We start from the raw sequence: 72,089 nt of genomic DNA, 5'->3' as shown, positions 1-72,089 counted from the left end.
AGAACACACAGATGCCAGAAAACAGCAGCAACATCCTAGAAAAAAGAACTTCAAAGACATTGCCACTGCCTCCGCGCTTTCACTCGCAAAGTGTTGAAGTGAAAAATATGTGGAAATTTAATTTTCCTAAGTGATTTTTCATGTAATTCGGCACCTGCTATTATTTCTTTTCAATTTTTTCCCCTCTGATGCTGCTGCTTCTGCTGTCTTTTCTCTCATACTTGGATAACACTTTTCCCTACTTTCCTTTTTTTTTTCTTTTGGGTTGGCTGTTCTTCTGGCATCATCTTCTTGATCAATTGTTAATGCCATGTGGATGTATCTTTACCGTTCTGCCTTCCCATCCCCAGTCCCATACCCATCCCCTTGCTATTTCAGTAGACATTTCAGCGCCTTCTGAACTTGGGGTAAGAGAGGCCAGGGCCAGCCATGCATCACATGGAGGAAACTTTCTTTTCTTTCTTCTTACTGTCGTTGGCTCTTGCCAGAAGAACTTTTTGGTAAGAAATATGAAAATTACATTTTCTATATGCTACGAAGAGAACAGAGACACACAGAGATAGACATAGAGAGAGAGAGAGCAGTGGAGAAAGGAGAGAGTGCTTAGAGGTCAGGGCGCTTTGGAGCTTGCGGTTTCTGTTGCTGTACCCATAGACCAAATGAGCCCTACAAATGTTGGAATGTTGCATGCAAAGCGCGTGTGCGCTGAATGTGTACAATGATTGCGCCAACTGGGCAAGCATGACGGAGCGTTTTGTCCATGACATTTCTACTGGGAATCGGGTTAGCAGTAAGTAACTGCAGTAACCCATACCCGCCACCTCCTCAGCAGTCGGGGGTGCAGCAGCAGAAGGTGTAGAAGCTGTGGCAGAAGAGGAACAGCAGAAGCAGCTGCATCAGGCGACACATTTAGCATGCCAACGCCCCCCTAGTGCCACACACTCGTTTATCGCGCTCACATACCCATACCCACATGCTCTCACTCACTCAGTCACACAGACTTTTCCACTATGATAACACACCCCCCCCACGTAAAGCGTATAACCGCCGGATAGTATGCCACAGAAAGTTTAAGGCAGTACCGCGAGGCTCATAAAAATCTACGGCACTATACCATGAGAGAGTTTCCAGAATGAAGGACATATATTTTGTTCATTCAATAATCATTTCTTCAATTCAAAAATATTATAGATGGGAGGATTTCTTTCCATTAAAAGCTTCTAAGAATAGTGTAAATAGAGTATGACCTAGTCCCTGTCATCTGGTATGACTTTTCACCCCTCGTCGACGGGCTGCAGAGGGTTACCAAAGATAGAGAGAGGGAGAGGGATGAAGTTCAGAGACCCCATAAATTTGCGGCGCTAATGCCCATAATGCCGTTTTATGAAGATGAAAGTCGTGCGTTTATTTTATTAAACAAATAATAACAGCCAAAAATAAACCGCAACCCCAAACCGCACTGGGTCTTTAACCTCCCTCTCTCTCTCTCTCTGTCTCTCTCGCTGTCTCGCGCTCTCCTTGTGAAACTCCCAACCAAACAGTTGTTTGTTGGTGTGGCACATGCCTCATTGAAGGTCGAAAGGCTTACACTCCCAGATTCTTCCCGCAATTGAATTTATGCGAGACACATGGCCAAACCGAGGGGCGAAACTGTGTAAATAATTCTCATAGCATTAACGCAAATTTGTTAACAAATTTGTTTGTGCCTACAAATGAATTATCCCCCGGGTGAGGGGCCTCCGCCTTCGCGCCCACCTTCCCTTCTTAGATCCTGGGCCTTGTTTATTATGAGTCGCTGTTTCAGTCTCAATCTTTCACTCTTTCCTCCATATTTTTAAGCCACTGTATCTCCTCTATCTCTGTTGTCTCTGTGCAAATAAATCTGCCTGAGATAAAATGTGCAAAAATTTAAGTTCTAGTTTTTGGCAGAGCTTTTTTCTGGCACTGAATCTGTCATATTTCAAGCAGCCTTTTTTAAGTGCATGTTTTATGATTATTATCTCAATAAAAATGCTACCCATGCTACAGCAGGCAGGCTCTGCCTTTGCCTTTGCCACAAACATGAAAATGATACGCCTAAAGGCAGGCACTGTATCCAAAAAAAAGAAGAAAACCTAGAGAACCTTGTGGCATTCCAAAGTCCTCCCCAGGGGCGTTACAGGGCGGACAGGTGGGCCCCAGGGCCCTCTGTGGCAGTGGGGCATTATAAAGGCAATAAGATTTTCAAAATACGACAATTTATGCAATAAACTTTGAAATTTATGCCACAGACGCAGCAGCAGCAATAGCACTAGCAGACATTTCTCCTTCTGGCATTTCCTGTGACTCTTTTTTACTTTTTTTTTGGACGCGTCACGGAGAGTACCTTCTAGAGAGTATATCTACTGCCTGACGTCTTAAAGTCAATCCTTGCGCTAATCCCTAGCAAGTGCGTTCTTGACTTTTGGTCCTTCTTGCCTTCCTGTCGGAGTTCATGTGGCAGTCAGCAGCCGATTGTCGCTAATGTAAATTTATTTACTTTTGTAAGTTCTGGTTCGCCTCGTTTTTCCTTCGCTTTGGGGATTTGCATGAAATGTAAGGATAAGCAAGTCGTTTTCTTCGGCTGGAACCGGGCTCTCAGACTTGTGGCTTTTTGGTGGCTCAAGCAATTAAAGTTTGCCCCTAAACTATGAAACAAGAAAAGGCGGAAAATATAGTTGAAAAAAACAACCAAAAATAAAAAAAATATAAAAATATTTTAACATTCCTTTGTTAAAATCCATCAAAGTGAACTCGCAGAAACGACCATCATTTTATTTTGGACTTTTGGTAATTACAATTTTTGTTGCCTGCTTTTATGCGGCGCTCTTCCACCCACATTCGCTTCGTTTTCTTCCGCCCATTCTTCAGACCACTCCTCATTCTCTCTTTTCCTCTCTCTTTATTTACTTTGCCGTAGGTGTTTATTTAGCTATAGAGCGAGCCATAAACATTCAACCGGTTTTACAAAAATATAAAAAATATATTGCCTACTTTTATGCTGCATCTTTTAAACATCAAATGCGCTGCCCCCGGGCCAGCCAGCAATGGGAACTCGGGTTCTGGCTATGCCATTCATCAGTTTCGAGTGTGTTTTTCCTTCGTGGTGCTGTTGTTGTTGCTGTTGGGGATTAGGAAAGACATAGAATCGGTAGCCCCTAATCTTTGGCAAATCAACACCCGGTCGGCGGGGCTGTCCGGAGCATAAAATAATTCGTTGGGAAAAAAACTCTCTGTTTTTGGCACCTTTCGCTTAGGCAATTCCGACTAAGCATTTCATAGCTTTCAATGGGTCCTTTCTTTCCCTTTCCTTCTCTGCCCTGCTCTGCTTTCCTTTCTTTCTTTTTTAGGCCTCCAGACGCACCTTTTGCTGATTTTTATTTCGATTTTATTTAGGGCATTGGGCATTTTATTGACGAACCTTTCTGCCACACCCTTTTCCCCCCGTGCTAATGCCATGGCGCAAGGCTAAGGCAACCTTTTCCCTGTGATTATTACTATGACTTTGACGCCGACAACCCCCCAGGACATTGCCCTTCATCTCTATCTCTCTGTCCAGTGCCTCATAAACGGCCAAGCAGCTATGTTTCTTCTAGTGAGCCACACCCACAGTTACATAACCGTATTCGCATGTGTGTGGGTGTATGCGCGGGCGGCTGCGTAATTTCCAAGCATGACCATAAAATATGCCAATACAAATTGTATGCCCATCGAAAGAATCTCAATTATTTGGCCATCAATACTATAAAGGAGAGGCCATCATAGAGAGGCTCTAGGATTCCAGTCTCAGCCTAAGCTTCAGTCTCAGCAAACGACAGCAGGCGCCCGATAAATAGGCCATAAATTATACAATAAATTTCTCCCATTTCCCATGTCCTTGAAACGCGTGGATTATTCAACATAATTTAAATTTATGTTTGGCGGTAGTCTACGCCCAAGAATTCCGCCCCGCAGAGGAAGGGGCTTGACCGGCAGCTCCTCAGTCTTTAGTTTTCGCTTTCGAGGTTTGAAGTCTGAAGTGTGGAGTTGTCTCCAGGGACTCGTTAATCAGCATTTTTTACGCTTTTTGCCCTGGCGCTAATGATCTCTTGTTTGTCTGTCTGTCGGTTGGGCTGTCTGTGGGGGAGTATTTGTGTGTGAGTTAGTGTTGTGTTCTGAGTGTCCGTCTGCGTCTGTAAGCCAGGTGTTATTAGCGATTTTTAGCGGTCTGTGGCCTGTGCCTCTTGCCCAAATGAAGTTAAATTCTCATTTGGGGTTATGCCAATTGATTTTCTCTAAACTAAGATACTTTTTATTTTGAAAAAGGAAGAATAAAAGTTGATAAAAAGAAACGTAGAGAACTAAAAGAAACTACAGGACTTTGTTCTTTATGGAAGAATTACATCTGGAATTTAGGCAGTAAGCCAATTTAAATGCTATTGAAAATTTATCCTTAAAGTATGCACTGCAAAAGCACTTCTCATAGCTTCAAATACGTGACTGACTGTTGCAGATTTCGACATGACCCGTGTACTCTTCGAGTACAGGAAGTGAAAGAGGGAGTAAAATCTATGAATTGATATTTTCTATGATCCCAAAATTCGTTGAAAACGCAAGAATAGTTTCATGGAAAGGCAAAAAATTACCGAGCTTTAAGTAGGCAGATCTCTTGTATTCCCTCTCGTACACCCTCTCTGACTGCTCCCCCGACAAACGTCTCCAAGCATACATACAGTCCCCAGGTTTTAACAATCTCCAGTCTGTCTGTCATTTTGACACACTTTCAGCAATTACAACAATGTTTGTTTGCACACTCTTGTGGTTATGGCCACTGCCGTGTATGCCGTCTCCTCTCCTTCCCTCCTCCACTCCTGATTCCTGCCTTTACTGATTCCTCCCTCTCCTGCTGCCACTCCTATGCTCATAGCAGTCGAGTCTCTCTGTGATGGCGGTGACATACTTGCAAACACCTACATAACACGCCAAAGCAACATTTATAGCAGCCCCCCCCCCATCCATCCCTTCCCCATCTCCAATGATGGTGTGAGCGATGTATCCAGATGCGGATGGGTATACTGGAATATAGGAAGTAGAGATAGGGTAGAAGAGGAGACGGCATAGAGGGGGATATATATGTAGGGGGGTGGCACCCATCTCGTTCGTGTAACTCGATTTCTGTTGCATATTTGATTTCAATTGAATTGCCGTTGAGTGCTGCGCATACACACACATACACACACCCATCTATGCGGCATGTGTGTGGTTGGACAGGCGGCAATGCAACGCTTATTTGACAGTTGATTTGACTACATTTTCAAAGTGATTGACATTTGGCACATACTATAGGCCTGGCCCAGGCCCAGGCCCAGGCTAGTGAGAATGGATATGGAAATAGAAAATGGGCAGGGGCAGTGGCAGTGGCAATGTCCATGAGGTCGAGGCGGTTCCTAAGGGGCGGAGGAAGGGGGGTGTGGGGTTCATGGGCCCATCGATAGCCCCAGAATTTGGTCACAGCTTTTGGCTGGCTGTGTGCCTGGCTGTCTGCCTCTGCTGTTGCTAAAACGCTCTTTAAGGCCCAAAGTTTATGGTAAAAATCATTTGGAAATTGTTCGTTTGAAATTGTTTTTGCGTGCTGTTGCATACTTTTAAGCGCATTATCAGAACGAAAAACCTCTTAAAGGACACACAGACATCGAGCAAAGGCAACAAAATTAGTTGCTCCTTCCTCATATTCATGTGGCATGTGGTAAGTGGCAATTGCCAAGAACTAGAGAAGAGGTTAAACCATCATCATGCCACAAGGCAGTTAAGGATTCAACCCAGACTGGGATGGGCGGGTGTACGTCCATAAAGTCATTTGGTTATCAAGGGGAGAAAGCGCGTCAAAAGCCTCGAAAACTTGTTTTTGAAATAGCAACAGAAAAGTTCCTAGCCCTCAGGAACCGGAAGCGGCAGTAGCAGCAGAAGCAGGACCACTCTCGATCCTTTTTGCCAGTTACCAGAGAGAACAAATGATGCAATAGAATTTTATGAGCCACACTAAATGTGGCTAATAGATTCTCAACAACGTGGCAATAGAAAAGATACTACAGCCATAACGTCTAAGCCGAGCATTCTCCGCATCTCTGCAGCTACCACACACACACACACACACACAGATACTGGTTCTGGTACCCCTTGCGTATACGTATACGCTTTATTACAACAATTTATTTTTATATTTGTTTGGCAAGTTGCGTAGAAATGGGCCAAAATGTGAGCTGAAAATCGCTCAAAAAGCAACCAAAGGGCGGACCATACGTGTGTATGTGTGAGTGTGTGTGTGTGTGTGTGTGTGAGAGAGATAGAAAGGACTTACACAAATGTTTCATACGTCCGGGTTTTAGTTGTTTTTCTCTGAAAATGTATTTAACCATTCTGAAAGTTTTTGTGTAATTTGAATTTATATGCGTTTCTTCAATCAAATTGTTGGCATCTTCAGATGAGCAAGAGACGACCCATACCGCCTCTCGTCCACAATTCAATCCCATAAATGCGACACTCATTTTTCTCTGGTTTTGATGCCACCTTGGGGCCTGATTAGGAATCGTGAGCAGAGATTTGGATGCCTTTTTTCTCACGATGCAAATGCTCAACAAAACCCATAACAAATTCACACACAAAATAAAGGCACGGATGAAAAGAAATGAAGCCATTACAAAGTTTTCCAAAGAAATTTAATAAGCTTCCCCGCAGACAAAAAAAAAACAACAACAAAAAAACAACCTTCCAATAAAGTGGTAGGCAGCTGTACAAACAGCTCTACCCGATGTCCGACTCTGATTTTAGACTCCAGGACGGACACAACCCCAAACGCTGAGTAGCCTGAGAAGTTAACCTTTTCGCGTGGACCGGAAGTCGCGGCAGTGGCGAAGCGCGTCCAATTTGCTTCACCAGAAACCATTTCTTCTCTGAGAGTCCCAAAAAGGAGACCGACAGCCCAAAAATCAATTTGCTGGTTAGGGAAACGTCGCGGGGCCAAACAGCGAAAATTGAGAGAACCCATGTCAATTACGAGCTGAAAGCAAATATATTACAATATCATAAAAATGAAAACTCAAACAAGCCAAAAGTCGACGACGACGAAAGAAGTCTCCGTTTCCTTTGGTGGTGCGATTCGATTCTGGAGGATCCCGAAATGCCGACCAAAAGCGCAGCACAAACAGAAATAAAGAGGAAGTTCAGAGAGAGACAGAGAGAGAGAGAGAGACAGAGGGGAGAATACTTTGTAGTCAAGTCTCAAATTACCCCTCAATGGTCCTTCATTGTACTTTTGAAATGGTAGAGCATGTTGGCTAATCGAAAAGGTTTATACAAGAATAACTAATCGCCTTTTTTGTTGTTGTTGTTAATGTAGATATCCGCAGAGATCGCACCCGGTTTTTGGTGTTTCGGAGTGGTTCAAAACTGACTAAAGGCTGAAGGGTTCGTAAGGATCGAAAGCATTAAAGCTGTGGATTCATTCATGCAGATGTAGATGATGTAGATACTGTGTACAATTCATGTATTTACCGTGTGCAATTCTTGTAGATTATTTGTAAAAGTCATGTAAATACGTTTCGTTATATTTTCTGAATTATGGGAAATTTCTTATACTCGTATATCCATGCGGCAACGAAAAGTGAGCTGCAGTGTTGCTCGATTTAGTGTTTAAAAATCGAAAATAAGTGGAAGCTATTGAAAACTAAATATGATAAGATTTGCGTTATATTCTGCCTAGAAAGCCCTCGGAAGAGCATACAGTGCTCGAATCATATTGAAACTTTTTCCACTCTTTGTTTATTTTTTGTAAATTACGCGGCATTGACTAACTTTCGTTGAACACGGAATCGAAAGGAAACGAAGGGCGACGCCAGGACAGGACAGGGGTCGAGCAGCAGCAATCAAATGTTGCCTCCGATTTTTACTTTGTGTTGAGTGCAACTTAAATAAATGATCGGAAAAGCGGAAGCAGCAGCAGCACCATTAAAGAGTGAACAAAATGAACCGCTTTCCCTTCAAGAGCTTTAAATTTTCAACCAATTTCCTGGGACAGGGGTCCTCTTGAGAGGAAGGGAGGATGGAGCAAATGCGGCCAACTGGCTCTTAGCCATATAATGAGCAAAATCGCAGGGAAAATAGCCATTGCCATAGCTAGAGTTCAAAACGATAAGCAGTCTAGGACCTGGAACGCATTTCTCTTTGTGTCCACAATGTTGGGAGCCTGCCCTTGCCACCTGGCACCTGCCACTGCTGTTTGAGGTTCTGCAATCTGAGGTTTTGGCCTCATGTGCTACGATTCACGATGGCTGGGGACATGGGCGATAATTGAAACTATCATTAAGCACAAGCCCTAAGTCCTTTGCCAAATAAGTTGCCTCTCCATCCTTTGCATTCTCCTTCATTCCCAGCAGAGCTGCTGAAGTTCTAAGGAGCTTTTGTTTGATGTTTTGGTAAGCCCTTGCAAAAGCTGCCCCATCAATGGCCTGCAGAAAGAACTTAAAACCTTTAAAATCTGCAAACGCCCTGACTCCTCCTCGACTTTCTTACCCCCCATTTCCAATTGAGTGTATGTGTGTATGAGGGCCCTGTTATCCTGTTAACTTTTAGCCATTGGAACCCCCAGGTGGAGCCTCTGCTTGATGTCTTGTCCCATGAAATATGCAAAAGGCACACTCATTGGCAGCACATTTATGCGATTAGAGATGCAACAGGATGTGGCAAGAGCCCAGCAGTCGGAACTCAGAGAGAAGCCCCAAAGAAACTGCTGCGTTGACAGTACGCATAAAGGGGCTCACCCTCTTCAGGAGCTGAAAGAAGGAGCAGAACGGAAAAAAGGAAATCTGAGAAAAGAAAAGCAAAGCAAGGAAAATAATAAAAAGGCAACAAGCCACTGCTGACAGTTGTTTTTCTGTGCCACACAACGACAAGAAATAAAAAAAGGTGACAATGGGACGCAGAGAAACGGAGAAAAAAGAATCAGAAAAAGGGAGCCAGAAAATGGACATTTCCTGGGTGTCCAGATGGAATTTGGAGGATTTGTGGCATATGCGACAGATGCTCACGTCGGCTCACCCAATCGATGGGAAACCCATTAGAAAATATTAATACTAGACCAAATAATCCTACTAGAATTGTTTCCTGCAAACACTCATTCCTTATTACAGATGTACATATGTATACATTTAACAAACGGAGAAAAAAATTGTGACATACAAAAATTTTTTAGATAAATATTATTTTATTACTTACATCTTGACATATGTAATTGTACAAATATTTACAAATTAAATTTAAACAAAATTTAAAACAAAAGATAAATAATAAGCGAATAAATGTATTTCATTTCAGTTAAATCTATTTAAATACAAGCCATAATCAAAATAATTAAATATTAATCTATTACATATTTACATATGTTAAATAATTAGCAAATGTACTATTTTTCATGAAATTAATTAATTTAATTTTGTAATTTAAAATTTTTTGTTGTTGTTTCATTTAAAATTTGAATGTTTCTTTGTACTAAGAGACTGATTCACCGAGTGTTTAAGCCCCTTCTTTCCGGCCACTCGTTCAGCATGTTGCAAGCGCTTAATGATTGCTAATTCGACCGAAGCAGATTGGCAACATTCGTTCGTTGTGGCGGCAGGTAAGTGGCATTCAGAATTCGAATTCGCAATTGTTCAGATAATGCTCTCCTCTCCGGGCATTTTGGTTTGAAATTTATCCCGCGCAATAAAACATTTATATAGGCAGGCAGGCAGGCAAGCAGGAAGGCAGATAAACCAAAATCCGTGCATAGTCATTAACTTTCCAGCGTTTATCTATGGCGCACACAGACACACTTGCTGCACGTGCATCTGCAAGTGTAACTGCTGCATCTGTATTGTGTTGTGGCAATGGAAACTCATTTCAAAAGATGATGGGCCTAGCCTGGCTTGGCCATTGCGGTATGTTTGTTTCGCTTTTTGGTTTTCAGTTACAGGATCCACTTCCATCTGACGCTCGTTTCGATGGCAGTAAGCCCCACTTTTACTCGTACTGTGTGTGCTGCATTGTGCAAATTACAGTTGATTGAGTTTAAGCTGCAAATGCACTCGTCCTGAAGGAGGAGCAGGAACAGCAACAGCACTACCAGGAGAGGCAGGAACGGCAGGAGCAGCAGCAAGCCTCCGAGGGGTTTGTTTGCAAATGGGGGGAAGGGGACTTCAACTAGCATAATTTTCCATTCCGCAGCTCCCCTTATTTCGGGGGTTTTTCTGTTGCTGCTGTTGCTCTCGTCGTCTGCCTGTCACTGACAGCAACAATAAAACTTGAAAAATGTTGCCTCGCTCCACAAATGAAATGGGCAGCCGAAACGAGTCAATCGATCAATCGAAGAAAAGAAAGGAAAGGTTCTGGGCTGGCTCTCTCTCTTACTTGATTTCGACATATTTTCGTCACAGTTTTCCCTCCTTTTTTGCTGTCTTGCTTTGGCTGGTTTTTTGTTGCTTTATCTTCGCTTTGGTTCAGAGAAGTGTCCTTTCAGAAGTGCCTGGCACTTGGCGAAAAGTTTAATTAAATTTAAGCACGAAAATTGTGGAAACAAAAGTAACAAAAGTTATCTAACAAAAACTACTACTGGAAGTTCTCTTAAGGCAGCTTTTGCTAATTTATTTGACAAACAGAGCGGTTACCGGCTACCCCCTTTGACTCTCTTTTTCTCTCTCCTTCTCTTTGTAGAGTGGGCGGATAGAGTGGACATGGACTTGACTTGGGATTGTGCTTGGGCCAACCGCATTACCACAATTAAAATTAGAAAAAGCAGTGCCTGCCTGCCATGCCACATAAGCCGCTCTCACACAGAGACAACTTTTGACTCTCATCCTCCAGAGGAGAGGGAAGGGAAGCCTGACATCTGCTTGGGGGTCCTACTGCATCTGCTGCAGCTTCTACGTTCTCTCTGATTTGCCATTGATTTCCCATGGAATTTTAATTAAAATATGTTAACTGCAGTGTAATTACATTTCAACAGTCAACGGACTGTCCGTCAGTCCACTCAAGTGATGTGCGCCTATGAAATAAAAAACTGATGCCCAGCGGAACAACACAAAAAATTGCCCTTTCTTTTTCCCGTTTTTCACATTTCCCATCGAAAAAGACTGACTGCAGTTTTTCTGCTTACCAGCAAACCTTTTTTTGTTTCTTTTCTCTTTTATTTTTGTTGTTTTACGATTTTATTTATTAATGCCCGCTGATTGCCATTTGTGCCCCACAGCCAGACAGAGTTTTGGGTACAATCGGGGAAGCCAAAAGGTGCCGCTGTGGTACACTACAAAAACTGAGGCATGCGTACGCGACAAACAAATTGTTAAAATGGTAAACGGAAGTTTATTACATATATATTTATTCATATCAATGGTACACGTGCCTCAACGCAAAGATACCTAATAAATCTGGTACTCTCAGGTTCTCTAAAAATACGCCACCGGAAAGCTCTTGGCTCAAGAACTAAATATATTTGAACTGTCAAGTGTTCAAACAGCCAAACGGCACTTATTTTATTCATTCTGGCTATAATAATGATCAGTTAGTAGATATGATCTTTATTTATGATTTATGCATTTAGATGCATTTGCAAAAGGCCCATCGAATGAGGTACCATAGCCTGTAAATTGCAAAACATTTAGACTGGCCGCTGTTGAAATATCCAGCCCTCAAATAAGAATTTCCTGCTTAATTGCTCTCACTTTTTCTAAAGTCTAGTCTGCCAGGCCTTTTGTTGATACACAGCTGGAAAAACCACTCGAAATTGGCTGCTGAAAAAAGCGATAGAGTTGCCAGAAAAAAAGAGAAAGGAGAATGGTAGTGGGAAAAACTCTCTTCCATCGGCTTGATTATGCTGCTTAACGGCGCGTTCTGACTGACGTATCATCCAGCAGAGAGAAAAAGAAAGAGAGAGAGACGGGTGCTGTTTGTTTGCCCTGTACCCAGAAATATTGATTTTAAACATGGCACCAAATACGAGTAGTATTCCTCCCAATATTTGCATTGATTTATCCAGAAAAAGTCTTGTGCTAAAAACTGAAGAGGTTTTTCCGCCAAAACTTTCCATTTATCATGAATAATATATTAATTTGAAAGTTGCCACAGTTGCAGCAGCAGCAACAACAATTGCAACAAGTGCCTGTGGGCTGTGCTTGCTTTTTGTTTAAATTTTCAAATGACAAAACTTTGCCACATGCCCCTGCTTCAACTCTCCTCCCAATAGTTTATTTTTTTTCCATGCTTTTGGCATTGGGAAAAGTTTTTAATTAGTCTTTGATAGGAAACCCCAAACGACAAGAGCGGAGAAAGCTGGGTAGAAAGGAGGGGAGAGTGGTTGCAGCACCCCCTAAACTTCAGACGCTTTCGATCTGTGGATCCTTGCCTTAATTTAAGTGAAAGAGTTCTTATAACAGGATGGAGGATTTCACCTGGGGGAATTTACAAGATTTCGCATACGCCATGTTACACGCCAAAAGGCAAATAGAAGGAGAATGGTGGCAGCTGGAAGGGAGGAGGGGGGCAAAGATTGTCAGTATAAAATTGCAAAATTCATATCAAATTACAAGTCTAGGATGCCTGCCATGCCCCCCGTTGTATGTGATGTCAGTTTGTCACAGTTATCGCTGCTGGTTGCAACAGCGGCGGGTAGATATGCCTTATGTGTGTGCTGTCTCTCTCACTAGCTGCAACTGTAATTGTAGCTGTGTATGTGTGCGTGTCTTCCGTCTGTGTGGCATTTGTTTAATGTTTTTATGTTGCAGTTTTGCTTGAAATATGCACACGCTACTCTTTTATTGCCACTCTCTTGCCACACTATCTCTCTATCTCTTTCTCTCTGGGATTTTTGTGCTCTTTTGCATTTTACACATGGCATCCCCCCCAAAGTATTTGCAGAGACAGCATCCTCGTCCCTCCCGCTCCTCTTGACTCTCATTGTTTAGCTCTAATTGCTTTTTCGCTTAGTTTTCATGTCGTAGGGATTCTGCCCCTGGCTTTTGCTTCTTGATTTCCCTGCCAGCATCGGATTTCCTGCTACTGCCGCACTGACAGGGAAGAGAGAGATAGAGAGGGCAAAAGAGAGAGAGAGATAGAGAGAGATGGAAACACACCCAAGCGAAAGTAAATACTTAATTATACACCACACAACCCCCCCCCCCCCCCCCCCCACCGCCTTAAAAAAAAAGGATTTCTTGCTCTCACCTTACAAGCGGCTTACATCCTGGTGCATCCTGTTTGATAAGGAAGGCCAAAAAGTAGGTCTAGCTGTGAAAATGCACTCCAAAATACAGCAATCAAGAGAGAGGAAAATAAAGAGAAATGCAGAGTAGAAATGGGTTGAATACAATGGAAGCCATACATCAAATTTAGTCGCACTTCAGCACTCAATTATTTGGTTCTGTCTGTCTTGTCTGCCTCTCCCGATTGCAATTTTCACTCGTTGAAGGAAGAAGAAGGAGCGAAACCCCCTTCTTATTACCTTTCATTGGTTTCCCACTTCGATTAGATGATGCTGTTCCTGCTGCTGCAGCCAAAGCCATAAAACTAAGCAATTTGCATCTTGCTCCCTCTCTCTCTCCTTCTCTCTCTTCAAGTTTGAGTTTTGATCCCAAGCCAATTTATTTTTATGCAGCAAATTGCAATGCGCTTCCTCCTCCCTACCTCCATCTTGACTGTCGCATATCCCTCGATGCCATGAGGATTTGCTGTCATTGGAAGGGGCTTCTTACTCCTCACTCTTTCCACCCGATGGTGCTGCTGCTACTCTTGCTCCTGCAGATGGGTTACTCCTGGCTACTCCCTGGTCAAAGGCAAAAGTTTCCTCCAGTAAAACTTTCTTTGCTAATATTTTCCAGCACCTTCAACACCAAACGATAAGATCTTTCTCTCGCACGGGCACTCTTCTGTCTTTTATATTCTGCTGGAAGACCCCCTTCACTTTACCTCTTAATTAGTGGAATTTCTATGCATTTTCCAGCGGCAGCACCAGCATCGGCATGCCTTTGGGAATTGGCCAAAAGTAAAGGTAAAGCTGGAAAAAAATTCTAGAAAAGTTTCCCTCTCTTTTTGGGGCATAACTTGAGCTAATCTTTTGTTACGCCCTAAGTTTCAATGTAGAATAAAATTGTGTCAAATGAAAAGTGTTGAGGCATGTGTATCTCCTTTTAGATAATTGACTGCAGATTTAAATTGTGGCAGATTTTCCCCACAGCGGTAAGGACTTATTTCTGTAGGAAAATCGTGCTAACAAACCCACACATCAATTCATTTTCCATGTTGTTTTTCTTGTTGTTCTTCGTTTTTCGCACTTTTCCTCGGGTTTTTCCCTGCCATGCAAGTGACAAGTTTTCAATCTCAGAGCGTCAGAAATAATTGCAAAATGCATCAATCAAATGTCAGAGCACGGAGGATAGAGGATGTGAACTCGTCTCTCCTCTAGAATATGGCAGAAACACAGCATCACATAGCAAAAAAAAAATCGTGCAGACTTTGGCGTTTTGCCGTCTGTCTGTTGCAGTCGGCTGTCGCTGTTGGCATCGCTGTATTAATGCCACGACAGTTCATATTTTGGCAGTCAACAGGAGTCTCAGGTACAGTGGACGGACGGATGTCAACGTAGTTCAATTTGTCCGGAGATGTAGACGACACTCGTAACTGGCTCATTAGCCAGTCGTTAAGTTTTACGTCTAGACCGCAGCATTTCCCGATAATTACTCTTGTATTGGCAGGCAGATGGCAAAAGTTTTCTTTTGCGGCCCCCAAACTAAATCGAGCACAAAGAGGGGCAGCCACAGCAGCCGCAATCGGAAAGAGCAAAGGACACAACTATCTTGGACTTGGGATTGGACTGGAAAATAGAGCGGGCCGATTGGGATGGTGATTGGGATGGGGACTGCAAGCGTAGGATAGACCAAAGGACAAAGCGCAATCAGAAAGTTGACTGCGGTTTCTTGGCCTTCTCTCTGGAATGCTTTCTCTCTGAGTCCCGGAATCCTCTTCTGCAAAACTCTCTCTCTCTCCCTCTCTGCCTAGTTGACCCCAGCTAATGCGGTTGATGTCGGCGTCCACTGATTGATTTTTACATGGTTTGGATCCTGCTCTGGTCTGGTAATACTTTTAATTGACAATTGCGGAAATGCATGGGAACAGAATACATACAACAAATCCAGGCAGCTGCAGCTTCAGACCGCACAAAAGTTTTCAATATTTCAGCAGCAGGCGATGGACATTTTCCAATTTTCCCACAGAGACATTCAAATTGGTTAAAGCAAAACCGCAAAACCTTTTAATAAATGGACAAGATGAAACACCACAAAAAAGGAGGAAAGAGGGCTACGGAGAAGGGAGCGCCTTGAGTGTCAGCGAGTGAAATCGTACAAGATGTTGTCTTCATGGAGTTTTCTTTTGAAGAATTTATGATCTGATTGAACCATAAACTACCTTTCTCCCATGGGGGAATGCGGCATTTAATATTCATGCTGCAACATGAAACGGGCCCCAACGATATTCCCAAAATATCAATTATAGGACACGAAAAATATGAGACGACTTGCGACGTTGCCTTCTGCCTTTTTCGTGTGGGATGTGTGTGTACATATGTGCGTGTGTGTGTTAGGCGGAGTCGTCTCTAATATAACTGGTAATTAAGGGGCATACAAACAGCACAGCACACAACAGACAGACAGCACAGACAGCTCTTCTGCCTCTCTGATGTTCTATCCAGTTACCATTTCCTCTCTCTAGGGTTTCCTCTCTCTCTGTTGGCGCATTTCAAATGCTGGCAACGTAATTTTCCCCAAAAATGACATGGACTCTATGGCCAGGCACTAGGAGTAACACAAAACTTATATAAATATATGTATGTATGTATATATGTACTATATGTACATACATACATATGTGCGAGGGTGTGGAATCTCAATAAAATATGCAAGGTAAGTGATATGGCAGACAGACGCCCCACAACTGCCATATTCTTCGCAGCATTCTCGTGCCCCCCGTTGCATCACCCTCCACTGGCCTCGGGTTATGGTAAAAATAAATTAAAAATTGTGAATGCATATTTTGCACATTAATTGAAGATGACCGCTCATTAAGCTCCATCCGTGGAACAGTGGAATAAAAGGAGCCTGCACTCGAATCGAAACGAATTGAATCGCCTGCGACGTCCTAATTGGAATACACTGGCCAACATGAGAATGGAATCGTATGCCAATGATATTGTGATCAATCCCGGAACTTATTATGCTTTGGCTTATTTTATAGCAAGTTTGAGGAATGCAATGCATTTATCGATTTGGTGAATTGATTAATCACATCTTCATTACATATGTACACATTTGCAGAATGAAGGGAATTTTTAAAGACAAAATAGAGACACAGAAACTGAGCAACAAAGCAGAGACCCGTCCCGCTCGTTATTAATTTTATTTGCTAAGAGCGAGGCACTGTTTTTGCTGAAAGAGCGAACGACAGAAAGAATTGCGGGAGTTTGCATTGCATGCAAGTAAGCGAAAAGAAAAAAACAAGGTACAGTTGCAGGCACGATCGAACATGTAAAAAAAAAACAAATGCTGCCAGCTCGGAAACGAAATCAGCCGATTGGGCTGAGATTGCGAATTGAGGAATTGCTGAGAGAGTAAGCGTGTGCATTGCCTGAATGAAGCAAAATTAAGATCAAGAGATAAAATAATTGCGACTGCAGTGCAGAAAATACAAAATACAAATTAAAGATTAAAGAACAGGAGCGCAGCCCGTCTGTCTCTCTCCCAAACGCAATATGGATCTCAATAATTTTCAGTTTCATTGAGAACCAGCTTGCCGAAGAAACCCAAAGCAAAACCAAGTTTCAAAGAACGATCTTTAGACATTTCCACCATGTAGATGGCTCTTCCATTTATCATGAGCAAATATACCAGGCTGTGCAGTGTAATCCACTGTAGTATTTGTAATACTCCATGGCCATGTAAATTGAGGCGCTTAAGCCTCACGGCCACGCCCCCATGCATTTCCATTCCACTGAAGCCGATAATTAAGATGTAAGGCAAGTGGGCGCCCAATCATTTCGATAAATATTTAAAACGACAAACGCGGTCAGCATAAATCAATGAAAATTGTGTGTTGCACAGCCAATGTCGAGCAATGGGAGATGGAGATTGCGAGTGTGGGGGAGCTTGGGAGTGGCAATCGCAACGGCAGCCAAATAAATAAACACATTCGGGCAGATTTATTAGCACGTATCCCAGCATACGGTCCATTTAGGCCCTCATTATGGTAAGTGATTCGCTGCCCTGCTGCTTCCCTTCTGCTGCTGCCTCTGTTCTGGCCATGGTTCCACAAGGGCGTGGAATGGCGTTTGGGCCATACCAGGAGTCAGAGTCGGCGGGCAATTGATTTGGCGTTTCCCTTTGATCGATTAGAGTCATCGAAGCAGCGCCCTTCGGCCCGGCTGCCTATTTACTTTTGCTATGAGAAATGGTCGTCGAGCCACTCCGAAATGTTTGCCATTTCATCACGAAACGCTCGAGTGGACTGCCCCTCGGACAGGGGGACTGTGTGGACGTAGTTTTCCACGTCCAGTGCACATTTGGGTCCTCATTTGTTTCTGTGGCACAAACAATTTGAATGGGAGGTAGGATTCTGAAAGTATTCAAAGTCTAGTCTTTAAGCTTGCAGCGACAGGAATAGGTTTTGGATACCTCAGTCCTACACAGCTATCTTTTGTCCCATCACCAGGATGCAGTTTCCCAAAAATTCCCAAAATGCAGCGATATGTAATATAAACGCAAATACATATGCATATTTATAATAAAATGTGGTTAATTGTGTAAAACATAACTGAAATTTTAATTAATAGCGTATTTTATGTACATTTTCTCGCATAAAACTCATTCTATGGCTAGTTTTTTGTTTTTTGGCTTCCTAATTTCCATTCACTCTCACAGAAAAAAAATACATTCTAGACTTTTTCCTTGGTGCATTTTCTGTACGTATTCACAACGAAAGCCGATGACTCCGTTGTTGCACACGCCGGAAGAAGAGACGTTACCGTGAGACCTGATGTTTTCTAACATCATTGATACTCACCCGCTCAACCTTAGGCGGATTTTTCTTGGGTTTTGATTTTTATGACGCCACTTTCTGCCTGTCCTTTTTCTTATTTGCTTATTGTCCTTAGCGTTGTGGGTTTCAAGGGAAAGGGATACTTAAGGTTCGACCCAACCCAACCATTTTGATAGTCATTCGCATTTGCCATTTTCCATTCCCATCGCTGCTTCCCTTCTGTGGGTTGGGAAAACAGTTAAAAATGTCGCTAATTTTATGACGGCGCAACTTTGGCACTTGTCAAATGAAAAATTTCATACCCCAAGGGCTACTTGGGGGACGGCTATGTGGGTGTGGGGGTCTGGGGTCTGGCCAAGTGGTTTTTATGCTAATGTGAACTGTGGGTGTGGATCTTTTCAGGTGGTCTTCAGTGGCCTCTAAGCAAACACGGGAGCCGCCATCCTTAAGCCAGTCGCCAGTCAACTGCGACTGTGACTGCGGCTGTGTCTGGTCCTGGTCTGCCTACTGTCGGGATGTTTTGTGTGTTAATTACTGCGGCGTGTGCAGGCACTTATGAATCATGACTTCCGTTTTGCCAGGCGGCAGCAGCAGCGGCAGCAGCAGCGGCAGCACCATTCCCCGCTTTCTAATTATGTTGCAATGGAGTTGGTTGTGGCAATGTGGCAGTGGTGTGGCACAAAGCAAACGGCAAGGCAAGGTAAGGCAAGGCAAGGCGACGGCAACAACAATTCAACCGCAAAGCATTTAGTTCATGTTGCACACGGAGCGGCACCCCCTGGAGAGCGTCCTGTAAATAGTTTACCCGAAATCAAGCAGCAGTATAAGGCCTAGCATGGTAGCAGGATGGATGCGGATGTGGATGTGGTAACTGCGAGTAGAGGTTGTAGAAGGCAGTGGGTGGATAGGCGGGTTGTCCATGGCCATGTGACTGCAGTGCCACACGGCAATCTCATAATAAAGGCATCTTTGCCTCTGTTTCTCTGCTTCTGCTGTGTGTGTGTTCTGTTGGCATCTTCTTAGTTGCCGCATGTGGCAAATGCGGTCGACCGTCAATTTGTGCAAATGCTTTCAGGCAAACGACAACTCAAGTCAGTGCGTGTTGCTGCTGTTGTTGTTACTCAACCAAATATGTCTTAATTCATTCGGATTAACAAATCGCTAGAGAGACAGAGAATGAAGACAGAAAAGGAATGAATGAATGAAAGCTACCATCCTTTTACTGGAATCCTGGAATTGTAGAATCCAACCCACCCCCCCCCCCCCCCCCCCCACCCACCAAACTGAAACAACGAAGCGTTTAAAATGTTTATTATATGCTCGTTTTATTTGCTTTGTGTTTTTGCCACTTTGTTTGCCTTCATTATGGCAGCACTCCACTCTCGCTTAATGTTCGGAGTAGTTTTCTTCACTTTCTGCCTGCCTGCCACTCTTTGTGGCAGGGCAGTTAAATGCAATACGATAACAATATGTTTGCTAAATATTAATAAATATATCAAATGTCACCACATGGGGCTACGACTGCTGCTTCCCATTTCCATTTGTTTTGTTGCTGTTTGCTATGGTAATATTTTACAAATAAAACTGAAATTTATACACACACACATTATTGCTAGATACTCGTGCATAATCACACGAGTACTTATGAGTCGTCTCAATTAAAACGGAAAAGTCTGCACGAATTTGTATGGTTTTCATCTTAGTGGCTATGATGTTTTAAAATTAATTGTTTTTATTTTTGATACCTTAATATCTTTTTCAATAGTCAAATTCGTGTCGATTGGGTTTGGGTTGGGTTTTTGGCTTTGTTTTTTTTTTAGTTTTTTGGGATTGGATTTATTATCTGATTTGATTCGTACTCCATTTCTATGGCTTTTATTTGCTTAGACACAGTTTTCACCATTTATATTTATAGGTATTTACTCTGGCATATATATATACTATACATACATATATATATCTCTTGGTAGAGTGCTTTCCTTTGCATTTTGCTATTGGATATTTATTTATGCACTTTAGCGGCCTTGTTTGATTTCAGTTTTTTGATTTTGTTTGTTTGATTAAATAACTAAAATTCGAGTTTAAATGCAATTCACCTGCAACGTTCGTCTCTTCTCTCGTGTTTTGTTTTTTTTTTTTGGCTCATAAAAGATTTATGCAACCCGAAAAATATCCAGAAATACATAAGAAAACGGCATACCATCTCGACTGAAGATGGTTCTCCACCACACACACACATACATGCAAACATACATATGTACATACATAAGTAAATTTGAGCTAACAACATTATAAATTCATAAATATTTTACATCAGTTATTAGTTATTTTTTTACTGTTTATATATGTTAGTTTTTTTAGTTGTTTTTGTTGTGTATTTTTTTAAATTTTTTTGGATAAACTTAGTACCATTTTTAATGTCTTTTGATATGACTTGATCATTTATTTTGTTTTTTTCATTTAATGGTAGTATCTCTGTATTTTGCCTTTTTCCACATAAAAAAAAATGCAGCTACAATAAGCGTTGATTTTTATACACTTACACTAGTAATACGACATTACGGCTAATGGCTATGGCTAAGCTATGGCTATGGCTACGACGTCTCCTTTTCGGATGCTCTCGGAAGTATGCGACTCTTGTTGTACGCTTGATTTTTCCCTACAATTTAAACATTATCTATCTTTTAGCCTGAACTTAAACCTAAACCTAATCCTAATAGTTGGTACCTACTTTTGCTCCTGCTCCTCCTGACTCTCCTGCCACTCTGGGGAAGTTTGGGATTATATATTAAAAAAATTCTCTGTGCAAAATCGCATTAATCGCTGCTAAAATCAATTTAAATTAAATAAAATCAAATAAAATACAAATTTAATTTAAGGCTAAGAAAAAGAAGATTCAATCTTGGTTAAGAGACTTTATATATATCTTTCTTAATTTCGCTCAGCCACAAATAAAAACGATCGCCTCTCCTTTTCTTACCAGAGCCTTCTCTCCCTCCTATGTAGTGACCGCAGTGACGAAGAAGAGGATACAAAGGGATTGCCCCGAATGCCCTATCGAATTGTGGAATATGGAGAAAAAGAACCATACATAACATAAATCTGTGTGCAAAATCATCCTCATTTTTTCATGCTGCTCTCTCAAATCAAATCAAACAGTTTCAAATTCAATTAAAATAAATTTAATTAAAATTCTGCTGTCTGGGCCATTCGTGGGATATTTTTTAATCGTTTTTTGCATTCATGGATTCAAACGATGGGCTTAAACTATTTTCTTTATTTAGCGCTAATTAATTTATTACAATATTTATGTAGGACCCCTCGCCGCCACCTCCCTTCGACACTTCGTCTTGTTTTCATTAGTTTTTTGTTGTGTGTGTGTTTTCTGTAATTTAATTATAAACAAATATGCGACTACAAATCCCGCAATGAAAAGAAAAACAACAACAAAAATATGAATGAAAATCCCTCCGTTTTGAGCCACTTAATATCGCGTGTCCCATTTTCCATATTTTATATATTTTTTTTCTGTTAGGTATTGAGAGAGTTTTGTGTGTGTGTGTGTGGGGGGCATGGCATATTTGTGTTCTTATTGTTTATTACTAAAAAAAAATATTAATCAGTCATTTGAATGCAATGAATTGCATTGCACTATGTGTATGGCCTATACGTGTATATATATACATATATGTATATGCATATGTATGTAACTGTACGAGAAGTATGTGTCATATCCGTACACAGATGAGAGCATACATTTTTTGAATATATTTATGGTTTTTTTCTTCTCCTACCCATTCACTCGCCCACCCTGCTTGCGGGTCACCAAATGTTAACAGTAATGCAATAATTTATACGCCCGACATTGCCTTTTGCTGACAGGCTAAAAGAATTTGCCAAATGATTACACAGCGGCCTTTAAACACACACACACACGCATGCACGAACATACGCATAAATATAGTGTTAGTGAAATTTATTGTGTAATGCGCTTTCGCACTTGTTTAAAGATTAATATCCGTATCGGACACTGACCCCCGACCACCCTCGACTGCCCGAAAGGATGCGGCTGTATCTCACTTAATAGCTACAGGCGAGAGGGAGTCCTTACTTGCCATAGGGATGCTGCTGCTGCTGCTGGTTGATGTCCGGCGAGTGGCGCATCAAAGTGGCGCTACCGCTGCCCGGCGATAGGCTACCCTCGTGGCTGCTATTGCAGCTGATTGCAGTAGGTGCCGCTCCCGCTCCTCCCATCATCTTTTCCGTGTCCTGGCGACTGTTGGCCATTATGCGGCGTATTGTGGGCGCGCAGGGTGTGCGTCAGAGGCGCGATTCCTGCGCGTGTTCATGTCAAACCTGGCCATGAGCATTCATGTGCAGGGCCTCGACGCCGCCATCGGCGCCCTGGTTCGATGAAAGCTGTGCGGGTGGATAATACTGCAACGAGGCGCAATTGAGATACTGTGCGTGGATTAGTAGACGTAATCACTGAGCGTTGCTGAATGTGCGTTAAAAATAGAAATAGAGAGAGAGAGAGAAAGAACCCCATTCCACATTTCTGTATTCACCCACTACTCACCCCGACGCGTCCATTGTCATAGTCGCGGCTCGCTTGGATAGTCAATTTCGCCTTCGAATGCATTGTGTCCGTCAGGGAACTTCTTTGATGTGTGGACGGCGGCATTACGCCCGGCACTCCCCCGCTATTCTGTCCATGCAGCATCATAGAGCCATTGGCCTTGCCCAGGCTGCCGCCGACGCCCATCGCACTGCCAATGGCAATGCCCATAGGACCATGCCCGTTGGAGCCGCCGCCGCCCGAGGAACGGCCATCCTTTCGACGGAAACAAAACTCTAGAATGGCCACCAGCACGGAGACTAGAAGGCCGCCAATCAATATGTAGAATATACCGGCCACATTGCTCAGCGAGAGTTCATTGTGCGAGGCCTCCTGGCCGTCCGTTTTGCATTCCGTTTTGTCGTACCACCATTTGTTGCGCAACTTGATCAGCTCGCCGTTCTCCTTGAGCGTTAGGACGGCCAGATTGATGGGATCCCTGTTGAATAGAGAATGTTCCGGTGCTCTTTTGTTAGATATGTGTGCCATTCCCCCTCTTAGATGTGGCATCAATTTCTGAAGCCCAGCCAGTCCCAATCCCATACCCCCTCAAATACTCACTTGAGGGCAGAGCCGAGCGGCGTGGCAATGCCAAATCCCTTTGTATCCAGATTGCGGCCCACTTTCATTGTGTCGCATGGCTCCCTGGCGTTTACATATTCATTTTTTGGCGACTCCACCAGCAAAGCATACTTGCCCTTGGAGGTGCGCACGCGTTTGATACCCTCGTCGTACGTATGCACAAAGACGTTCGGCCGGGAGTTCATATATTCCCACATTTTGTTGTGTAGTGCGATTTGGGAGCGCTGGCCATATGGAAAGAGATAGACAGAAAGGAAAAGTTGGGAACGGAGGGACAAAAAATGAAGGGAATCTCGGCACACACACTCCAGTACATATGAATGGAGGGACACCAGTAGAATTCGAGTAGAAAAGTTTAAGTGCAATGGTTCCTATTCATATGCTAATAGCTGTAGACTTCTTATGCATGACAGAGGGCAGCAGAAGAGGCTTTAAGTTTCTTTAAAAACATTCTCCAAATAAATATAGCAATAAACGAAACAAAAAACGGGAACGTTGTGAGTTGCTGCTATGACCGCAACTCTACATCTATACCCAATACATAGTCAGTATGGCTATATTCAGCGACAAAAAGGGGGTGCGAGAAAGACAGAAAATCGGTCAGAACGTGTCGTCGGGCGCTGCGTAGCCACTGCAAATCGAGTTGTTCCTTTTGGCTATACAAATTATCCGATCTGATCCAGATTCAGCAATCTGGTAGACATGATCACTCTCTATGATTGCGATTTTTATTTTTCTTATCTTCTAAATTGTGGATGCCACAGATTTTCGTCCGCTCGCTTCTAGCGATAGGCAAAGCCGACCATGAAACTAGTCTTTTAAAGAGAGACAGAGCGAGAAAGAATGAAATTGATCTGGCTCAGATCCAGCAGTCTAGACGGTATACTCATTCTCTACGATTCTGCCCGTCCGTCCCTATGAGCGCCCAGATCTCAGAGACAATAAGAGCTAGAGCAACCAAATTTGGTATCCACACTCCTGTGATATCGAACCTGCATAAGAGTATTTCAAAATTCGCCCACCCCTTTCCGCCCACCAAAGGTATATTTGTAGAGTTGCGGTCGCAGCAGCAACTCACATCGTTCACCCTCGTTTTTTTTTTTTGCTTTTCTTTTAGGGCGGATTAAAGATGAAGAGAAGGGTACCAAGTAGAGGTCGTAGACAAATTGCTTTTTATTCCTTTATTACTTTTTTCTGTTTTTGTCTATTGCAAATTAATCCTTATCTGAAAAGGCATCCCCAGCCAGCACGTCCGCCGGTCACAGATCACACATTTTAATGGATTTTTTTGTCTTTTGATTTGTGCGTGTGTGCGTCTGCTTCTGTGTGTGTGTGTGTGATTCTTTTTTGAGTGGGATGTGTGTGTGTCTTTTGTGAGGGTTACCAAAAATGAATTTGTCTTCTCCTCGATTGCTGCCACTCAATGAGGCACTCTTATTTGGAATGCCCATCCAGGCACAAGGATGGAAAGGTATGCTTCACTCACCCTAAAGAAATCCCAGGTGGAGCCATGCAACAGAGTGCCATACTGGACCTCCGTCTGCATGGCCAGGTCCTCAGCCGAATTAATCGGCGTCACCATGCGCTCGACGGTGAGGAATGCCGCCAGATTGGCTGTGTACGAGGAGATGAGTATCAAAGTGAAGAAGAACCAGGAGGCGGCCGCAATCCGCCCCGAAACGGAACGGGGCGACAGATCACATCCCTGCTGCATGAAGGCGGCCAATGAGAACCAGAAGCTGTTCCAAATGCTGAACTCATTCACTGCCGATGTCGATGACCCACTGGACACCGAAACGGAGGCAGAAGCAGCGGACGCGGAGATCGCCGCCTGCAGGGCAGCGGCACCGGCTGCCGACTGTGCCCCGGGTGTGGGCGGGCCGGGGGGCATGGCCGGCACTGCCATCGGTCCGGTTGCACCTCCAATGATGCCGGGCGGCTGCTGATTGGCAAGTTGTTCGTGATGTGCATGCGGATCTGTGTAAGTAGAGGAGGAGATGAATACGAGAGGCATATACAAAATGAAACCGCAGGCAGGGCAAACGGGTGCTTAAAGGAGGATGCAGGAGTACGTGCCCATGTCGACTGTCCAACTTTCAATCATTTCGTTTGGGATGCTTGGTTTTTTGCGCCTCTGCTCTAATTGATATGCAATCAAACCCATAGCCAAGTCCACCTCAAACCCTCCCCGGTTCAGTGTTCAGTCCACCATTTGCTTCAATTGCAAAGCCATTGAGTGCCACACAGAAAGCAATGATGACATTGCTGGCTCGCCCTGCCTTGCCTGATGTCTGATGCTGGATGCTGATTCTGCTTCTAGCATGGGCTTCCAGTCATGTCCTGCCATCTAGTCATGACAGGTTTTATTTTGCACTTGGTATATCCTTTCGGTTAGGATAAGGTTCCTACGTTTTGTCTATTCTCTCGCTTTTTACACTGCACGCTGACTGCATACCAAATTTTGTTTACTTTTCCCCGCCAAAATTACATTAAGGATGTGTTTTACAGGATATGCGACTAGTATATTGTTATGAGAGCACTGGACGGGGCTCTGTCTCTCCGTCCGTCCGTCTATCTTTCCATCTGTCCATATGCGGACATTTCGGACTTTTGATTGCCAGCATCCAAATTGGAATGGAAATAATTGAATTTCTGACGAAAATCAAATACAAATTGAATACATAAACAAGTTCAAATCGAAGTCCAAATTTTCCCAAAATTCAAACAGAAAGAAAACATGAAACTTATACGCATTTATTCGCCCTTTTTCTGCAGCAATCCTTCCTTTAATTTTTCCTTCCACTCGCTCACAGGTGTCCTGTAGAGAACACCTGTACACTCACCTGACGGCTGTGATTGTTGCGGCTGCTGTTGCACGAGACGCCATTCATGTGGCGAGAAGCGTGACACAAAAAACAGCACAATGCTCACTCCAATGTAGCTGAAGATGACGCTCACCTGTTGAAAAAAGAAACAACAAGAAACGGTAAAGATAAACCGGGAACATGAGATCCTTGTGGGCACGGGGGAAACATGAAGAGAGAGGCTGCCGCCTGGCTGCTGCCTGGCTATGTGTATGTGTGGTACCTTCTAATGATTTTTTTCATTAAATTTTCTTAACTAATTGAAGCGGAAGCGGAACGGGGCCAGGATGTTCCTAGGAAAATAACGAAACATTAACCTAATGGTGAGACGATGCTGGTGGGGGGCGTTTGAGGGGCAAGATAATGCCTGGCCCCAAGGACATTGACAGGAGAAGAGGCTCCAGGTTTTGTCTGGAGCAACTGTTGCCACTGTGTGGAATGAGGATGGCGAGGGAGGGGGAGGTGCCAGGGTGTCTGCCTGCTGTCAGCACCTGAATGGCTGCCATGGAAAAGCGCCTTCTTTTGTGTGCTGCCTGAAGGCGAAAGGTGTGTCCTTGTCGTTTTGTCGCTTCTGCTGCTGATGCTTTCATATGCCTCAATGGCATCACCACACAGCCAGCAGCACACAGACACATCCTTACGCCTACTCCTACTCGTACTACTCCTAAGGATTGTTCCTTCCTGCCTTTCAGGCTTGTATGAGGATATATCCTGTGCTGCTCCTTCCTTTCAGCTGCTGTTTGTGTGTGGCAGCAGCTAAAATGCTTCATTTAATTTATGATACATTTTTGTAAAAGACTTTTTTATTAGCTTGTTAACTTTTGCGCCTTTTTGCCGCTGCCTTTTGGCCCAAGCCCTTTCCCTTTGCCTTCTCTGATTTCCCCCCCGTTCCCCTCACACCATCTCTGGCTGAAAACTAATTTGCATTTGTAATTTTTTTTTAGCTCATGTCAAATTACGCATTTGCTTTCACTTTCACTCTCTTGCTCTCTGTGACTTTTATTAGCATTTAATTTTGCATTTGTCGCGCTGTCAACACGCTTTGACTCTTTTGAGATTTGCCTCTCCCTCCCGCCTCCTCCACCCCCAAATAAAAACAAAAATCCCTCCCGATAACCGCGAACACCATGGCAAAGCTACTGTGTCCCCTTTTAATACCCTGTACCCCTGTTGTCAGGGGTATGTTAAATTCATGTAGGCAACCACAAGCACAGAATCATACAGAATAATCATATCTAACAGATTCGCGAATCTGGTTTCAATAGAATCATTATTATTGCCGATATGAACATATGAAGTATCATTTGTTTCGTTGAACTCCATGCTCTGGGAACCCTTTTACTGCTAAAGAAAAGCTATTTTAGTGCATACTTTTAGGGCTGCCTTCGAAAATCGAATACAAGGTATCTTGGTGGCAAGTCGATACTGAGACTTTAAAGTTTTTTTTAAGAACAGTTTTTTATGTTGCGTAAATTTAAAAACCAGCATCGTGATAACAGCGCGTTAGGGAATGACGGCACTGAGCACAAAAACCTATCCCCAACTCGTAATTTGTTTAATTGTCAATCCGCTTGCCCCTCCGTCCACCTTCGAGCTCCAGCTAATATCGTTGCTGCCACTACTATCCTTCAAGCCTGGCTGCAACATAAACATAAACATCAACTAAATGCTCATACAAATTTGATGGGTTTGCCATTTATTTAAACAGCTCCTTCGAGCCAACATCTAAAACTTTGGACACGGAGGGAGACTAGCGTAAAATTTAAAACTTGACGGCCACGTAATTTTCGTGCCCCCTGCCCGTGTCCTGCCGCAAGCCCTGCTTAGGTCCTGCCACTTCCCACTGTTTATACGAGTAATGTAAGAGCAAAAACAAAAAAGGCAGTAGTAGTGGCAGTGGTAAAAGCACAAAAAACTTTGTCGTTTACTCTATTAAACTTTGAGGGGGGGGAGCATAGCATAGGAGAGCAGAGCAGCAGAAGAGCAGCTTACGTGGCGGCGGCTGCTGAAGCTCAAGTTGAAGCCCAGAAACCAGAAGAAATAAATATACAAGTCGCAAACTTTTGCAGGCCGCAAACTTTGTCCGAGGAGAAGGCCCCATCGCACGGCATAGCACGGAGAAAAACCGAGGGAGAAAAAGAATTGGCGGCGCAGAAATGAACGAAGAAATTGTTTAAAAAACTTTACTCATTTGTATGCAGGGCAATTTCTGCAACATTTTGACTCGTTACGCAAGTAAAAATAAACACATTCCACGAGCTGTTTGTGCCACATTGTAGTGGCATCAGCAGGACAGGAAATAATTAGAAATCTAAAGCCAAAAACAAGATGCGCTCGTAGAGGCGATGTTTTACTTTCAAATATCAATAGTTGCAAGTAAATCTTCATTACAACCAAAGGGACTATGATGCAAGGAACAAACAGCGTCCGCAAAGAGACTCCCGGCACTATCTTTTGGGACCATCCTTTGGTGCTTCCTTGCTGTGTGCAACGCATCGCTGAGCGCCAATGAAGCGGAGTGCAACAGGGAAGCAAGCAGTGGAGGAGCAGCCATATACGCACCCAAATTTCCTGTGATAAAGGATTCATGAAGCTGAACACTCCGGGCGTCTGCTTCACTGGCTTCTTAATCATGATTGAAATGCCCAGCGACATGAACGGCTTGCTAAAGTCGATGACACGTTCGCGTTCGGCGGTAATCGTCATGGCGGCAATCGCAATATCCGCTTCCTGCAACAGAACAGAACAGACCAGAACAGAAGTGGGAGGATGGAGATGGAGCCATCCAAGGAGATAGCGCCCCGCTGTCTGCCATCGTGTGGAGGAGGCACTTACCTTGCGCACCAGCTCCCCCACCATTCCATCCCATCCGCCGTGGGTCTTTGACTTCTCTGAACCGTAATTGCCATCCTTGACCAAACGGAGTTCATCTGCAGAGTAAACGGGGGTGAACAGAGGGGGTGGAGTGGTGGTGATTAAGCAGCTTGAGAGAGAGGGCCTCGTCTCGTGAATTTACTCACAATTAATGCCCAATTCCTTGGAGAGCAACTCGGCGAGATCCTTGCAATAGCCCTCGAAGCGTTCATTGCCGTGCAACTTCTCGCCAAAGGCCGCCTTCTTCAGCATTATGTACGGCTCCTCCAGTACAGTGGTCACTATGTATGTGCGATTCTTCTCAAACTCCACATGCGGACGCAAACGCACATACTTGGCATTCAGTGGCTGCAGGCCGGCATCGTCATTCCACTCGGCCACTTTTACCTGTGAACAAAAAAAAATAAGTTGAAAGTAGAGATGTAGAAGCCTTAAATATTGTGTCCGATCGTGTCCGATAGTACGCCTGCCGCGGAATATGGTTAAGCCAAAGCGTGGAACAGCATGCACGGAACCATTCGCATGGTTCAACAAGTTTGGTTGCGATAAAGCAGGTTCGATCAAAACTTCCGTTTTAAGACAATCTTGAGTGAATCGAAACTTGTTTCGAATCTCCTCTGCAACCATTAAATGCGGTTGTTGTTGCTGTTGTATCAAACCGTTTGACTCAAACTGAGAGTAAAGTAAATGATCGGGTGACTGATTGCAGCAACTCCTTTACGAATGATAAATAGATAGAGGAAGGGAGTGATAGAAATATACATACCATGGCACTGTTTACTGTCATCTCGACAACATGCAATGTGTAATTGATGCGTCTGCCGTCATCATTGAATTTGATGTCACCAGTAAGACCCTCGATTTCCACCTGCGGATAAAACAAGCGATGGAGAGAGAGAGAGAGAGAGAGAGAGAGAGAGATTAAAACATCTACATACATCTCTCTGTGTGGGTGTGTCTTTAATTGCTTTCGGTATCAATGTCGTTTCATCATCATCCACATCTACATCTCCATCATCATCATCCTCAACCTCTCTAACGCTCACCTTTCTCAAATAACGCGATATTTTATCACCATGCTCCCAGGCATTCACCCAACCCTTCGCCGTATTACAGTCCAATGCTCGCGACGACGTGGAGGCACCATTGGATCCAGAATCGATGCCACCAGCACCGCCGCCGCCACCTCCACCACCGCTGTGGGTACTGCTATTGGCATTATTGCTGTTGTAATTGTTGTAACCATCGCTGGACGTCGAAGCAGCGGCCTGGGCTACCATTAGATTCTGGCTGCGACGCTGCTGCACATTGTTCCTGAATTGATCCGGTTTCTTGCGCAGGATTTTATTGAACGCCTCGACCAGAACGAACACAGCATCGTACATGAGAGCAGCCTGGGCCTAGAAGAGAGTTAGTACAGGGTTGTTGAAAGGGGAAGGTGTTTTATGATTTAATGAGTGCATTAAACGGTGTTATTCACAATTTTCCCGACCATTGCCCTGTGCAGAGCATCCAGCAGGCTTCAAACCAAACCCATATTTCGCCTTGTTTATTCCATCACGCTGGGCTCGCTCCCACCGGGTGTTAAGGTTTAGCGGTGATCTAAGAAACGTGTTGCATATTAAAACCCCGACTTTAATTTAATATTTAATCACTGGCAGTGTTCTTAAAGTGAATTCTCGGTAAACAGATACTGAGAATCCGAAAGAATGAGAGACTGAGAGAAACGGAATGCTGCCACACAAAGGCTTTAATGTGAATTTCCCCCCTAAGCATACAGTCAAGTCAAATAAACATGGTCAAAAGAGAGCAGCAGCCAGAGCAGTGGCTCTGAAGCGTGATACGGCGATGGAATGAGAGGACTGTGTCGTCCAGTGGATGGCTGTCTGCCTGACTGCCCCATGCGGCTCGGTCCGTGCAGCAGCAGACCAACATTTAAGCGCCACAAAGTGAAATCTTTGTCAACAAGGATAATGCCAAGGAAATACAAATATAAACAGCCAGCGCAAACGCAAACTAAACCAAAACGCAGCCTCTTCTCTGCTCTCTATTTCTGTGTGTGTGTGTGTGTGTGTGTGTGTGCATGTGTATCTGTGTGACTATGCCAACAATGACAAGGACAACGGAACAGCAAGGACACATGTGCCTTTGACTGCAAGTCCTGCCCCTCAACTAAAAGTGAAATCTGCTGCTATTTGACTACACCGAACAGAACAGAGAGAGAGAAAGAGAGGTACACAAACAGACAGGCAGCGCAGAGCAAGCGACAAAGCGCCGCAAACTAGATGCTGCTATATGGCTATGCCCCTTCCGGATGCAAACATTAAATCCCCCAGCAAATATTTAACAACCCCGTACTGTACTGTACCCCTACTGTACTGTACTCCTGCCATGGTCATGGGTGTGTCCCATGTGTCCCTCTTACCGAAATCGATTCACGGCCAGCCCCCACACTCATCTGTGGGTCCAGTCGCTTCCAACTGTCGTAGAAATCGCGCACCAGCCGCCGATTGGTATCCACAATGCGAAAGCCCGTAATGTTAATGGCCCCAAATTCGATTATCTCACTCTCCCAGCGATCGTCCATGACCTGCAAATGGAGACAATAGAAATAAGTTTCGGTGTTTTTGGGTCAGAGTGCATGGGAGATGGGGGATGGAAATGTGGCATGCAACTTACCAAACCACTCAGCAAATAGTGATAGGTGCGACGTCCCAAGCGCAAATCGCGCACATGCTGGATAAGTATTTGTTTGGCCATTTCCGTGGGACAGTCGAGGACGATGTGCTTGCTAGTGAAGCGTCCGAGTTGCTCCAGCGTGTGCAGGAACTCTATGGCCATGCTGACATTGGATATGCGCTTGACCAGCTCCACTTGAAAGGACTCGTTACCGGGCTTCAGGCCCTGATAAATTTGCTGCAGGCGCAGGAGGCCTGCGAATGGAGAAGGGTGTGTGCGTGTGTGCGTGTGTGCGTGTAAGTGTGATCCTGTTAATTAACTGAGTTTTCGGCGGGCAGGAAGGAGGGGCACAGTCGCTCACAGATCCAATGCGATGCATGCATACATTAGGAAAAGGCACACAAATTACAACCATCAACAGTTTTGCGAGTCGTTAGCCACTGCTGAAAAGGAATGAGCCCCATGCCTCCCATGCCCCTCGGGGCAGGCGCCCTCGCCTCTCGCTCGACCGAGGAGTATCCCTTATAAACAATGCAAACATTTGCAACTCTTACAGATAGACAGGAAATCTTCAGGGGGAGACAGGGATGGGTTGGGGTGGATAGATGGATAGACAAAGGGCTATACTGCACAGTCCAATCCACCCGACAAACAATCAAATTCGAAAAGAAATTAAATTTTTGTATTTCCAGAAAATCCCAACGTTTAAAGGAGTTAAATTGTTCGCAGAATATTTTGTGTACTCCTTAAGCGACTTGATAATAGATTTTTATAGTAAAGTACACTCACTCTCTTACATAGCTGTTTAGCGTACACTCAGAGAAAATTAATTTAATATTCGGTTTTAAATACAATAGTTGTGAAATTATATAGAACTCTCTTTGATTTAAGTGTGATTTTAAGTGATTTAAGTGAAGTGTATTACAAGCATTTTTATTATTATGATTAATTTTTAGTTTAATATATATAATATACATATTTTTTAATATACACACGTCGGCATAAGTATTTTGACAAAGCTCTACGCAACATTTAGCGTTGAATTTTGACGAATTGCTACGTGTTACAGCTCTCTTATCTGATTTACCGCTAACTACATGAATGCAAAAAGTATATTGCAAATTATCTTCGTAGTTGTATTTTGCGTTTTGTTAATATGCTTCTTATTCTCGTTCGTAATCTGATTTTGGCTGGACAAAAGTATTTTGTCAGAACTTCAATTAATTTACATTGATCTGCTGTCGATAGAAAGCGAAACCATTATTACGGATTATCTCAGTTTAGAGATTGTAAATGCTGATAAAAATTGTTTTCGTTCAATAATTTGTGAAATATGAGTAACCGAAAGGAATTCAGTGAATCTCTTAAAAATGAAATAATAGTGAAGTTCAACTCTGGTATTTCAGTGCAAAATATCAGTAGATTATAGTATATTTCACGTCAGACAAACTGCTATAAAAAAACAAATTTAAAAAAAACCAACACTGCTAAAAACGCTACACGTTGTGGCAGACCACGAAAGAAAACTGCCAAGGTAGACACTTTTAGTTTGCGGCAATTTAAGCAGGATGTCTTGAAAACTCCTCGATCGGTTGCCAATGACTTGAAGGAAACAGGAAATTTTGATGTCAGCGAACGGACAATACGTAGAGGTCTTAAGGAAACTGATTTTTGAACATATATTATCAGAGCTATAGTGCAAATAACACAGCGCAATAATTTAAAGCGCCTTGAGTTTGCCAAAAAATTAATCGGCAAATAATTTTAATTTTGGAAAAATTTTTTATTGAGCGATGCAAGTGCTTTTCAGTTTCACGGCTCAAAAAAAAATTGTTTTCGTAAGAAACCTAAAAGAACGTCGCAAAAAAGTGGCACCTATATGTGTAAGAGCGATCCATGGAGGTGGGACCATAATGTTGTATGGATGCGTCGCCTACAACGGCTCGCGAAATTTAGTTCCTGTTGATGGTAGCATGAATAAAGACAAATATTTGGAAGTGCTAAACATTCACGCTTTCTCCTCTGGAGGTAATTTTATTGGGGAGTCCTTTACCTTTAAAGAGGACAATGCCCCGTGTCATAAAGCTAAAGTCGTTACCCAATTCTTGAAGGACATTGGGGTTAATACTTTGGACTAGCCGCCCCAGAGCAAAGACTTAAACATTACCGAGAATCTCTGGTCTTCTATAAAAAGAAACCGGACTCCAAATTTGACAAGGAACCGTAAGAATATAATCTGAGAGGTGAAATCACTCTGGAGAGAAATTCTGCTGGCTTATATCCACAGCTTAGTAGAGTCAGTTCCGAGACGTCTGCAAAAGGTGATAGAGGCAAAGGGAGGATATATATTTTACTGATTCATCATATAAAGTTAGTTCGTTCCATTAGTTTTTTTTTTTTTTTACATTTTATAAAATGTCAAAATACTTATGCCACCGTCTGTTTGGGAATAATTAATTTTCATTTCACAATAAACCCACTTATCATACTTTTTTTACATATTGTTAATAGCTTAATATAATACCTATCTACGATAAATAAATATAGATTCTACTTTGAAAAAAAAAGAAGTTACAACCGAATATGTTGTGCATAATTTTTGTCAAAATACTTATGCCGATGTGTGTATACATATACATATATATTAACTTTTTTAATCTACTTAAAAATCAATTTAAAATAAACATAATAATATATAAATATGTGCACAATATATTTTAAATAAGAAATATAAACTTTTTTTAAATAAGAAATGTGTTTAATTTAAATATAAAATATATATCAATCAAATATGTATTTTCATATTTTGTCTCTCAGTGAACATTCTTCACAGAACATTCAGTTTTCCTTGTCTCCTGGGCATTGGCATTTGCTTTGGTCGAAAAATAGGCCATAGACACAGACACTGACCCACAAAACATCCATATGCACAAGGGCTGATACCCATCATACACCTGACCCCTTGCCCTTTTGTGTGCACAACAAAAGCCAAAGGAGCAAAATCAGTTTCAATTTGAAATTTACCGAAAACGGATACAAAGATATCCAAAGATATACAATGTACATTCCCTCTGCACATGGTCCAACAGATACTCAGGGACATGGCTTTGTTTTTGGGTTTCGGGCAGGGCAGGGCATGGCCAGGCCAAGTTTCATTTTCTTGCTCCCCACACCCGGCTATCATCCTTCTAGGGCATGGAATTATCAGCACTGTTGTCCTGCCTGCCTGGCAGCCATCGTTTGTGCCACATCGTTGTGTGTGATATGCGCATGAGATTCCTCTGCGAGTGCAATTTGCATTTGTGTTTATTGAGTTATGGCTGCAACTAACTGCCGCTTCGCCCATCCCAATTCCATGCCTCATGCCTATGCCGCATGCCCATGCCCCATAGCTCCCATGCAGCCAGCTTTCATTCGCACTTAAAACGAGATGGTAGAACCCCAGGCCCTGTGGCACTAGTCAAAGCTCAACGACTCGATGCGCCTGGGTCTGAGATGGAGCGATGGAGATGGAGGGAGATGGAGAGACGGAGACGCACACAAGCCCAACGGAGAGACAGACAGATGATTTGTATTACAGCAGCTACGCAGCAAACAAAAGGAAAAGAAAAATGTAGTAGTAGTAAAAAGCAAAGAGGAGCAGGCGCTGGAGAAGGAGCTGAGAAAACTGAGGAGCAGAAGACAGGAAAAATCTCTGACTTGCTTTCTCTCCTCCACTGAATGTCGCATGAGACATGGCATGGCGCTGGCTGCAGCTTCGAATGCGCCTTCAATTTATGTTTGCGGATAAAATGGGATTTGCTTTTTGCTTCTGGGCTTCTGGCTGGATTTTTGATTTAGACATTGTCGGTGGCATGCCCCCGCTCGAACGCCCCAGAGTGACAGAGTGTGAGAGAGAAGGAGAGAGGGAGAAAGAGATAGGAAGAGTACTCAATACATTTCCAATTTGTTGTTGCTTTGATTTGCACTACGTATGTATATGTAAGAGGCGGAGGTTTTTGGTTCAAGTTTTGTTCTTCTTCTTTTGATAGCGACGGCATGGCGGTATATATGTACATATGTACATATATATGTATTTATGTGCATACATATGTCAAAGTTCAAGGGTATGCTAAGGGTATAAAAATGCTTAGAAATAGCCTCAGAGGCTATTTAAAAAAATACTCAAAATTCGATTTGTGGTGAATATGGATGGTGTGTAACGTCCAAAAGAAATCGTTTCCGACCCCACAAAGTGTATATATTCTGGATCAGCATCAGCCGAGTCTATTGAGCCCTGTCTGTCTGTCCGTCCGTCCGTCTGTCCGTCTATCCGTCCCTACCAGCGTCTAGTGCTCAAAAACCATAAGAGCTAGAGCAACGAAATTTTGTATCCGGACTTCTGTGATATGTCACTGTTACAAGTATATTTAAAAACTTCGCCCAGCCCACTTCCGAGCTAGTCTTACTCCATTGATCACCTGATTGAGGGAGAGAGAGAAAGCTGGTATGCTCTCTCTCGATGGAGTAACGGCCGTACATTTCCCATTTATTTTAGTGGTTATTTTTTTGTGAAGTTTGAAGAGAATTAGCGAACGTATAGCGACATCTGAGGCTAGCGATGGCAGTGCTTTCAGGAGTGCTGTTGAATATGCGTATGTGAGGCAGAAAAAGATATTTTTGCGAGAGATGGCGATAGATATCGGGTAAATATAGCATTAAATCTCATCTGTTGTATGTGGCATATGCGTGCGTGGGGCTACAAACAGATTGAAATATTGAATTATAATCTTTAGGACTTTCAACTGCAAGACCTAAAGAATTCTTGCTCTCATTGGGGACTTTGGGTATCAAAAATGTCTTGAATAAAAAATGAAATTTTGTTTCCGTGTCTCTCTCTCTCCCTCTCTCTGTGTGTGTGTTTCTGTGGAGATGTGTGCGTGGCCATTTTTTGCTGTGCTGTTTTCTCGTTGTGCAATAAATTTTCTGCCTTGCCTTTTATACAATTTCATTTGCTGCCACTTCCTTTTCCTCTCTCCTCCTCTCTCCCTATTTTGACATTCGCTTCCATTCGCTTGGCTTGTGTTTGGATTTGATTTTCGGTTGTTTTTTTCGATTTCGAGATTTGCCGCTTGGATTTGGAGTGGTATCGTATCCAATGTGCGTGTGTGTTTGTTTGTGTGAGTGTTAGTGTTGTGTATCTATGTGCATGAATCGGAAAATCGAAAGTGTAATTGAAGAGCATGCGGTGCTGCGGCGGTGGCGGCGGTGGCGGCGGCAACCGAGGATTTTGTTTTATTTCATTTTTGATATGAAAACATTTTTGTGGCTCACCCCGTGGCATAGAATACGAGTACCCCGGCCCGCCCCATCCCGCCTCGTCCCGCCTCTCCCCTCTCTGCCTTTACCACTCTTTGAATCCACATCCGCTTTCTCATATGTATCTGTGTGTGTGTGTGTTTCCGTTGATTTTGTATTGTTTTATTTCAAGGCTGTGGCCGGTTTAGGGGGATTCCTCTTTCATTTTCGTTTATGTAACGAATTTAATTTACAATTATATTTATATATACATTTTTTTTTTGTGTTGAGGGCTTTTTGGAGCCGAAATCCAATTTATTTCGAGAACAGAAAACGAATTGAAAATTGAATTTAACAAAAATGGCCAAGAGACCAAAGATGCAGCAGTGCCTGCCTGTCGCCACTATTCCAGCTTTTATCTCTCCAGAGGCTATGCAAATCTGTCAACAGCCACGCCCACGTCCCACGCACGCATATACATATATAGCTCTAGTTGAGTGGGGCTCAACTATCACTTAGAAACGCACACACCCACAGATATGCGAAAGGCAAACAAGACAATTTGTTATGTTAAACAAAAGTTAGTTTTGCGGAAATGAAGTTTTCCTGCCTTCGGTAGCGACACCATCAAGCAGGAGATGCAAAAGATACATAGATACAAAGGAGCGAGAGGGAGATACAGATTGTGGACACATCACACATCAGATATGTCTATATGTATGTATGTATGTATATATGTACGATAGTTAACAAGTAAGACATTTTACCACGCATATTTTATTTTATGCAGAAACTGAGGGGCAAAAGAAGATATAAACAAATGTAATTATTATAAGGAAGTTCTTTCACCCCCTCACAGTGCCAGTCTGCTTCTTTCGCACCATTGATATTTCTGGACAAAGTAATAGAAGAAAATGATTTCCTGGAAAGGAAATTGAAGGGAATGCTCACGCTCTCTCGTTCGTCTTCAAACGAATAATTTACAAAATGAACCCATTAATTTATGCATTAAATCGCTTCAACTTGATCTACTGCTGCCCTCCGTAATTAGGATACCAAAAAAAAAAAGCAAAACAGAAAAAATTCCTGGGCTTTAAGTGCCACGCCCTAATTTGGCAGCTTGTTAGGGCTTGAGTTTTTATACTGCTGACCTGCCTGCCTGCTGCTCGTTGTGCTATCAAAAACTTTGCTGCTTTAATTACTTACAAAATGCGTCCTGTACGTCCGGCGTCCTCGTCGGCCCCATTCGGTTACGGGGAAAATTATGCTGACAAGCTCAAAGGCTTTGCGCATATGTTTTCAATGGCCTCGCAACAGGAACAGGAGACTGCGAGTTTCAGGGGGAGGGGGCCCCAGGCAGCATTAAAAGTATCAAATAACATGAAAGTGAAAGCGCAGTAAACCCCATAATGGTTAAATTAATGGCAGTCTTGCTGGAATGGCAGCAGTAGCGGAAGTAGGGGCAGGAGCAGTAGTAGCAGGTTGAGCAAAAACACCGACAATAGCAGGAGCAGGAGTACCCCGAATGAACGGAACGGTGTGGAGCAGTAGCCACATTTTGGGCCATTGTCTTAACGAAATTTGCGCTGCCATTTGACGCAGTTTATGCAAATTTCAGCCAGTGATTTAAATTATGTAGTACATTCTCATTCCTTTCCACGTTTTTTCTCTCTCTCTCTCTCTTTCTCTGTCTACGTGGCCAAAGTGCCATGAGCCATCAACGTTTGCTTATTATTCATGATGTCCCTCAGCCGCTCTCTATCTACAGATTCGTTTCAGATTTTTATATGCATACAAACCTCTCAAATCGAAGATACATATGTATTTGATTGTCTTTCTGGAATGGGTTGCAGTAGGGAAAGAAGACAATCAAATCTTTCATCTATAAATGAAATCATTTACATAATTCTGCAGTTAAGGGTTTTGTGGGGGGTCGGTCGCTTTTGGGTCATTGATTAGCAGCCAGATGGGCGGGAGGGTACCTGTTGGGGGCGGGAGAGGGTGTGTCTTTAATAAACCATATTGAGGGCGGGCCTAGTGGCTGCCTTTGCTGCCGACTGCTAACGTATTCATTGCAACATGACCTTAACATCGCCAGCGACAGCGACACACAGCAATCTCACGCACAATTCTGTAGCTGTATCTGTAAACGTAACTGTAACTGTATGGAATGTTTATTTTTTTCTCGCCCAGCCCCCTGTAATAAATTTCATTTCACAGGCAAGTCAATGTGCTGTTAACACGGCAATGGGGAGACACGCCTACATTTCGATTTTTTGCTTCGCATTTCTTCTCCTTTTATTCCTCCGAACATCTGTACATTCCTTCTTCATTTTCGGCATCTGGAAGGACGCACACACGTGCTGTGGAGTGTATAGTGAAAGTATGTGTCTTACTTACACATTTACTTTCATTGCAGACCGTTGATTGTATGCTTTTTCCATATTGAAAGATGAAACAGGGGAGGATGATCCAGCAGTTGCTTGGGTTGGATGGAAATTGTGCGTTTCCCCAGCGGAAATAATATTCTCCATATAGTATAATAGATACATATGTACATATATTTGTACATACCTATGTATACTAAAAACTACAAAAAGCAATAATTTAATGTTTAACAAACCAAAAAATACACCATAGGAAAAACAAAGAAAGGGAGTCAAAATCTAGCTGGAAACTGACCGAAAGTGAAACTGAAGAAATCGCACCTCCATCGTACGTACGTACTTAATGTCATTTGTTCTTGTGCTTCTGGGACGTGCAAATACTTTGCAATTCATTTGCAAATCGTCGCTTTTTGCGACGATGCGATGTCGATGTCTAGTCTATGGGAAAATTTGCTTATACACGTACATATTCACATATGTATGTACTTTGACTCATTTGACATTTAATTGAAAGGAAGCAGGACAGCTGCTGCTATGAACAGTTAGAAATATCAAGCGGTTCATTTACATGCGGAATGAAAATAAGTCGGCTTAAGTCTACTTTGCTGCGTAGCTTCTATGTCTTTATTTTGATCTTCTTATTGCATTTTAGAGAAGATTTAAAAAGAGAGAGAGAAACAGATGCGCTCTGTTTTTTCTTATCTCGTTTATCTCAGTTTCGGCCGCCACTTAACGGTGACTGGTCTCTGTCTTTATTTCGATAACTATACATTTTGGCTTAACGATTCTACAAGCAATCTACTAATCTCTTGCTCTAATCGCTCTCTCTGATTGCAAACTGTCTCAGATACATGCAGAATGGCCATGGGTGAGGGCTTTAGGTGAAATTCGAATAGCCTCAGGCGGCACAAGAGATTTTTATTGAACACAAACATTCGTACGATATATGTATAGATAGATATGTATGTATATACATATACAATATATACAATATATTATAATGTACCATAGCTGGAGGCTAGCTCATGTTGGAATTTTTTGGGTGTCGGGCATCCGGGGCAAATACAATAATTTCACAGCTAAAAGGAAAATATGTGTATGTAAGCAGCAGCCAATTTCTTGGCCAAGTCGTAAATACAAGTCCGGGAATAAACTTATAAGCTCCTCCCCCATCTGCCACTGACCCTGCCGTCCAAAAGGCCCGGCGAAACCCATAACGAAATATTGTTTGTGTTTTTGCATTGATTGTTGTTTCTGCTGCTGCCGATGCCGCTCTTGCCTGTTGTACAAACCGCTCGAGAAATTGTATCTAAAGCTTTGGCCATTGGCCATAAATAGTTCTCTCTTTCTCTATTTCCATGTAATAAGCTTGTTGGCGCTTCGAATAAACAAAAGATGAAGAAGAAGCCATTTTCAATGGGAGCCCCCAAAAGTCCGTTAACTGGGCGGAAGACCAAGGGCGACCGGTACGCACTAGACTTTGGGCCAGAAGTTGCCCTCTGCCATTCCAATCCATTCGGAACCCTGACCCTGGCTCCTGGCGGCGAACATGGCCATAAACTAAAAAGAAAAATAGAAAACGGCTGAACGAATTTTGAAGAAGAAGAAACATAACCATGGGCCTTGCGCCTAGGAAATTTGATGGAATTGTCAAATATTAATTGAGGATTCGCTGGGAAACCAGTGAGGGGTAGGAGGCGGGGAGGGAGAGAGGGATTTGTGAATCAAAATTGACTTGCCATCCAAGAAGTCAGAGAATTATTAGAATTATGTGCATGTGGAATGTGGAATTGATTGAGTGGCAGTACACACAAACACTTGGCTCACAGACACACAATCAGACAGACAGACAGACAGAGGGGTGAATGAGAGATTAACACAAAGACACACACACACACAAACACACAAACATACACACACACTGGAGAGACGACTCAACTGGCGCGCCATGGCGCTCTGGCTCTGGATCTGTCTCTGTGGCCTGTCTGTCGCTTGAATTGATTGAGTGCTGGCCTGTTGGCGCGACCGCAGAAAAAAAAGATTTTCACGTGGCATTCATTAATAATAATAATGCAGGCGCCCCAGACACTAACAGTTTGTCCGGACGGATGGCGTGTCCTTTCTGTCTGTCTGTCCCCCTCCCAGCTCTTTCTGTCTCTCCCTCTCGTCCTGTCCATCCGCTGGCTGCCTCCATTGGCCACATAAACCAATTGTCTGACTGCCAATGGCGCATCATGTCAGCGGAGTCGACAAGGAGCATCAAGGAGGGAGCAAGGAGTTCAGGGGTTCAGGGGTCGGCTCCGGGGGTCTGCTCTGTCATTAAACTTTATTTATGCAGCGAGCAAATGGAAAATGCTTGCAGAAACTTATAACAAAAGTAAATTTACAAAACAGGGAGAAAACCAAGGGGAGAGACAGAAACTGAGAGAGAGAGGGGGGAAGAGTGAGTTGCTCCTTTAAGTAGTTTGCATAGAATGGGGGTAAAATTATTATTGACTCCATTGGGGGTACGTTTCCGCTTTCATTTCCCTTTTTCTTCACTTTAATATACATATTTGTATACCCTGTAGTAGGTATATTAAATAGAAGTAACAGCTAGAAGACGACATTCCCAAAACTATTTAGTGTGTATTTTTAATAACTGAAATTGCAGTATCGTATAGAGTAATTGTATCTCTGAGATTCGGGAATCTTGTTTCAATCGGATCATTATTCTAGCCGGAATACTCAAAATAAAAGATATTTGGCTCTGAACACCTGGACTTTTCAAACAAGCTCTTTTGCAGTGCAGACTTTTGGAGATATATGCATAATGAGTACTAGGTATCTATCGTGTCGAGGCACGTGTGCTTCTACGTTCTTCTACTTACCATCGTGTGAATCGTATAGATAAATTATCTTGCGCCAGCCATAAAATTGTATGGTATCAATGATTGCCTGATGGTAATCCGGTCGCATGCTGAGGGCAAAGTCGAGAAAGCCAGACGATGGCGTAAGCACCTAAAAACGCGAAAATTATGGAAAGCAGACAACAGAATAAAGCAGAGCAAAGGGAGAGAGGAGAGGAGAAGGAGAAATAGAGTTAGTGAACATGAATCATTATTGAGTGCTCATTGTTTTGTTCGTTGCTCTGCTGCTTTTTGGGGCTCGTTTTAGGGGCATTTGTCTGCTTGATTTATAGGCTCTTGGTTTTGACCACGGCCTAAGCGAGGCGCCCAAAGGCTGTGTGTGTGCGTGAGTGTGTGAATGTGTTTGTGTGTGTGTGTTTTATAAATTTTTAAAGCGCACACGGGCGGCAGGACATCATTAGAAACAAGTGGGGCTATGGCTGCACGGCTCTACGGCTCTACAGTGGCTCCTATAATGATTTGTACCAGTGAGGCTCATAAATTTGAGACCTGGGATTCCGACACCCCTCTCGTGTGTATGTGTGAATTTGTGTGTGGATGTGTGGGTGTGTTTGGGGATTTTCAATGCTCCAAAATTTATTTTGCAAGATTCAACCGTGCATATGATTAATATTTCATATTTAAAAAGGCAAACGACCTTGGACATGTCGTTCTGTCACCCTGTCGCTTTCTCTTTAATATTTATTAATGTCTTACCTTCTCGGGGAACCAGGGCGTGACGAAGGGCATCTGAAAGGTATTCGAATAGGAGTGCAGGGTGTCAAAAGAGTCCGGGGAGACGGCCCCCAGCATTGAGTAGACGCCCCTCGAGAATTGATTGCAAACTGCACAGAAAGAGAAAGATACAACAGAAATAGAGAGCAAAATATACAAATTGACGATGAACGATTGCTATTAAAAAATGAGCATAATTTGTTCGACAATTTTCAGGCATAACGAGATCTTTCTATAGATTTTTCTATCCGTAATATTCATAAATGATTCGAACTTTATCCACTCATCCATTCGGCGGAATACTCACTAAGTCGCGATAGTTTGAAGGCATCCGCTGTGTTGATCACATCCACATAGGCCTGCAGCTCGAATCTTCTGGAGGAGACATTTAAATTGTGATTGAGCATCGCATACTTGAAGGCCGATTGCACCTCATCCGTTCCCTGCTCAAAAATGGCACCTGTTACCGTCACGCGAAGTTTGTGAGAGAGAGAAACATGCAGAAAGATGGTTGTTAAAATTGTTGTGTTTTTTTTGGTAAAAGTTTTTGGGGGCAAGGTAGGGCATCGAAATTGTCAATTAAGTTCAAAGCAAAAAGGCACTTTAAACTTTTGTAATTGCTTGTGCTTCAGCGAGATGCGAAATTTGTTGCTGCCTGCCTGTTCTGCCACAATCTCCAGTGACTGTTGATGCCTGCCCTGCCACAATCTTCACCGTCTAATGCTGCTGCTTTTAAGTGACAGGCAAGCGGCGTCTCTGCAGCAAAACGCTAATAGGCGTGGCGTTTCAGTTTTCAAAAGAAATACCAAAAGATATTCTCAAATGAAACTGAATATGGGGCTGCAAAAGCATCACAAAGAGAGAGATTTTTCCGAGGCAGAAACTTTATTTGTTTCAGCCGCAACTGCCACGGGGGTCTGGGCTTGCTGCTGAAGGGTTAGAAAGTAAACGAGAACCAGGACTAGAACTAAAAGCAGAAGGCACACAGCTTTGTGTAGGAGAGGGCAGGGGGCCCGATAGAGCATTGTAAGACATTGTAGCGTAAGGCAGGGTTTCCTGTCAAATGCATTGTGGGGTGCGATAGGGGTGGGGTAGGGATATAATGGTTTACACTCTCTCACCTAATGGGATTTTCTCGGTTAATGATGGCTGTGCGCTGACTCCTCCAATTCCTGCTCCTCTACTGCTGCTGTGGCTGCTGCTGCTGCCTTGGCTCCATGTTAGCCATAATAAAAAGCTTGGCCAAAGGCAGCTCAACTTTAAGCCGTGGCGCATTTTGCAGCCGTCTGTTTAGATGTGCCCCTCCTTGTTGTTGCTTGCTGCTGTCCTGCCCCTTATTGTTGCCTGCCTTCCTGCTCACTGCCTATGGCCAGAGTCTTCCGCTATTTCGGGTTCTACTGGTTCTTCTTGCTTTTGCCTAATTTCTGTTGTTGCTGCACTAAGTTGCTGTTGCTGCTACTGTCGTCGCTGGAATTTTTGATCCTTTTGCTGCTGCTGCTGCTGCTGCTGCGGCATTTGCCGAGTTTGGGTTCTCTGGAAGGAAATCAGAGAGAGAGAGAGAGAGAGTGAGAAATACTCATATATTATAAGTGTAGATTTTCAACAGGTGGAAGGTATGTTAATCATGGAAATTATGTGTTCTCCAAGAGTAGGTCCTCTTACTGGCATGCGAGTGTCCCTGTTTATTGGTTAAAATTAGGGGCAGTCATGGTGGGGCGGGGGGGCACGTGTTGACTTGCACGTGTCTTCGCCACCTGGCAGCACAATGGGAAACAGTCGCCGCACAGCCGTACTTTCTGCTGATGCGAGCACCATTTATGTGTGTGCTGCCACGCTGCCAGTCCCCTGTGCGACTGTTTTAGTGTGTGTGCGAGTGTGTGTGTGTTCAGTGAACTTTATGCAAATATGCCACACACACTCAGCCTATATGCAGGCGTGTGTGTACGTGTGGCATTCAACTCGCGGGATCTTTCTCTGTCTCTGTCTCTTTCTTTGTCCCTTTCTCTGGTTTTGTGTCGCGTGTGGAGTGTGTCACCGTGCCAGCGAGCAGCAGCAGCAGCTTGTGTCCCTTATTGTTGCCTCTGCCCCGTGTGCACTGTGTTTTACCTCTCACCTGCGCCCCCCCACCCATCCCCTACACGCCCTCTGCGTCGTTATCCTTTCGCTTCGCTGAATTTTTTTTCTGCTGATTTTGCGCTTATTTTAAATGTCTTTTATGCTTTTCCTTTTTGCTTTTGTTTTTTTCAGTTTTTGTTGTTGTTTGTTTGTTTGTTTTCTTTTGGTTTTTTTTTATGCATCTTATTGTTAATTATTTTAAATTGAAAAGCTCAGAGCCCCGCGAATGACTGAATGAGTCAATGAATAGCTGGATGGTTGACTGTCAGAATGGCACCACTCCCCCCCGCCCCCTGCGACCCACGTGAGTGGGTGGTCAGTGGTCTCTCAAAAATGTCCGTTTCTCCGTGCACATTCATCCGGTCCCCGCCCTTTTCACTTGCCACACCCCGCCCTGCATGTATTGGAATTTTATTTCTGGGATTTCTGGTTTACTTTTTTTTGTTGGCCTCCCTTTTCGGCTTTGCATTCGCATGGGACTTTAAAGAGTGGTTTAATTTTTGAAATTGTTTTTAAAATCGGCTTATTGGGGACATGCCACACACACACACTCACACACACACAGAAACGATGCTGTAGCGGGGGCATTTTATATGGAATTCTCCCATGTTAAGCAGGAAAAAGCGTCAATTCGCATGATTCGGCGACCAAGCGATTTTAAATCGAAAAAGGAAAATTTTCGAATTTTAGGAGTAGCAAAAAAACGTATCTGATTGATACATGTAGCTTATGGTTGATGAGATTCTGTTGGTAAGAATTCCTCAGCCAAGTTTCTCAGTAAAAATCAACACCACTATACCCATTAATCATACCCTACCTAAAACACACCTCTCCATAAAAGAAACTAAATTTAATAAAAATATACCGTGATAGTCGCCAAGTTTCGATTCAAAGACCGCAGAATAGTACTTCTACTCATTACATTCGTTCGGTTCAGTATTGATTTACAATTTATTTGTTAAACAAAATTACATCAAGTAAGGAATCCCCAATAAATATTATTTGATTTATTTGATGTCAGAAACCAAACCTTACAAAGGCCAAGTCCGACCTGAGATCTTCATAGGCCTAGATGACCATCGACCATCGACTGTAGAACTATTAAAATGATTTGAGCCACTGAACGATGCGCCGAATGGAAATCAGCGGTACCTCTTTTTGTAATTTCCACACTTTCGGCTTGCGATTGCCTTGGTTGCGACAATGCAGAATGACTTTCCTCTGTGATTCTTTCTGTTTTCTGCTTTATTACTCGTAAACCTTTATGTTCTACTGTAAATTTGAGCGATATGGCGATCATTGGCGGTATTTTGAGATTGAATATCGGACAGTTTTATATAACTTGAACTAATTGTCAATTTTTATCAAAAGAAATTACCATATGGCCATATGCGATATTAGTTTTATGTTTTCTGTGGAGGGATTCCATAGGTATTGATATTGGTGATATTTAGGCTTTTTTAAAGAGTTTTTGTTTGGATATTTGGATAGTTGCAGGACATAACATAACATATGTATGGATGTGTAAAGGTTGAGGATGTTGTGTTCAATCGTTACTGGGGTATGACTGACAGATCGCACAGCTTCGTGACCATGTGGCATCCAGATAATAAATAAATACAAAATTTGGAATAAAAATATTAATTTATATTTTTTTTATCTAATATATAAAATTTTCGTGTCACAAATTTTGTTCCTGAACTCCTCCGAAATGGCTCGACCGATTTTCGTGAAATTTTGTGTGCTTAACGGTTTGGTCTGCGCATCGGCCAACATCTACTTTTCATTTCGATCAGACCACTCCTTCGTGTACCTCCCAATCACTTGTGTCTTTTTTTTTGGGAGGTACCCGAAAGAGTGGGCAGATCGTGTCAAGATTTGGTATGCAAATGTTTTGTTCACGCCTTTATGTTTTGACAAAGTTTGATTCAGATTGATTAGTTTTGAGGTATAGCATCGTGGGATGCGCCCATCGCCTTCTGGAGCTGCTCTAAAACCCAGAAAATTGCTACTACGATTACCTCCTTCCCATAGCCAAAGCCTTGAAAGCTCTCCCGCATTCTATACATGCGAGTATTTTCCCCCCTTATGCAAAATGTTCCACTTTGAAGTTTGTGTGTGTGTGTTTTCCCGTCTGAAACGCGTTCTTTAATCATAGCTCTGTTACAGGGAACTAAATCCATGGACAAAAGCTGCCCATGAGAGCTGGCCCTTTCTTTGTGACTCTTTCCCTTCATTCATTCATTTATTCATTCATTCGTTGGTTCATTCATTAACCATTCATTAACCAGCATAAAACCACCTGAGTGAACAGTTGCAGTGTTTGGTTGGGTGTCTTTTTTTGCAAAGCCCCTTCGGGCGGCCATTGGATGCTGCGGGGGGCAAGCGACATTCCCATCAGATGAGCATACTCATCGTCAGGGATGGCATCGTACGGTGGAACGGGGATAACGGGGCGATTATTTAGCGGAAACTGTGGGCGGTTGGGGGGATGGGTTAATAGGTTAACAGGCGCTTAATATTCATTGTAGTCCAGACCTCGTCTCCGTTTTGCACTCTTGAAAGTTTATTCGTTATAATGACGATGGCAAAAACTAATTCAAAGTGCGAGAGTGAAAAGCCGACGAGAAGAGAGAAGAGAAGAGCCGGACCTGAACCTGGACCTGGACCTGGTCCTGGTCCTGAGAGCAGGCCAGTTTCTACATTAAACGAATGATCCCCACTTAATTAAATTTAAATTAGAAGCCTAAAAGTTGAACGTCACGAACGTTTAAGTGCCTCTTTTGGGGTTCCTGCTTGGATTATTTAGAAGCCTAAACTAAAAACGAATGAAACGAATGAATGGGCATTTAGACCAGGAAGAAGTCTCCTCGTCTCGTCGGCTGCTGCTGCTCTTGCTGTTGCTGGAGGCGGCAGGCAGCCCATGGAGGTAGGCTCATGCATCCGTGGCCATGGTAGGCACTTTCATTAATTAAATAATTATTTTGTAGCCACTTGCTGATTACTTTTTGCTCTCGGACTCTCTATTCATTCGTAACTTAACACAGATACAGATAGAGATACAGATACAGATACAGATACTGGATATGAGAGCCGAGAAAGCAAAAAAGGAGTCTAGGGCTGAGACTCAGGAGCTTACTGACCTTTGTGAGTGTTTCAGTAGGAGATATTCATCGCGGGATTCGTGGACCCCAAGGACTGGCTTGTCCTTTTTTTGGGGAAAAAAGAAACGAAGTGAAAAAATTATATTCTTCGTTGAGTTTTGGGGCACGTGCCGTGGGACAAAAAAAAAACAAAAACAAAAAGCTATGCGGCAGGTATTTAGCGAATCCCGACGTGAGATAAAAATGTAACAGGAAAATTATTAGGCCGCAGATAAAATCCATAATATAAAGAGGCCTGCCTGCCGCCTGTACTCTCATTTGCATTTCAATGAGGTGATTAGTATGCCAATGTCATACCGAAAGAATGGCGAACGGACGGACGGACGGCTATAATTTAAAGTGGCTTCAGGTAGGAGATGGTTATTAAATTTTGGAGAATATTTAAAAGCCGATTGGAGCACTAAACAATGAATTTTCCTATTTATTGAGTAAAACCAAGCAAATTACCCATTCATCGACTCGATTGCAGAATATGATTGTAATCGGTTGATTGCTATAGCTGGAATTAAGTAAATAACACCAGTCTTTTCGAACAAAATGAGTGCTAGAGCAATACAATTTTGCATTGCATACTTATATGGATGTCAGCGGAAATCGAACACATCTCCGAATGTTCGAATATTCATGATGGCATTTGCACAGAATATTCAATGAAACCTCATATTTCATGCCATTTTAATTGCTTTAATTTCGAACATTTCGCTAAAGAATTTTGCACCAATCAGTGGGCTTTCTGACGACAGCTGTCTCGATAATTGATAATTTGTAGTACGGTAGAATGTGGGGATGTTCTATAAAGTGGAGTGCCATCTTGTACCATGCCAACAAATGCCAAAGTCACAAATAATGAGCACAAATTCCGCTGTTTATAGATTTAATGCTCATCAATACACGAGTACATGGAATAAAAGACCCGGATAGGGATAGGGACCCCCTCTACTAAGAAATTGCCTTAGTCTTTTAGGGAAGAGGGGTGGAGGCTTTGGAGGGGCGGGGTCTCTACAACAAATTGCGACAACTTACAAAAAAGCAGGCCATGCTGCTGCTTCTTCTCGCATTCGCTGTTCATTTGCGGACAATGCTCCTTGGGATGTCTTTTTTTCTTGGGCTTTCTTTGGTCTTCTTTGCGTTTTTTTTTGTTTTTTTTTTTATTATTGGTCGCACACAACGTTACAGTTAAATGGCGGCTTTTGCGGCCTAACTTCTTTTTTTGTGGTATTTTCTTTTTTTTTTTTTGGGACAGAGAGCGATTTTTTGAGAATTGGCTCTTAACAGACTTTTTACAAAATTTGCATAAGCCGTGGCCCACAGTTTTCAAAAATGATTGCCGCTACTTTATTATCACGTAATGCCACAAAAAAAAAAGTGTCAAGGGGCAACGGGGGCGAGCGGATCGGATTGGATCCCGTTCCGGGTGCTTGCCCTTTGTTTTATCACTGAACTCTCGGCATCAAAATCAGAGATTCGGTCAGACGCAGACCCATCGTCGTCTTTATTTCCGTGTCTCCGTTCCGTTTCGGGATATCGCTGTCTTCGGTGTTTCAGTGTCTCGGTGTCAGTGTCGGTAACGGTGTCGCTCTGCGTTTTCCATTTTGTCCACCCCGTGACGAAAGCAAACACACACACACACACACACACACAAGGCGACAGGCAGTGTCCGCCGTAATCGTCCTGTTTGACGCGCGCACGACTGAGTACTGAAGGAAGGAGCAGCAACAGAAGCAGCAGCATCCAAGCTACAGCCTTTAGCCACACGGGCGACAAAGCTACAAAAAATACGAGACTCTCTGTGGTTCGGGTATCTTCCGAATGTGTACTAAAAAAGGGCGGCACTGACAGAGAGAGAGAGAGAGAGAGAGAAAGCATTTTGTCTGCAAAGAGGAGACGACTACCCGAAGGTGGCTGGAGTATGCTTCTTTGGCAGATGCAAAGTGTTACTGACCTAGTAACCGTTTTATATTCAAGTTTACTCTTCGACCAAGAGAGCAACAGCAGCAGCAACAGCAGTAGGAGAAACAGCAGCAGCAGCAACAGCAGCAACAGCAGCAGCAGCAACAGTAGCAGCAGCAGCCGAGGCAGGCAACAGCTGTACCCAAAGAGTGGTAAAAACTGGTCGCTTTGACTTTTAGCAATGCCTGATATTGGCAATTTTTTCCAATTCGCCTAGCAATGGCAATTGTCAGCGAAACCTACAGAGCGTCTTATATGGCTACAATTATTGTGCTGTATGTTTCTAGGGTGGCGGGGAGTCTAAATGTACACACAAATAAATTTGTAGAGATTCATCTAGTTATCAAACTAAATTATCAGATACGTTCCCCACAGACACACACTGAGCATTGGTTAGAGCAAGGCTTAGAGGGGTCGGTCACCTTCTACAGCTGTTATTCGTGCGAATTTGCGTCCTTGGACGTAATACTTGCAAACGACATCAGAGAGATAACCTACTTCAAAGCAGGACGAGAGTGTTTTCTCGACCTAACCTTCATGAGCGTAGCAGATCCACATCGGGAGGAGAGCTTCCCGCGCCAAGACCTCGAACTGGGGCATTAGATTTCTGTAGAGGAGGTGACAGCGGCCACCAGGAGAACTGGAGACAAAAAGGCACCAGGACCGGACGGGATCCCAAATAAGGCCTTAACGCTTGGAGCAACCACCAGACCAGATGTTCAACAGATGCCTACGGGAAGGAGTTTTTCCAGAGCAGTCAAAATTGCAGCGGTTTTCCTTCTGCCCAAAGGAAATAAGCCCCTGGAGGAACCATCTTGATACCGGCTAATATATTTGTTGGATATTGTCGGAAAAGTCTTGGAGAGAATCATTCAATCAGATTCCCAATCAAAACAGTCACCGACATCGCGTCCAGAACGATCGAGGAAACCAGATGGAGATTTGGCACGAAGGAGTACTGCGCGATGGTGACCTTGGATATCCGTAATGCGTTCAACTCGGCGAGCTGGACTCGGATAACAGAGGCTCTTGGGAGAATTGGAATTCCCACCGGCCTGCCTGGGATAATAGCCAGTTATCTGTCGAGTAGGATACTAAGGCACGAGACGGAGGATGGACGAAAGCTCTACAGGGTGACAGCCGGAGTTCCACAGAGGTCAGTACGAGCACCTGAGACTGCTCCAGCTTTCGCAGGGATGGCTGGCCACAAAAGGGAGGCCGTACTCATTACGAGTCGGAAGAAGATGGAGATTGTACTAGAGATTGAACAGATTGAACTACCGGGCCCTTACTGTGTCAAAAGCCTTCCCGGATGCAGGCAACCCTCTCAAGGATGCTCCCTAATATTGGTGGACCCAAGGTAGGTCGACGCTTACTCCTGGCTAGAGGAATGGCCTCGATTCTGCTATACGCTGCGCCGGTGTGGTCTTCAACCCTATGTGGCAACATGAGTCTTCGACGACAGATGTCAGGGCCATACAGACTCAGCGCTATTCGAGTAGTGTCCGGGTATAGGACTGTGTCGTATAACGCAGCCCTGGTCCTCGCGGCAATGATAACACTGGATATCCTAGCGATAGGTACATGCAACGAGCACGGAGATGCGTTTATCTTTCAGATGGTTTTTTTTGTTGTTTTTTTTTTTTGAATTGCAATTAACGTTTTTAGACACATTTCTCTTTAATTTTTGGTAAGGTTGGCACTCATATTTGTCCATTGAAATGGCAGACGACCTTTGGCATACATGTGCCGCACAGCAACAGCAACACGGGGACACCCACGTATCATTGAGTCTCTCCTGCTGCTGCTTATCCTTGCCTGAAATTCCGCATCATGCAGTGCAAACACTTGTTAATTACTTTTATTATATCCACAGACTCACAGATCCACAGCTCCAGTTGCACAGTCACGCAATTCATCCACGGATGGTGGTGCCACCCCCCGATGCCATGTGGGAGGTGGGCGAATGGCATTATTGCCTGCTGCTTTTGCTTTTAACGGAGTGCCAGTACCAGTACCAGTGCCAGTCTCTGCCCCATTGCCCCTTACCAAAGCTGATGTGGTCGGCCGTAAACATGCGGCAACGGCAACGGCAGCGGCAGTCCTCTTTCTGGATGGGGCACACGGTACACGGAAGTAATTGCAATCAGCACCTTGGAAACTGGCAGCGGCAGGCATCCCCCCAAAAAGACGGGCCATCCATTGCTACAGAAGATGTATTTATTTATGAAAAAGGCGGAGGCGCCACTTACGTTGCTTCAGCTGTATAACAGACGGTGCGTGCTTAAATCCCGAATGCCACACGCGGCCTCTTTTCGCGGACCACTCAGAGATCAAGCGAATGAATTTGATGCCTGCCACAAATTATACACGGGTGTCATTGGGTAAAATTCTGTTAATAATAGAGTCTCCATCTAGTAGCAGGCTTTCTGGTGTTAAATGGTGACATGTGGCACGATAGTACGGCTGACCAAAATTAAGAATTCTTAATTTTAATTTTTAATTTTTTTTTTCACAAGAGAGAGGGAGAGAGAGAGAGAGAGAGGGAGAGCGAAGCCTACTACATAATTAAGCGGAAAAACTAGCATTTGCATGGATGTAATGGTGCGGATGTGCCCCCTGGCCCACACATACACACACACACACTCCCTTATGGCACACACCTCTTGAGCGCGTTGTCTAAAGCCAATTTTGCAGCATTACGATTGCCACAAATTATGCGTCGGGTGGCTAGTTTGGGGCATGTGGCTTATTCCATGTGGAAATTAACGCGAATTGTGGCACTAACCAAATGATTGGCATTGTTTTCGTCACATGTCACGAATTGAGAGTCCAATTGAAATCAAATATGCAACAATTCAGAGAGTGACAGAGCCGTCAGAAGAGGCCGGGGCAGGGCGGAGCGATCACAGGTCACAGGTCGATTGCCTGTCACTTGAGATGCGTTCCGTGTGTCAGAGTCCATGTCCATCCATCCATCCACAGAGAGAAGTGTGGTAATAATTTAGCAACTAATTAAGAGACGGAAATGAAAGAGGATACGCAGATACACAGATACAGATTATTTTCCACATAGAGAGAGGATGGGAAAGGGAGAGCTACGCTTTTCCAATTAAATTTATAACTTATTTATGGTTGTGGCAGCCACAAGTAATCTTCTTTCGTTGGCATTAGGCGATGTAATAAAAATGATTGAAATATAATTGAGAATTGACATAAAAGTCAACACAGACGCACATACACACACACACACACACACACACGCAAGTCTCTGCCACACCCAAAGAGACAGAGAGCGAGAGAGAGAAAGAGAGGACAAGAGCGAAAAACACATTCGTTCTATTCGTAGCTTATAAAATCCGGGGCAATGCTTGGCTTTTGAGGAAGGGATCCGGCAATGGCAGTGGCAGCGGCACTTACAATCAACGATTACCTTTCACACCTGCCATTGTGAAAATAAGCCATAAGCGGAAATTACATCAAAAGGATATTGTTATATCGATGAGGCAAGCAGCAGCAGGAGCAGCAGCAAAAAGGGAGCTGATGGACCTGGAGACGCAGGAGCACCAGCTGTAGCTGAAGGAGCCACCAGCTGTAGCCCGAAAAAGCATCGCAAAATAGCAAAAGAGAGAGAGAGAAAAAATAAAGTATGGAGCAAAAGGTGCCATAAAATAAATAACACAAGAAAGAAACCAAATAAACATTTTGGCAAGAGGCAAAAGTCGATCCAGGATCCAGGAGCCAGGAACCCAGGGAGCCTATCTTTTGGGATGCGTGGGAGTGGGAGAGCGAGTGGGTTTTTGGGCGGTTTTTCTTGGCATAAAATAGACTTATCCTAATGAAAAAAGTCTTGCAGGCACATGTTAAGTAAGATATGTGGATACCATGAGGCACTGCCGTGATGAGGGGGGGAAGGAGACGCAGCCAAGGCTAAAAACTGGAACAACCGAAGCCCCAAAGCGAAGGACGATTCCTAGCCCCCGTCTCAAAGGATAAGTAGTATCTTTAAGGCGTTGAAACGTTAAAAGTTAAAGCCAATGGCAATGGCAAATAGTGAAAGCAGAACCCCTAAGCGGCTTATAGGAGCGAATGGCAATGGCAACAGGAACGATATCCATCCCCAGACATCAGGCAGCAGAAGGAACAGCAGCACAAGCAGAAGGTCCTTCGTGTAGGATATGCCGTGTTCCATGTTTTCCCTCCTCCTGATATGATAAGAATTTAAATTGAAATAGTTTTTACCTTCTCTTGTTGATGACTAATTTTGTAATTTATGCAAAAGGCTCTAGCTTCGCAATTTACATAAGCAAATGAATGCCTTACCCAAAAGGAGAGACAGAAACGTGCACCAGACCCTTTCCTCTTGTGTGTGAATGTGGCACAAAAACACACACAAAAACTTCAAACAGGTAAGCGGCATAAAGAATTCACATCCGTATTCCATGCATTCCTTACTTCTTTTTGGGTCAATTGTTGGACAGAACCGAAAACCGAGAACCTATGGCCATTTCAGGCTTGAGAAAAAGCCTCTTGAAACCACTCAAGTGCTCGCGGGCGGGCGAGCCTTTTGGCGAGCTTCATTTTTGTCCGTAGGTGGCTCCGTAGTAGTCCTTTTGTCTTAGCCGGTGGTGCGGGAACTGTTTGCACTGGGCATTGCCATTGTGTCAGTGACAGTCCTAGCAGGCGACAGGCAAAAGCCAAAAGGAGTCAAGTGTTCATTATGCTTCATGCTTGCAGATGCCACGGCTGCCGTTGCCGCTGCCGCTGATACTTGAGCTGTGTGAAAAACTGAAGAAGCCACTAGCAGATAAGCAACGCGATGGGGGGTGGGAAAGAAACGGGGTAAATAGAAAAGCACAACAGAGAGAGAGCGAGAAAGAGAGAGGAGAGATGGAGAGGGAGACAGGCTGTGGTGGCAGCTGCTCCTTGTGGCAGTTGCAGTTGCAGCCATTCCATTGTTATTATTGTGGCCTCTGGGTGGCCTCTTGCGGCGCCCCTTGTCGCCTGCCACTGACTGCTCGAGGAACACCCTCCCTCCCGACCACTAGTCTGCAGATCTGTCTGTTTGATTATTTTTCGAGCAGAATTTAATTAGCAATTGAAGGAAGTTACAGTTACTGTTACTATAACAGTTACAATTACAAAATTTAATGCATAAATCAAATGACAGCGACAATTTTTTTGGAAAGGAAGTGCCCACAGGGCACGGCACGGACTCCCAACGACCTAATTGCCAAATGACCTGCATTTTTGTGCTCAAGATACAACGATGGAGTAGCTGCGAGGGCACGGCAACGGCAACAAGCGGAAGAAACGGGAGAAACAGGAGAAAAACAAAAATAAACAAAACGCCATCATGAAAACTGTTATGGGCTCTGTGTCTGTGGTACCCATTGTTAATCAGTGTGAGATTGTGGGGGCATGATGAGCTGTAGGGAAACGGTGGGTTTTCGATTTGGAGCTGGGGGAAGTTCAAGAGACAAAGGAGTGGAATAATGATGCTTCTGAATGACTGTCAATCATCGAACCTCTAAGAAACGTACAATTCCAACTCAAATCATGGTTCAGCTGCAAGCTGCTTGTTCTATAAGCGCTCAAGCGTAATGAAAATTTCGAGATCAAAAATTTTTGAGGCCGCACTAAATTTAGGGGTTTGTCGCCGTTTCCGGTTGTTTGTTCTATCGATCAAATCAAACTCGAACTCGAACTGGAAGCGTCGATTCTTTTCGATCAGACCTTCTGATTGAACCAGTAACATGATCGAGTGAATCAAACATGTTCGATATAAACACTACACTACACTACAAAAACTGCGAGTAGGAGATGGCTTGCCCCGAAAAACTCTCGATTGCCAGTTGCAGGAGCTCTCTCTTTGATCCTTAGAAACTCTATGGGTATGGCATAAGTCCTTTCGTTTTTCTTGCGATTGCCACCTTTTCATTTTTGTTTCAGTGCATGGCGGCTCTCGGCATGTTTTTCATTTTCCTTTTCAATTACACCACCGCGAAACGCCGTTCGCTCTGTTGGCGCATTTCTCATATATATGTATGTATGTACATCTTTCTTTTTTGTATTTGTTTTGTTTTTGTAGGTCTGGACAGGATTGTTTGTGTAAGGGGGGGTGCCAGGTCGTAGATCCTTCCGCGGCTCCTTGCACGGCTCCATGCATTTAAGTCTAATTGCGAAGGGTCGGCAGCTAATGCTTCTGCTGCTGCATTGTCTGCGATATGATATTTCGCTTCGTTTTGGACTTCAGCGGGTGCTTAGGGCTAAGCGCATCAGCGTTCTCAGTTTAAGCCTTTTTTCATCTGCCAGTTGGGGATTGAAGAAGGGCTACGCGACTAAGAGGATGAGAAGGAGTAGCAGTAGAAGTGGGAGCAGGAGCAGGAGCAGGAGCAGGAGCAGAGAGTAATAAGGAAATCAAAAGTTGCACGCAAAAATATTGAGGGTAGGAAATGGCCAGCAAATGGCTCTGAAGATCGACCAAAAACTTGCCGACGGATGTCGCCTTAAGTGCTCCACTTCCGTTGGTCTTTCACTGTACTATCATTGCCCAGAGAGACAGAGAGATAATGGGAGAGATACAAATTGATGGCCCTATATCTTAGCCTGGCCTCGACTCAATCTGCAGTCCTTCTCCATCTGTATTGGCCTTCTACCGTGTGGCTATATCTAATAAACCAAATTTTCGTTAGCTCATTAAAATTGCAGTCGTGCCAAAAGTCCTTGCCCCCGCCGCCGCCGCCGCTGCCACTGCCTTGTGTGCGTGAACATTTTCGTACTGCGGATGCAATAAAGTGCAGGATTTATGTCTCCTGCCTGCCTGCTTGCCAGTCCGAATGCCTGCCTCTGCCGCCTAGCAATTGAATTAAATTTCCACATTGCAGCAACAATCGCGTGGCATCTTGAGGGGGTGCCACGCAGGACGACGACTGTCCTGTCTGCAGTAATAACTGTAATTTTTGGCAAATGCGAAAGCCCTCCCCATCATACGGCAACATTTGACTCGTCCTTTCCTTGCACTTCCTTCATCTTGAGGATGTGTGTGCAGTCACATTACAATATGTTCGTCCAGAGTTGTGTGCATGATATTTATTTCTTAATATATGCACACAGACACCCAAAAATGTTCTCCCTTAACATTTCAAAGATCCTTTCGTTTCGTTCTGGTCTGGTGTCTGGTTTTGTCATTTTGCGCCATGAATTACTTAAGCAGCAGCAGCAGGACAATTTATTGTTGCATGCATTGGCATTAGTTATTACGATTAAATGTAATTATTTCTATGCCAAGCAGCCGTTCAGACTAGCAGCAATGTGTATTCATTCATCTATTCACCTGCTTTAAGGTATTTACTCTTGCAAATTCCTTATTTAAATTCGCTCTAACCTGTAGGAAAGGAATGCTGGTCTGGCAATGCAGTCCGAAGGTTGAGGCAACAGAAATCCATAATTAAATATGCAAAATAAGTGACAATGTTTCAAGTTATTAAAATCGAATTTGTTGCGCGGAAATTAATTTACAATTTCACTCGAGGGATTTGCCGACCGGCAACCGGCAAGAGAAGAACAAAAAAAATTAGAATTAAATAAATAAACAGTCGAAACGTTTGGCATACCTCGTAATTGGCTTATTATATATTCAGCCTAAAAGTATGCATATAAAAGAGCGCTGTTTCAGGATCAATTCTCTTCAAGGAGCCAAATGTTACTTATCCGATCAAAACCAGTTTCTGGAATCTGGTATATATAATTCCTTCTTTTGATTCTGCGTTTGCGGACTAAAAAAACAAAAATATCAATAAAACTGAACTTTTGCTGTTTGTTATATCTAGTGTATAGATATATATGTACATACATACATATGTATGTATATACCCGTTAGCACTCTCTTCGATTACAGGGCATCAATATAGATAGACTGCAAATCAGCTTATGTCCGTGTTCTAAATGTTAATTTGTAATTTTTTTTTTGTGTGTTTGCAATTTATTTTTAATAATTTATCCCGTGAAATATTCATCATTCATCTGTGGCTCTAAAAATTTCTACGGCAATTCTTTAAATTTTTGAACACTTTGGTGGGGAGGGGAGGGGAGGGGAGGAGGCGTAAACATGAGCGGCGAATGCTGGCGGAAGCTTCTGCTGATTTTTGGCAAGCAAATTCCATTGAATTTTGCTTTCGAAATTTATGGTTTAGAAAAATGTTGCCAAAAACTAGAACAGAATGGGTGGGTGCCGGGGCCGGGGCCGGGGCCGGGGCCGCCAGCAGAGATAATAGCTTTTGATTACAGTTTATGGATGTCGCCTTTAGCTTTTGGTAGAGTCGCCTCCAAAAACTTCACTTCACCCCCCCCAGCCTTTGGGTGGTGGTGGGTGGGCGACACAATGGCGACAGCAACTAGGACTTTCCACTAGGACTAGCTCTGTTGGGGCTTAGGTTTTTTTGTGTGTGTGAGTGTGCTTGTGTGTGTGTGTGTGCGAAATGGGAAAAATGTATGGCAGGCGTTTGCAATTATTGAAATTGTTCCATGGCCCAGACCCGACCAGAATCCAATTGACTTTTATGCAAATGAAATTACGCGATTGCCTTTCGTTTTTCTGCCATTCCCGGAGTTCGCTTTCGCTTCGGCATTGATTTTTATTTACCGCTCTCTGGAAAAATTAAGTGCAAAAACAAGGGAAAAACACGGCGGAGCCACATTTTCATAACGTAAGTGAATAGAAAATTGAATCAAATCTAATAATAAATGCTTTTATGCAGCCCTTAAGCACTCTGAAAAGATGACGACAATGCAGACGACTACGACGACGACGACGACGACGACGACGACGACGAGGATGGTCATGAAGCGGGTGGTGGGGGACGGGGGGCGATGCTGATGGTGCTGCGGATGGTGTCCTCTATTTTGTTCCTTTAGCCCAGAGATTGGTGTCGCTCCGACATGCTCCAATAGCCAGAGAAATGTGCAATGTCGTTGCCTCCTTGGCTTTGGTTTCGTTTTGCCCGCTGGCAGAGAGCATGCATGAATGGCAGCAGCAGCAGGATGGGAGAGTGTATTAGTGTGTGGCATGCCCCATTTGGCTGGCTGCTGGCTTCTGCTGCTGCTGTGCTGCTATTTGTTGAGTTTCTCTGTCTCTCTCAGCAGTTACTTAAGCATGTGGCCCGCGCTGCGAATTTTTTGCATGTCCCTTGGCCGCCTGTCTTTCAATTTGATTTGGTCCCAGTCCTTAAACAGTCCTTAAATGAGTTTTCATTCTGCTGTCTTTGTTGTCTGACTGGCCTGTCTCTCTTGTCCATCTTTTAACTACTACTTTAACTTGCAATTCATTTAGCTTTCGCATTGCAAATGAAAAAGACACAGAGCTGGTGCAGCCTGTCCCAGTCCCTGCTCCTGCTCCTGCTCCTGTCACGAGGCAGACCAAGATGAAGTGCTCTCGCTGTGAATTGTGGCTTTCTTCCATAGTTATCCATTTCATATGGCAGCCTGGCAGCCTGGCAGCCTGACAGGGCCGGCTCCTGCCTCCTGCTCCTCAATTTTAATATTTCAGAAACACAGGGAAACAAAAGCCATTTGGTCCGGCCATAAAATGAGCTCTGCTTCTACAAATTGATGCCTTTACTTGGGCTCTACGAGCACGTGGCTTTCGAAAATAAAGGTGCGTGAATTTAAGAGCTTCCGAAGATGTGCGAGACTCCACTCTAGCATCGTAAATGATGCAATAAACATCTGATGAGAGCTAGGAGAAAATTTAAAGAGGTTTGGGCATCCAAATAAATGTTGAAATAACTCTATAAAACATCTATCAATTCTCATTTCATAATTTAACACTTTATTGATATGAACTGAACTTCAGCTGCACATAAATTGGCAGAGGCAGAGCAGAAGCAGCCATCGTTTATCAGTCGCCATTCGCGATTCATAGAAATTCATACTTACAGCTGCTCTTGCTCCTCCGGAAACTGCTTTATGGCCAGCCAGCCACTTGGCAGTGGCATCCAGGGTCTTTATTTATTAGTTGGACTTTTGAAAATATCGCATATTTATATTGTATTCATTGTGGCTGCTTCTGTTGGTGTTGCTGCCTGCCTGCCTGCCTGCCTGGCTGCTTTAATATTTATTTCCGCTTCTGCTGTCTCCATCGCCCTCTCCTTCTGGCTGTAGTTTTGTTTGTGCAACTCGGTTGTCCCTCAAGCCTTCTCTCTTTGCCTCTCTGCCGCTCTGCAGCTGTGTACTCATTACTTCACTTGCGGCGTACGTAATTCAAGTTGGGGGATACGGAAGCGAAAACACACACACACACACACACACACACAGATACTTGTACACAAACACACACACAGACACACGGATGCAAGCACAAACAGGCCGACAATTGAGAATGACACAGTTTTGTCGCCCTCTATGTGTGTGTGTTTATTTTTTCAACACCCTGTACTTAAAGAGTTACGTTCGAGTATATAAAACTTCTGTGGATAAAGTACATATATATAATATATATTATATGTATTTATATAATTTATAATTGATCATAAAGGATGATTATATATACTAATTTACAAAATCGAATTAAAATAGGTTTATTTTCATGGCCATAATGAGCAAAACTGGATGTCATTTGGCTGATTGAAGCCCGGGCTCCTCGAACCAAATTTTCAGTGCACACTTTTAGCATGAATATGCAAATCAATTACTGGTTATTATAGGGTAACCCTCCTCGTTGCCAATTATTGTCCGTCCAATTTTTATCCGTATTATTGTATACATACATATGTACATATAAATTATTTTCTCACTGGAAGCTGTAGCTGGTCTTCGTCGTCGTCGTCGTCGTCGTCGGCATCAGTGTTGTGTCCCGCTACTAAAGATTTATGTGTTAAATGCTGCCGCTATTGCTGCTGCTTCAAATGTAATTTACAGACAGAGCCTGTGTAAATTTATGCCGGCCCCCAAAGCCAGAGAGGCCGAACCAAACCCCGGAGATCCAGACGCTGTCTGAGCGTTTTTTAAAAGCTCTGACGATGACAAAAATCAAATAAACTTGCATATGAATTTCACAAAAATAATAATGTTTTCCAGCGGAAAATGCTTGCAAATTGATGCAATTACATTACATTAAAAACATGTTGGCGGCGCCTGAAATTGTCTAGTTTTCGCTGTGTCTTTTTCTGTCAAATGTCATGAACCGAGGCGGTGTGCGTTGAGGTTGCGCCTCTCAGACTCTTCACTTGGGCTTGGGCTTTAGTTGATGGCCCAGACATGCCAGACATGCGCTCGCACTTCAAAACTGACATTTGGACGGTTTTTCCCAGGGTCTACCCACAGGCCATGGCCGTGTTGGCCCAACTTCTGGCATGCCTGTGCCACTGGCTTCCTCTATGGCTCCTGTTCTTTTTCGTCTTTTTTTTTACGCTTTTCGTTATCCTTTTTAGATATTCATATTTTTCCATTGATGATATTTTCACTACTTTCGTATGCATTACACGTACGGCATCCGCACACACACACACACACAATCTCACACTATGTATGTCTGCATCTTTGTGCAGATGTGTGTTTGTGTGTGCGTGTGAGAGGTCCTGAGGGGATCTGCCTTTTTTGGGGCGTGTATTAACTCTACCCGGCCGTGTGCGTTCGTCCTGTCTCTGTGTGTGTGTGTGAGAAATTTGCATATTTTTTGACTTAACACATCCTTCAAAAATTGCGAATCGCGTTTGCGATAGCTTTAGCGTTTCCTTGACGTCTTTCCGCTACTCTCTTCCAGCATTTTTCCTTGACTCTTTTTGGGGGGCTTTTATTTGCTTTTTGCTTTTTGCTTGTGTTTTTTTTTTCCATTTGCTTTGGGGGTCTACGAATAGTTCAAAAGTTAAATACATTAAAAGGAAAGTGAGAGAAGCTTTAAAATTTATTCAGGTCTCGTTCCCTCTCTCTCTGTCTCTGGATGGGACTCTCGTGTATGTAGACGGAATTGAATTGGCCTATTCCCCTAGTGGCCTGGACTGGACATTTGTGTGTCTGTCCGTCTGTGTCTTATATAAATTGATTTCACAGTGACTTTAACTAGTTTTTCGCGTGGTATTTAAATTTCATTCCGATTCAAGAAAACAGCCACAAGGATGTGAAGGCTTGGGGGGGATGTATGCTGGGTGCTCTCAAGACAAGTGGCGCTAATCCTTGACTTTGCTGCTAATGCACGTCGTATGTCAAACACCAAAAACGTTTACTTCCCATGCCCCAACTCCTCCCCTATACCCGTCTCCCCCCTCTGGCAACCCGCACAAGTAACGCAATTTATATGCCCTTTTCAGTGGCTGCTGATGCTGCTGATGCTGATGCTGCTTCTGCTGCTGCTGCTGCTCTGTTTGTCTTGGCAGAGCGTCTTGTTCGCCGTCTCTCTGTATCCTCCCCTTCTCTGCCCTCCTCTATGCCGCTTTGTGTGCCATGCATTTTTCTGCACTTTTGACTTTTAAGCGTGCACTTGGCCAAGGCTCTGCCTGCCTCCTGCCTCCTGCCTCCTGCCTGCCAGCCTGCATCTCCATGGCAGAGCTCGTTTTCTGTACGCGTTGTTTGTCTTAAGGGATATGTATGCTTCCCTGCATCCCAGACTCAATCTTCCTCTCACCCTCTCTCTCTCACTCTCTCTACCTCTCTCTTTCTTTCCGCTGCTGCAGCACCCTGCCGTAGGCATTTTGATAAGAAAAACAAACAGGAAAAACACTCACACACACACATACATATGTACATACTCCTAGTCTCGTACTCGTATACTCGCATAGTAGAGCTCTGGCGCTCTCAAGTGTCATTTATGCGTTTTAATGCTGGGGGAATTTAATTTTCAAATTAAGTAAATAAGTTTGTGTAAAAAGTTGTGTGTGGATCTTCTTCTTATGCGAGGGCCCTCTCTGCGCTGCGTCCCATTTGGCTGCTCATTTTAGTTGCTGCAGCAGTAATAAACTTTTTGCATTGACGGTTTTCCCAGAGAGAGAGAGAGAGAGAGAGAAAGAGCATACTCAACGGCATAAGAAACACATGAAATATAAGCGAAATTATGTATAGGTTCATATTTATATGTATTAGAGCTCTGCGTGAATGGCAACAAATACCGGCATTTTAATTAACAATGCGCAAAATGAATTGAATGAATTCGAATGGTGCGCCGATGGAGTTTGAGTGTGTAAGTGCAATGACAAATGTACATACATATGTACGTACGAGTATGTATAGCTCCTAAATACAACCTTCAAACAACGTGGCACGAATTGTGAGGAGAGGGGCTGTTTCCGAATTCATTCGAATGCATTGTATTTTGTGCTAAGGGAAAGATAGAAGTTTTTGTGGTAAAATGATAAGATAGTTGACTTTTAACATTTTTATAGAATTCTAAGTTTAAAAATATATATTAAAAAGCTGATTTTCTGTGCATAAGGAAAAGAAGAACAAGAAGAAAAAAAAGCCCAAGCAGCCCCCCAAGCGCAGGCAAAAATTCGATTAATTCGAATGACTCAAGCTATTCCGTCGCATTCATTCTAACTCATACAACTGATGGCTGAAAACTGTGAAGCCCACACTCACACTCGTATTCCTATAGACTAAATTTATTGTGTGCGTCGCACTCATTCAACTCAATTCAACTCGAATGCATCCTATTGGACTTATGTTTTGAGTGGAGCCATACAGATCTCCAGTACATACATATGTACATATGTATACATATGTATGTAAGTTCTCGACGCAAGGTTACCCTTTTATATTTGCATCCCCCCTTGCGCATTTTTATTCGATTTAAAATTGATTCCTTGAGCACACCTCCTTCAGAGTTTCTTTTGATATACAGAGAGAGAGAGAGATAGAGAGAGAGAGAGAGAAAGGGAGAGAGAAAGGGAGAGACTCGATTCCGTTTTGGTCCGCCCTCAGTTGTTCATCTGACTGCACATAATGGCAGAGATACGTTGGCGACGCGTCCTCGCTTTGAAGTAATTTTCGATACGTTTATAGATTGCTTTTTCGCCACCCACATCCCCTCTAGAAGCAGCAGCAGCAGCAGCAGAGGAGCCTCCTCCATTCGGCTTTTGGCATTTCCGGGCAATTTTCTTTAGCTCCCAATGGCTATTGTATCCAATTTGCAATTATGTTTCAATCAATTTTATTGCCATCTAATCTGCGGAACAGAATAGATTGCTTTTTTGTTCCCGGAGATCATAGCGAAACCATCACCTGCTCCCGGGGCAACCCAAGACGAGGATACTACTACTCGTACAAGTGTAAGGGGATACGATTTTAAATTCCAATTGCGAGAGCATTGGACCAGCGACTATTTATGCTACTTGGCTTCTTGACTTTCTGCTACCTCTCTCTCCCTGCACTCTGCCCTCTGGGCCCTGGTCAATTGTCACTTTGTCTTGTTAGGCTCAAGTGCGGAATAAATTGGAATATCACTCGTAAATGGCGTTGCTTGTTAGCCATGTGCCGTGTGCCGTGTGCCGTGTGCAGTGCTAACAAGACTTAAAAGTCACACAAATCCCCGCTTGGAGACTCATTACGGAGGCATCCATTCCCCATGTGTGTGTTTGTTTGTGTGAGCATCCAGCCGGGAGAAATGACAGCCGGGAGGTGTAGAGACCTCGCCTGCTGCAGGCAGCTAATTGGCTCTGGACTCGGGAATTCTCGGTGTTTTCGTAACAAAATAAGAGCCCACAGCTGGTGTGGCAAAAAATAAGTTACCAGACCACATTAGGCTTAGATACTTTTTTCCTCATAGCCGATACTCAAAGAGAGTATAAGGGTATATTCGATTTGTGGGGAAAGTGGATGTGTGTACCGATGCAAGTAAGAAAGAAGGAAGCGTTTCCGACATATGTACATATGTACATATATTATGGATCCGTAGCAATAGCCGAGTCGATTCAGCCATGTCTGTCTGTTGGACGCATAGCTCTCAGTGACTATAAGAGCTAGAGCAACGAAATTTTGTATCTAGACTCCTGTAATATTATGCTAAATATGCTGGTTTCAAAATTTTGCACCACAGCTTTCCTTCCCCATAACGAACGAAAATCTGTGGCATCCACAATGTTGAAGATACGATAAAGCCAACAATGCAAAATCCTATTCCTTCTGGACTGCCAAATCTGGATCATATCGTTTGTTGAAACCATCAACAAACCAATTTGCTGTGGCTACGCCAACCCAGCCACGGGCTTACTAATTCTCCCTCTCTCTCTCGCTCACACACTCTTCATTGTACAATGTGTGCGCCCTTTGGCGGAGAGATGCCATACAGACTGAGTTTTGGGTATAAATGTAAAGTCGCGGCCGTAGCAACGACTCACAACGTTCCCCCTCGCTTATATGTAATTATTTTTCACTGAAGTTTGGCCCACAAAGAACTCCAGTTCCGATAAAAAACAGAAAATATGTACATATGTACATACATACATACATATGTACAAATGTATAGACAGACAGTTGAGTAGCTTGCATTTTTAGCGTGTTTTCTTTCTGGATCTTCATCTACGAGCTTTGCTCCTCCCACGCACAATAAATGCTTTCGCAACTGCTTTGCTCAACTGCTCTCGCAGCAACAACTACAACAATAAGCCGCTACTCTCGACTCCCGATTCCAAGCTGCCCTGGATGTGGCCCGCAATAATTGCATGTTCTTATCCCTCTGTCGATCAAGTACGATCATGTTCGTTTCTTTTGCGAGCTGCGCTACAAACTTGCTCTCCCTGAAACAACTGTGCGCTGCACCTAGCTGAGGTGAGGACTCTCGCTCTGATTCCTCGCTCTTAGAAATGGCAAGACATTTGCATTAAGATTAAGAATAACCAACGGGAACTCTCTAGGCAACAGCAACTGTCGCTCTCAGGCCTCTATTTTGTCTTTAAATGGATGCATTCTACCCTTCCAGAGCAAAAGCCCAGCCAACAACACACGCAAGAATTGCAAAAACAAAACCTCTCTCAAATTCTCTCACCGATTCCAGCTCGGAAAGAGAGAGCTAAGTCAAGTTCAAGCTCTCAGCGCAGCCACATGTTTTTTCGTCCGGTGGAGTTAAAACCTTGATTTAGGGCTTAAGAAAAAGTAAAAAAAGATCACAGCATGTGTGAAAAGATTGCTTTTTATATATACATATGTACATATAGATATGTACATAAAAAACTATGTGAAAAAGGAAACAAAAGAGGCAATTGCTTCGTAGTTTTAGCGCTGCTTCCAGCGCATGAGTTGGAATACAAGTGGAAGGAAAGAAGGCAAGAAAAAACAAAAACGTCTCAATGGCGTGATGCGCTTCGGCTTGAGTTTTTTTTTGTTGTTCTTTTCTGTGAGAGTGAGAGTAAGTGCTGGATGGTCATTAAGACGGCAAGGAGTGACAAGCGGCAAGCAGTGCAAGGTAATATGGGCAAGAAGTGAGTGAAAGTGCGTGAGTGAAAAGAAAAAGAATAAAATGTACCGCAAGAGTTAAATAATGAGCTTAAAGACCAGTACGTACGACATTTACGAGGTCTCTCTTTTTTTTGTAATTTACCTCAAAGGAGAAAAGCAAAAGAGAGAAAACCGCAGAAAATTGTAGGTGAGTCTATCTTATATTATTACATATTTACATTACAGTTTTGCATTGAATTCTACATTTTGGTTGCGAAAAATGCATTTATCGAACTGCTTAAATATTACATCTGTGTCATATCAATCGAAAAGGCAAAGAACATACGATGATCATATCGTGTCGGGCATGAGAGACGAGCCTGCTGCAAAGCGTATCAAAATGTTTGGCCTCCGTGTAGAGGCCTGCCTTCGATTTAGTGATTGTGGTTCCATAAATAATTGCAATAATCGCTAGCCAAAATAAATTTAAATACTTAAACCGAAGCCCGGCTCTGCGTTCCATTGTGGGGCAGCATCGATTACATACCGTCTGGTCTGGTCGGCAGGACCCCAAATTGCATTTGGCAAAACATTTATCATCAATTAATGGCATTACTAAATGTTTGCCTCGAAATTTCGCGCTACCGAAAAATATTATTGTTATAAATGCAAGGCCATAAATAATACCCAAAAATACTACCGTTCATTGTGTGCACACGCACAAATACACACACACACACACACACACCCTCGGATGAGTACGAGTACGAGTACGAGTTCGAATGGAGTATTGAATGGAACGGAATTTATGGCACATTTTAAATTCAATTGGATATTGTGCGTTCTCTGCTTGTGCGGGATATTTATTTTTTAAGCCATGGGCAGAGCGTCAGCAAATATTGCTATTAATTCTTAATAATAATAGTAATAAAAGGGAAATTCCCAGTGTACCAGTGTACCAGTGTACCAGTGCCCCAGTGTCTGTCTGTCCGACAGATGACGACTGGCTCTGCTCCACTAAGGGCTGCATTTTATTTATGGCACTACATTTTGCACTTTTATTGTTTTTAAATTTATTTATTAAAATATTTTTCATTTTGCGGCTTAAGAGAATATTTATATGTAAAGCCTCTCATGCCTCTACAGTCTGACTCTCTCTCTCTCTCTCTCTATCTCTCTCTCTATCTCTCCCTTTCTCGCCAATACCTTGAAATAAGTTTTGTAAATTATTGTAGAATGTTCCAATGTGGGTGGGGTTGAGTGTTGCTGCGGCTGCATTTTAATAGTAGTGCTTTATTTAATTACACATAAACGCCGCAGGCAACAGCGGGAGCAAGCAGCATGTGGCGACCAGGGTATTTTAATTAATCTGCAATCATGAAAATGAGGCAGGAATCGCAGACGATTGTTACACCCTATCGGGTACTATAACTATCAAGTGAGCCATGGCAAAATGCCATGAAGAAATATTATACGAAATAAGTTTAACTAAAAATGTAGGTTACTGAAACTAAAACATGTTTGGCGATTGGTTTGCGAAAGAATCGCAACGTTTCCTGCACTGGGGAGATCCTTGATTGGGTTTAGTTTGAAGTCCTTCGTGACCTTGACAACCGTACACGTTAATAGCATGTGGTGGCTCCCAGGGGAGTCGCTTTCCGCTGCCATTAACTTCGTTCTGGTTTTGCTTGTCAATGTTATCACCGTGTATAACTTTGGCATGCCGATGGTGATGGCGGGGATCGCGACAAGTGGCTATCAATCATCAGTCCGTCGATCAGAAGAAGCCCAAGACCGGACTCAAGCCAAGAAGCGCAAATGTAAGCCCAGCACTTTGGCCCACAATTAAAGTCTGATTAGCGGTGCGACTAGAATTTATTTGTTTGCTGTTTGGTTAACCAAGGCATTATTAATCTCTTAATACTTAATGTTTAATAATACACATATATATTGTACAAATGAATAAATACTTGCCACGGGGCGAGGGGCGCGGGGCAGAGCACAGAAATGCCAACAAGCCAAATGCATGAGCGAATATTAATGCCCACGGATCGATCGTTTCGGATACGATTTCCATTCGCATTCGTATTCTATGCCGATAGCAGACTCGATTTCATGCCACATTTGCTTAAATATGACAGCAACAGCTGCTTGCAACGGCAGTGGCAGTGGCAGTGGCAGTGGCAGTGGCAGTCTGCCTCATATTGGGAGGTCCTGACTGGTGGGGAGGGGGTGCTTCCACTCGAGCCAAGTAATTTGCAAAGCTTCATTGTTTTTTTATGCCTGGTATTCAAAGGATACTCGAGGGGTATACTCCATCCGCGAATCATCATATTTATGAGATTACGAAGTCCGGTTGCAATCGTATCATTATTGTGGCCAGAATAAACAAATTAAGCGTCGTTTAGCCTTTGGAACACCTGTTTTCGAACACAATTGTACATTGTGTAATCATGGCCTTCTTTTTTGACCCATGAATAGAAACTTATTACAGGGTACTGTAGTGTCTGCAAACGTTGCGACTGGTTTTATTTTTTAGTTAAGCAAAGGCATGGCATATCCCTGACAGGAAACAGGAAAACACATGCACACACGCACAGGCTGACGGAAAGCACAGGCATGCGGGGGGTGAGCCATGAAAGGAAAAGCGAGGCTCTGCAGCAAGGACGAACGGCATTGAACGGCACACAGCCGGGGAATCCGAGCCGAGAATCAATTGAAATGCACGACGGACGGCCTGCAAAAGTTGAGCCGAGTCGCGCGCGGATTTGCCATTGTACCATAAACATGGCCCATGCGAATCCCTACAACTTACTACATGTATCTATGTATCTGCCTGTGTGTGTGTGTGTGTGTGTGTGTGTGAGTGGGAGTGGGAGTGTGAGTGCGTAAGTGTGCTATTCAGGTGTATGGTACTGTTGAATACTCGTTTGGCACGGATGCGGATGTTATTCATGGTGTAAGGCAATCGCAAACAAAGGATGAATGCACATGCACATGCACACACACAACGCGCTCCTCCGATGCTGCAGCTGCCAAAGCAAATGAATCATTAGCGCGCGGCCTCACTATTTAATTGAAACCAGTACAAAATCCGACTTCCTCCCGCAAAGATCAATGGAGTGGAGTACCCCGTTCTCTTTAAAGAGTGAATTGAATACTTGCTGGGCTGATGGCTAATGGAAAGAGACATCATTCAATCAATTGAAATTTTGCTGAGCTGTTGTCTTTGAGAACAAGATCAACAAACAATGAATGGAGGGAGGGCGTCGCTTGGGGAAATCACACTTGCAGACAGAGAGGCCCATGTCCTTGTCGAGGCTCCTGCTCCTCTGCGACTGCGTGTTTAGCTCGAAATTAGATAAATGCAATTTTGGAATTGTGTGTAAATTGTAGGAAATATGCCGCTGGGAAATCAGTTGTCGTTGTGTCATGAGTTAATAGGCGCTGGGAATTGTCGGGTACGGCGGTGGGGCGGTAGGGCCGCACCCAAGATCCCCCATCCCCACCCCCACCCCCACCCCCATCATCATACGCCTATGACAGCCTGTGCTGGAATGATAATTCAATGCAAAAGAGCGCACGAGTCAATAAATATTTGCACAAAGTGGTGTTGAAGCGCATGGGAGCGTGAAACAGGGACAGGACAGGACAGGACAGGACAGGACAGGGCTTTTGAAGCATCCATGTCCTGGATGGGATTTGTGTGTGTTTCTCGAAAGCAGCGAATCTCCATGCCCCTTCCGCAGTCCCCAATCCCCAATCCCCCTTCTCCTCGCATTCTCTGCTTCTCTTGTGTTTGGGAGTCATTTGGGTGACGGCGTGGAAAATGCAAAACAAATAATCGCTTCTGGCCAAAAGGGAAAATCAATAGAAAAAGAATGATTTTTCATTTTTTTTTTACTGGACTCTATCTCTATCTCTGTCTCTATCGCTCTCCTACTCTGTCTCATTGGGGGAATTGAGGTTAGAGCAGCAGCAGCAGCAGCCGAAAAGTATGCAGCATAAAAATAGCCATAAATAAATCTGCGTAAAAATAAAACATGTGCCAACAGCACACAGAACACAGCCATAAACATAAACAATGCAACTTTCTTTCTTTCTGTCTGTCTGCTGCTTCTACTGCCAGATATACCCACTAGCCGTAAGGGTATCGAAGGGTATATTGTATTCGGAAAAGTGACGGAGCAGATTTCATATGGCAGCCGAAAAGGTGCCAGAAGAGCCTTCAAAATCCCGCAAGTTCCTTATGTTTCCTTCTTGAGACATCAAGAGTACAGGGTATTTTCTTTGTCTTGAATCTTTAGCGTTTTGCGCTCGAAACTTGTTTTTCTTTTGGTTTGGCCTTTTATAAAGCGGAAACTGAAATAAATTTTACATAAACATTTGCCACATAACAAAAGGCACCAGCTTTAATGACTTTTGTCGTTGCAAAATAATTGTGCGTGAATTTTTCTGTTATTGTCTGTCCCGCGGGTGAGCCCAGTGAATCGCTGAGGGAACGGGAAGGAAGGAAACGGAACGACAGGGAACGGAATGGAATGGAATGGAGTGGAGTGGAGTGAATGGTTGGGACAGTTGCCAGGAGCTGCTTTCAGGGTCCTGCTGGCATTTAATTTCACGGACTGTCGTCCATTTTATGCTTTGGCAACACTTTCTGACTATCCGCCATCCTTCCTATGTACGTCCGTCGGTTGGTCTTTTGGTTTTTTCCGTGATTGGAAGTTGATACTCTCGTCTCGTTTAATCAGGAGGCAGAGCAGAGGCAGAAATCGCTTTAAGGATGCTGCTGCTGCTGCTGCTGCTGTTCCTTTGTCCCCACTGGCAATTATGTGCACTATATACAGCATTTATCTGCTCTAACAATGAGACAAGTACTGAGAGGTAGCACTCTCTCCCTCTCTCTCTCTCTCGCTCTCTCTCTCTATCCCTCTATCTCTATCTGTCGTACGAGTACGAGTATCGCTTACAGTCTGGCAAGCAGAACAAAGGCAATTATGGCATCATTAGGACGAGCCGAGAGCCGAGAGGCAGGCAGCAGGCAGCAGGCAGCAGGGAGCAATTGCATTGGCAGGAAACACTTATCCCATATCGGTAGCAGAGTGTCCCTCGAGTGGATAAAAGCTGCAGCACCACAGGGGTGGGCAGCGGAGGACAGGGGAGAAGCCTCTCCTTAGATCTGCCATAATCTGTGACGCTTTCTGTTGAGCTTTAAAGAATGCCATTCAAAGGGCGGATCCAATCAGAGAGTAGTTTAAATGATCGTCCAAGCGTGACCACAAGACTTGAAAATTTACTGCCTCTCTGCGTTTTGGCATGCCATCAATTTTTGGCAAATTCATATTGATTTCTGCCTCTCGCTGTTGCTGTTGCCGTTGCAGTTGGAGCAGGAGCCTCCATTCAAATTTCGCTTCTTGCTCATCGCTCGCCCGTCCATCGCTCATCGTCCATCGTTCATCGTCCATCGCCCATCGGCCATCGCGCATTCA

General features: G+C 43.5%; 1 protein-coding gene and 1 long non-coding RNA gene across 3 annotated transcripts; both read right to left on the bottom strand.

Annotated features, from left to right (window-relative positions):
* Positions 1-19,834: 19,834 nt before the first annotated feature.
* GluRIB (Glutamate receptor IB) lies at positions 19,835-49,984 on the bottom strand. The gene is made up of 17 exons (XM_002134679.3): positions 49,312-49,984; positions 44,131-44,542; positions 43,317-43,469; positions 42,992-43,119; positions 42,257-42,386; positions 31,723-31,976; positions 31,469-31,633; positions 30,090-30,443; positions 29,810-29,911; positions 29,190-29,430; positions 29,005-29,099; positions 28,732-28,899; positions 26,149-26,263; positions 24,792-25,282; positions 23,285-23,529; positions 22,685-23,162; positions 19,835-22,566 (listed from the first exon to the last, which is right to left on the bottom strand). The coding sequence occupies exons 2-17, from the start codon at positions 44,282-44,284 to the stop codon at positions 22,456-22,458; spliced, it is 3,384 nt and encodes a 1,127-aa protein (XP_002134715.3). The 5' UTR covers positions 44,285-44,542; positions 49,312-49,984; the 3' UTR covers positions 19,835-22,455.
* LOC26532293 (uncharacterized) lies at positions 39,156-40,124 on the bottom strand. 2 transcript variants are annotated; one of them, XR_004469997.1, is made up of 4 exons: positions 39,682-40,124; positions 39,574-39,589; positions 39,400-39,481; positions 39,156-39,341 (listed from the first exon to the last, which is right to left on the bottom strand). It is a non-coding gene; the product is annotated as an uncharacterized lncRNA (long non-coding RNA). The 2 variants fall into 2 exon arrangements; XR_001453054.2 differs by having other exon boundaries at positions 39,400-39,589; positions 39,682-40,119.
* Positions 49,985-72,089: the final 22,105 nt, after the last annotated feature.

Source organism: Drosophila pseudoobscura, chromosome X, assembly GCF_009870125.1.
Source record: "Drosophila pseudoobscura strain MV-25-SWS-2005 chromosome X, UCI_Dpse_MV25, whole genome shotgun sequence".
Lineage (NCBI taxonomy): Eukaryota > Metazoa > Arthropoda > Insecta > Diptera > Drosophilidae > Drosophila > Drosophila pseudoobscura.
The sequence above is the reverse complement of the archived record's forward strand: the minus strand, read 5'-3'. Positions and strand labels throughout refer to the sequence as shown.

Excerpts from the sequence above, each read along its gene's own strand:
- GluRIB (XM_002134679.3), bottom strand. The coding sequence starts at position 44,284 with ATGCGCCACGGCTTAAAGTTGAGCTGCCTTTGGCCAAGCTTTTTATTA. Across the intron at positions 43,470-44,130 it reads AACCGAGAAAATCCCATTAG|GTGCCATTTTTGAGCAGGGA; the intron begins GTGAGAGAGTGT and ends TGACGGTAACAG. Across the intron at positions 23,530-24,791 it reads CCACCTGGGATTTCTTTAGG|CGCTCCCAAATCGCACTACA; the intron begins GTGAGTGAAGCA and ends CCATATGGCCAG.